Source organism: Artemia franciscana, chromosome 8 (genome assembly GCF_032884065.1).
Source record: "Artemia franciscana chromosome 8, ASM3288406v1, whole genome shotgun sequence".
Classification (NCBI taxonomy): domain Eukaryota; kingdom Metazoa; phylum Arthropoda; class Branchiopoda; order Anostraca; family Artemiidae; genus Artemia; species Artemia franciscana.
In genome coordinates, this window is record NC_088870.1 from 47,011,255 (window position 1) to 47,083,343 (window position 72,089).

Consider the following 72,089-nt stretch of genomic DNA (forward strand, 5'->3'; position numbering starts at 1 on the left):
AGTGACGGGCCTGTTACCATTTAGGTTATTTATCATTTTCTACATATACCGTTCTTCTTATTGGTGAAACCCATGAAATTTTTAATTTTCAGTTACGATAATCTCACTGAGTATTTTAGTTAGCCTCTTAAGTCTATCTGTAATTTACTCCAATTAATCCATAAATTTCAGTGCTGAATTTAAGAGACAACTTTAATTTTTTTAATTGAATTAGAGAAAACAAAGTTTTACTGATAGTAGTAAAGAACGAAGCTAAAACTTGAAACAAACAAAAAATATTGCTTCCCATGCTACATATAGTAACAACACTACTCTAAGTCAACTGACTTGTGACATATCCCAATATTTGTAGAATTCTGAAAAATTAGCCTATTAAACATAATATTCTCCTTGGAGTCGAGAAAAGTCCTTGCCTAGCCTGCAGAAAATATGAAACCGATTTGTCAGTTTTCATCATTTGAAGGTTGTCACAGGATAGTTGAATATTAAATTGAGAAAAATTGCAGACTTAAATCAAGGATTTATCATATATCTTGCTTGTTGTAAGGAAATTTTTAAGTTTGATGGTATTATTAACAGATTCATATTAGAATTGGATATGGTATACTAGTAATGAAGTTGACATAGACAATTGAAATGAATCATAAGTGAATTTGACAGGCTATACAAATATTTATGCCAAGTGAATATTTCCTAGGGGGAACCATAGGAAAATAGGTTGTTAATTTGGTATAAATTGCAGACTTAAATTAAGGATTTTTTTCGCAATTGGCTTGTTTCAAGGAAATGTTTGATGTTCCGTGCTAGAAACAACGCTGAATCCAGGAATGTCCTTTTAGAAACATTGCTTGATCTTGAAAATTGAAGAGATTTTTAATATTCTCATATTACAGGATATGGTATGCTGGTAATGAGGCTGACATAGACGATTTGAAATAATTTATACGTAAATTTGACAGGTTATTCGTAAATGGTTCTGTCATTGAATATTTTTGAAAAAGGACCATAGGATAATAGATTCTTAAATTGGTAAAAATATCAGACTTAAATAAGGGATTGGTCTTGCAACTGGCCTTTTTTAAGGAAGAGTATGATGTGCAAGAAACAAGGTTGAATCAAGGAATTTACCCAGACAAACCTTCCCTAATTTTGAAAATTGAAAGGATTTTTAACAGATTCATATTAGAATTTGACATGGTATGCTGGTAATGAGGTTGACATAGACAACTTGAAATGATTTTTACGTAAATTTGACAGTTTTTTTAGCTAATGATTCTGTCAAGTGAATATTTTGAAGTAGGCCGTAGGACAATAGGTTGAAAATTGGTACGAGTTTTAGACTCAATTCAAGGATTTATTTTACAACTATCCTGTTTTAAGGAAATTTTTTTTGAAATTTTAAAGGGGCTATTAAAAGGTTCATATTAGATTTGGACATATTATATTGAAAATGTGCGCATGGTTACTGACATCAAATAAACATAGCTCAAGATCATTTCTTATGATTTAATTTAAGTGAAAAATCAATTGTAGTGCCATCTATAACTTTTTTTTTATTTTCCTCCCGATGTGGCCACTCTAAAAGTTTTCCAAGATTTCTGATTTCTAAGATTTTCATTTCCCTGCTCCAGCCCCCATGTCCCGGATCTAATCCGAATTGAAAATGGAGCATCAGACACATGAGATCTTTCTATATATCCAGTTTCATTAAGATCTGATCTCCCATTTGCATGATAAATGTAACTCAATTTCTACAATTTCTCCTCCTTCCAATGCCCTCCAGATGGTTGAGTCAGGGAAACAACTGTTATCAAGTAGATTTTTGCAGGTCTATGACATGCCTACCAATTTTCATCGTCCTAGCACGTCCAGAAGCACCAAACTCGGCAAAGCACTGGAAATCCCCCCTTGAAGAGAGTTGATCCAGTCCTTTTATGTCAATTACGTATCTAGGACTTCTGTTTATTCTTCCCACCAGGTTTCCTCCCAATCTCTCTCCTAATTGTTTTCCAAGATTTTTGGTTTCCCCCTTAAACTCCCCCTGATATCACCAAACCCAGTTGGGATTTATATTAAGAGCTCTGAGATGCAAAGTTCTTCTAAATATCAACTTCTACTAAGATCTGATCACTAGTTCGTAAATTAAAAATACTTCATTTTTCTAATCTTTCCCTTTTGACCGAATTACAACCCCCCCCCACCCCTAACTCCCCCAAAGAGAGTGGATCTGGTCCGGTTGTGACAATCAAGTATTTACGACTGCTGCTTAATCTTCCCACTAAGTTTCATCCTGATCTCTCCACTCTAAGCGTTTTCCAAGATTTCCTGTCCCCCCCCCAATTCCCCAATGTCACTGGATCCAGTCGAGATTTAAACTAAGTGTTCTTAGTTACGAGTTACCTTAAAATATATAATTTCATTATAATTTGATCGCCCGTTCGTAAGTCCAAAATACTTCATTTTTTCTAATTTTTCCAAATTTACCCCCTACAACTCCTCAAAAGAAATAAGATCCGGTCCATTTATGTCAATTACGTATCTAAAACTTGTTTTTATTCTTCCCACCAAGTTTCATCCCGATCTCCCCACTCTTAGCATTTTCCAAGATTTCTGGTTTCCCCCTCCAGATCCCCTTAATATCATCAGATCTGGTCGGGATTCAAAATGAGAGCTCTGAGACACAAAGTCCTTATTATTATCAAATTTCAGTAAGATCTGGGGTCTCCCGTTCGTAAGTTAAGAACTGAAATACCCCCCACCCCCAACTCACCCAAAGAGAGCAGATCTGGTACGGTTATGTCAATTACGTATCTAAGACTTGTGCTTATTCTTCCCACTTAGTTTTATCCCAATCTTTCCACTCTAAGCGTTTTCCAAGATTTCTGGTATCCCCGTCCAATTCCTCCCAACACCACCGGATCTGGTTGGGATTTAAAATAAGAGCTCTGAGACACATGGTCCTTCTAAATATCCGTTTTCACTATAAACAGGAATGGAGTCAGCATTCTTAATCAGTTAGATAAAAAAGAGGAAGTCGGATCAAACACTGAAAAGAGGTTTGTTATCATTTTCAATTCAAATAAAAAGTTTGATTAGAGAACCTCTTAGAAGAAGAAACTAAATGCGGCTGATAAAGAAAAAGGACTATAGCTATAATAGTCCATAATAGAGCTATAGAGACAAGGAAGACCGTAATTCAAGGAAGCGGTATTATTTGAGGAATAAGAGACTGCCACTGGCTTCTTAAAGTTGACAGCCTTATATTTATTAATAAACTAAGTCTCTGTACCATAGGGGGTAATTACTATAAGAGAGCTTAAGAGGCTACCACTTGATCTTCAGCCACCCTATGAAATTTGTAACTCAAGTCACTTTAGAAAGTCTCTTTCCCCAGCTTCAATCACAATAGGTATAAAACTATGTCCAGATCAACTAATTTCACAACATTGACCATAAAATACTCCAGGCATATTCACCAGAAGCCTGGATTGGTTAAGTTGACCTGGGACCGCATCCATCTAGAGATGGTACAGCCCATGAATGTAGAACATCATCTGAAGTAATCATCAGACGGATAGCTTGATTATAGGGGACTGGTATACGATTGTCCACATCATGTAAACGATACATACCAGTAGAAAGTTCATTTGAAGGGATCATGTATGAATCAAATTGAATATCATCAAAATCAGAGTATTCATAAGACCAGTATCATTGGTGCCCTGTCACTTTAATAGTTAGAGCAGGATTATGAATTTCATCAATTAAATAAAGAAGCCGAATAGAAGGAAGGGCAATAGCTACTAAAATAACAGCAGGAATAACGGTCCAAACTGTCTCAATTGCCTGACCATCAAGTAGATAACGATGGAGTAATTTATTAGAAAATAACGCAGCTAAGAAAAAGCCGACAAGAGAAGTAATTGAAATTACCACTAGCAAAGTATGATCATGGAAAAAAATAAGTTGTTCTATGAGAGGCGAGTTCCCATTTTGTAAGCCCAGTTGGAATCATTGAGACACTTTTAAAGGGGTTACCCATCTTTGGAGCTTAAATCCAATGCATACATGTTTCTGCCACTTTAAAATGTAGAGATGATAGTAATTTCTGCATAGGAGTGATCAGCAGGCGGATGGGGATGATTTCATTCCACACTTGATCTTAAATTAAGTGAAAAAACATTAATTCGTTTGGCAATCATGGCCTCTCAGATGCAAAAAATAAATATTAGAGTAGCAACTATAGATATAACTCTTCCTAACGAAGAAATTACGTTTCATAAAGCATACGTATCGGGGTAATCTGCATAACGACGTGGTATCCCAGCGAGACCTATGAAATGTTGAGGAAAAAAAAGTCAAGTTCACTCCTAAGAACATAATAAAGAAATGAACCTTGAGAAGAAATTGATTCATTCTTAATCCAGTCATTGGTGGAAATCAATGTACAAATCCTGCTATATTAGCAAAGACAGCACCCATTGATAAGACATAGTGGAAGTGGGCAACGACATAATAAGTATCATGGAGAACAATATCAATTCTGGAGTTTGACAACACAACCCCTGTAAGTCCTCCTACAGTGAATAAAAACACGAATCCAAGGGCCCACAGTATAGAGGGAGTTATAGTAAGTCGTGTTCCGTGTAAGGTCCCGATTCATCTAAAAATCTTAATTCCCGTAGGAATTGCAATGATTATAGTTGCAGCAGTAAAATACGCTCGAGTATCCACATCCATTTCCACAGTGATGGGCCCAAACAACAAAGCCAAGAATACCAATAGCAAGTATAGCATAGATCATACCTAATGTACAAACGCTTCCTTCTTACCTCTTTCTTGACTAATAATATGGGACACTATTCCAAACCCAGGTAAAACTAAAATTTACACTTCAGGATGCCCAAAAAATCAAAATAAATGTTGGTAAAGGATTGGGTCTCCACCACCCACGGGATCAAAGAAAGAAGTATTTAAGTTACGATCATTTAATAGCATAGTAATAGCCCCCGCTAGGACTGGAAGTGACAGGAGGAGAAGAACGGTCGTAATCCCCACTGCCCAAACGAAAAGAGGTGTACGATCAATGGATATTGATTGAGGCCGTATATTAATGATAGTAGTGATAAAATTCACAGCTCCTAAGATGGAAGAAACTCCGGCTAAATGTAGTGAAAAAATAGCTAAATCTACGGAAGGTCCGGCATGAGCAATGGCGGAGGAAAGAGGGGGTACACTGTTCAATCAGTCCCTGCACCTCTTTCAACCATAGATCTGGCTAAGAGAAGAGTTAGAGATGATGGAAGTATTCAAAATCTTAAGTTATTTAATCGAGGAAAGGCTATATCCGGGGCCCCTAAAATAATGGGTACCAGTCAGTTACCAAATCCCCCAATCAAGATTGGTATAACCATGAAAAAAATTATAACAAATGCATGAGCTGTCACAATAACATTATTTATTTGTTTGTCACCAATCAGGGAACCTGGTTGACCTAACTCTGCTCGAATAAGCATTCTTAAAAAAGTCCCGACTATACCGGCTCAAGCCCCAAAAATAAAATATAAAGTTCCAACATCCTTGTGATTTGTAGAATAAAATCAACGTTGTATAAGTAAAGTGGTTGATTTTAGGTGCTAAATTGTAAATTTAGTTAAGGATTATTCCCTTTACTATTGTTTAATTTATGGCTTAGTAGTTTAAAAAAATGTAAGATTGCAAATCTTGAGTTGTTTCTAACCCGGGCCTAATCAATTATAAATTATTTTTGTCGCAAGTGGATAATCTTGTATATAAGTGTTTTGTGCACGTAAGATTTTGATTCTTAAAGAGAAATTTACATTTCATATATAACAGTAGAGATGAGGTGCCTGATAAAAAGCATTACGTTGATACTGTAATTATGCAGATAATACCCCCATCTATGTTAAGTATAAGTTAGTAAAGCTTAGGAGCCTCTTATTTCCAGCTTTGAAGGCTGGCAGTTTAATTAACTTAAACCTTAACAAAAAGATTAGAGGGAGAAAAATATTGAGCCCTATTGATAAAATACCCAGGACCTCTATTTGCTCAGACTTCACCTCTGAGGGGAACAAAAGAGATCTTATAGCAATTTTAAAATAGAAATAGACTGAGAGACATGAGGTTTGACCTAACTCTGCTTGAATAAGCATTCTTAAAGAAGTCCCGACTATACCGGCTCAAGCCCCAAAAATAAAATATAAAGTTCCAATATCCTTGTGATTTGTAGAATAAAATTAACGTTGCCTAAGTAAAGTGGTCAATTTTAGGTGTTAAATTGTAAATTTAGTTAAGGATTATTCCCTTTACTATTGTTTAATTTATGGCTTAGTAGTTTAAAAAATCAAGTGGGACGGTCGGGATTTAAATTAAGAGCTTTGAGACACGATATCCTTCTAAACATAAAATTTCATTGAGATCCGATCACCCGTTCGTAAGTTAAAAATACCTCATTTTTTTTAATTTATCAGAATTACCCCCCCCCCCCCAAAAAAAAAAAACTACCCCAACACTCAGAGATTTCTCTAAATTCGGCAACAAGGGCTAATACAAGAAGAGGGGGTAAAATATTTATTTCCAGAGACATTCATTTAATAAAAAATCCCAAGAAGGGAGGTAGCCCGGCTAAAGAGAGAAGACTGAATGAAATCGAAGCTTTATAAATTAATCTGGCATTATTATTCATTTGGGTGAGGGAGTATGTCCCCTTTTGTTGGAGTAAAACTACTACAAAATATAGGATAACCAGATAAGTTGTATAATAAATTAATATCAAGAAAAATCTACTTATATTAACTATTAACCAGGATTAATGTCTAACAGAGGAAAACGCTATAATCAGCCGAAGGTTGGATTGGTTAATTCCCCCTAATCTGCCAATCAATGCTCTAACAAAAATAAAAAAAAGAATTTGTAAATTGTGTTATAGCCAGTCCAAGAAGAGATCCAATTTTCTGAAAAGTCATTAAAAGAGATAAAAACTTTCATGACATAAACTTAGAAATGCTTACTAGTCATATATGAAACGGGGCCGTGCCGATCTTAATTAGTAGGGCAAAAGGAATTAAAAATGAAAATGATTGATTCAGAACACTCGCTAAAAAGATGACTGAGGCTACCGATTGGATTAGAAAATACTTTAATCTATTTTCCTTTCTCTCTTCAATTATGATAGGGATAAATCTCAAAAAATTTATTTCCATTCTAAGCCACAAACCTAGCCAGGAGTGGGAGGACACTTTAAAAATATAGGAAAAAAAATAGACATAACCACTTAATCATTTAAAAAGAGATTGCTCTATCATTGGGGTATGAGCCCAGTAGCTTATTTTAGCTTACTCTTTAACACCTGCATGGGAGAAGACCCCCTCCACCGAGGTTACGCTTCATTTTGAAGCGTAACGAGGGAGGGAGTTCTTCTCACAGGTCAACCGTAATAAGATAATTCTATTTTACTTTAACAGTAGATAATATTAGACTCACATTAAACATTAAATCCCCCTTAAATCAATGAGTATTTTTTGGTCCGCGTGCGATTAAGATGAATGTATTTTTCAGTCCTCTTTTTCTAAGACAAAATAAAATTACCCCCCCCCCCCCAGGGGGGGCGAGTTAGACTTTTCTGTTTCTTCTTCTTGAACCAGGACAAAATTATTTATTCCACAGTTTCTTGGAGAAAAATTAAGGGTAGCCTAATTTACTTTTTGACAGGATTAAAGGCATTATACTGAAAAAGGCTGTTTTTCGAGCTAATATCAAGGCCCCCCCCATTAATCGTGTAAGACAGGATCATAAAATTCCCTAAACGCAACTTTTAAGCTGATGTTTAGCGATTTTAGGGGTTTTTGAATTGACAATTTGAAACAATCTCATTTATACAGAACGTCATTATAATGACATTAAATAAAGAAAATAATTTATCATTACAGGTACATTTAATAAAATATAAACTTATCCGTAGTATTTTTTCCTAGTCCTAACACTCAGTGTTAGGACAAAAAATACTACAAATAAGTTTATAACTATATTAAATTTTTAAACCCTCTTTAGAGGGTTGTATTAGATGAGATAGTGATTTTATTTATCCTGGAACACCAAATCTTCCAGGATAAATATAAATCAATATCTCTAGGTTATTTCAGAAACCCTCTAAAGAGGGTTTAAATAAAATTTAATAATGTACAAATGATATAAATAACGTAGAGCGGTGAATGTACTATACAGAACGTTATATAAACGAATATTAAATATATTATGCATACACACGTAGGCTTAACTCTTTAACAAGGCCCCTCCTCAGACATGTAGGTCTGGGCCTACATGTCTGAGGGGAGGGGGGCTTGTCTAGGGGTAGCCTACGTATTTAATAGAATATATCACTTCGTTACACACATTCTGTGAAGTACGTCATCATTGTGTTATATCTCATAGTTATTCCGGTTTTGACTGGTCGTTTAAGAGAGTCGTTTGCTATGTTAGGTTCGGTGACAAAATACTATTTACATGGTTATCTGAGGTCTTTAGGGGTGGGTTAGTTCCCTATTTGACTTTTTATTTCTATTCACCTTTTTCATAATCATAATCGTGGTATTACAAGTACTTAAATAAATTTTAATTCTACTTTAATACTTATGTAATAAAAATTTAATCCTATTAGTCCCGCCGGTCATATTCATTTTAATCAACACACTGAGTAAGGGGTGGGCATTAAGTCTCATAAGACCTATCTATAAGACAAGTAGTCAATATTAATTGACTAACATGCCTCAATTATTGTTTGTCATCCAAGCAACTTCTCTCCACATAAATCTGCAGCCAGGTTTAGATCATTTTCTACACTTAAATAAGAGCAACTTAGCGGATATCCCTTTCTGTTTATGGTGGCTAGAGAATGGGTTTCGGTCGCTTGCCGAGGCTACTGCTTTCACTAACCTTATACATTGTATCTGCGGTCATTTCCATCTAAATACTTCACTTTCATATATATTTGAATTAGTAAGCAAACGCAACTATATCGTTTCATTCATCATTACTTCCTTTTCATTTTTAAATACTGGTAGTCTTTGTGTGTGCTTTCTCTAAGTCCCATATTCATCAGTGAAAGTTTGATTCTAGCTAGTTTATTTACTTTTTCTACGAGTCATATACAAGATATCGTTTCAAATCGGGGGTCCAGTGATCGATATTATTGCCTATTTCTTAGGTATAGCGAATGAAAAGATAGGGGGATCACTTTGTGCCAGCATCCGCGGTCATACAAGGCCCTAGACCAAATATTTTAGGTGAATGGAGGAGCTTCGGTACAATCGGTACTATATATCGGTACTATCGGTACTTCGGATAAATTGTACATTCGGTACAACTTTAAACTAATAAGGGTGAAATCTGCATTTATTTCTTATTCTTTTGAGTAGAGCACTTTTTAGATGGTCAGAAAACTAGGATTAGATACCCTATTAGTCCATTCTTAATTAATCTGGGTAGTATTACTTAAACCTAAGGAATTTGGTGGTTTCTAAACTTGCTAGAGGAACTTGCCCCGTAAACCACAACCCACGAAACAACCAACCCGTCCTCGCTAAACAGCTTATATACCGTCGTTTAGGGGATTAAACAAATAATTCCCCTTAATTGCTTAGGCTAATAAATCAGATCAAGGTGTAGCTCATGTTCGGGAGAGGGTGGGTTACAATAAGAACTTATACGGAATCTTCATCTTATCGTGGAGAAGAAGGTGGATTTAGAAGTAAGTCTCGTCGACCTGAAGGAGGCTCTGAGAAATGTACACATCGCCCGTCGCTCTCTTGTCCGAAGAGATAAGTCGTAACAAAGTAGGTATACCGGAAGGTGTGTCTTGAAAGAGGGAGGGAGTTTGAACAAACATTTTGCTTACACTAAAAAGATACTCTTTAGAGTGCTCCCTAAATCTCTACTCATAAATCTACTTAAAACAATATTATACAAGTAAAAGAATTGAACTTACTCAAGGTCCAAGTACTGAAAAGGAAAACTCGTCAATTATAAAAAAGTTATTGTCTGTACCTTTTGTATCAGGGTTTATTAAATTTCGATCTCTATCGGCGAATCCCGAAATAAGGTGATCTATATCAGTTAAAGATGATTGTTTCATAACTATCTCAAAGACTGATATCGTTGTAAAAAATATTTCGTACCTTTATATCTGGTTGGCACAATATTCCTTTAGGGTACTCCGTAAGGAAGATTTTCTAGGGGACGAGCTCTAGAAAAATTACATTACAACATTTAAAAGGGACAAGACTGGGCTTAAAAGTTGCCTCGGTGCAATAACCATTGTCACTAGAATCATAATTTCAAAATAATTAATCCATACTAGCTGGCACTAATTATAGAAATTTAGCAATCATAATGATAGAATCAGTAGAATTACAAATATATTTAACATAATTTGTCTTATAAAATTTAAAAGGAATTCGGCAAAACTTATCTCCGCCTGTTTAACAAAGACATTGCCTCCTAATTTTGGGAGGTTGAGCCTGCCCACTGATGAATCAAAGGGCCGTGGTATACTGACCATGCTAAGGTAGCATAATCATTAGCCTTTTGATTTGAGGCTGGAATGAATGGTTTGACGAGTGATGATCTGTCTCTTTTATTAAATTGAAGTTAATTTTTAAGTGAAAAGCTTAAATAGACTTGGAGGGCGATAAAACCATATAGATCTTTACATTCAACCCTTTCGTCTTTCGGTAAGTAACTAGACATAAAAAGAGGATGTTTGGTTGGGGCGACGGTGAGAGCAGAATAAACACTCATAATATAAATACATTAATAAATGACCATTGATCCTTAGATGAATAAAGACCAAGTTACCTTAGGGATAACAGCGTAATTCTTTTTGAGAGTTCAAATCGACAAAAGAGTTTGCGACCTCGATGTTGGTTCAGGGACCCTACTGGGTGCAGCAGCTCAGCAAGGTAGTCTGTTCGACTATTAAACCCCTACGTGATCTGAGTTCAGACCGGCGTAAGCCAGGTTAGTTTCTACTCCCAAGGTAAATCCACTCATGATAGTACGAAAGGACCTCTTGAGATTTCATGTCTACTTGGCAGATAAATGCGTTAGATTTAGGATCTATTTATAAGGAGACCTTAGTTGACAGCAAGAGCTCAAATAATTTATTTTATTTTCTTACAAGTAGTTATGGTTCTAGTCTCAGTTGCTTTTTCAACACTATTAGAACGAAAGATTTTTGGATACATTCAATTGCGGAAGGGTCCAAATAAAGTCGGCTTTCTGGGGATCTTACAGCCCTTTTCTGACGGGATCAAACTATTTTGTAAGGAAGTCTCACTCCCTCTTATTTCCAACTTCATACCCTATCTCGTTGCTCCTGTGTTTAGCCTATTCCTCTCCTTCTTCTTATGAACCCTAATCCCATTCATGTCTTACGGTGCGAAATTCAATCTATCATTCCTTTTGGTCATCTGCGCGATGAGAGTGAGAGTGTACAGAATCATGGTGGCAGGCTGGTCCTCTAACTCCAAGTATTCTTTGCTAGGAAGAATTCGTGCAGGGGCACAGACTATCTCTTATGAGGTATCCTTAATTATCATTATCCTCTCGCCTCTAATGTTACTCAAAAAGCTCGACTTAGAAGGGTACCTAGTTAAGTTCTCTTATTTAGGTTGGCCTCTATATCTATGTGTCCCCCTAGGATTGTGCTGGTTCATCACAATTCTGGCAGAGACTAACCGTACTCCGTTCGATCTAGCTGAGGGGGAATCTGAGCTAGTATCAGGTTTCAATACAGAATATATAGGAGTCGGGTTCGCTTTAATCATATTATCCGAATACGCCAGCATTCTTGTCATATCTCTATTATTCAGTGTAGTATTTGGAGGTATAAGCTTTCTTATATTCTGTCTGGTGGTGTACTTTTATCTTTGGAGACGTGGGTCTTACCCTCGCTATCGTTACGATAACCTAATATATTTATGCTGGAAAAGTCTCCTTCTGGTATCTTTAATATTTCTCTGTTTCTATTGAAGTGTTTCTTAAGGGGGTTAAAAGTAAAGACCCCTGGTTGTATAATCAACCTTATTCTACTTTCAAAACATATGCTTTAATCGGCCAAGGAGTCTTATTAGACAATTTTGTCATTTATGTTAATAATAATTGGGGTAAGCAGAAAATACGAGAAATACAGACATGTTAGAATTTTCCCCAGAAAAATATGGGGGTCTTCTACGGGTCGTGCTCCAATTCATGTAAGAAGTAGGAACACTGAGACCCAGGATCAAAATAAGGGTTGAGCAATTGAATAGAACTCAAGACCTTGAAACTTGGGCTTAAATGTGAAGGGGAGAGACACAAGAATAAGGATGGAAGAAACAAGAGCGATAACCCCCCCCCCCCAATTTATTAGGAATAGATCGTAAGATAGCATACACGAACAGAAAATACCATTCTAGCTGGATATGGGCTGGGGTAATTAATGGGTTAGCAGGAATGAAATTATCCGGGTCCCCTAGAAGATAAGGTCTAGTTAGGGAGAGAACCACAAGAAAGAAGATAAGGACTATAAATCCAACGGTATCCTTAATAGTAAAATGAGGGTGAAATGGTAATTTGTCCAAGTTGGTGTTAATTCCAAGAGGATTATTAGAACCTCTTTGATGAAGAAATAAAAGGTGGATCATCGTTAAACCGGCCACTAGAAAGGGGATCAAAAAATGGAAAGTGAAAAATCGCGTCAAAGTGGGATTATCAACAGCAAATCCTCCTCACAATCATTGTACAACGTCACTACCAATATAAGGCACGGCAGACACCAAGTTTGTAATGACAGTAGCTCCTCAAAAGGACATTTGACCTCACGGGAGAACATACCCCAAAAAAGCAGCGGCCATCACAAGAAATAATAGGGCAATTCCAGTTATTCATGTCTCAAAATAATGAAAAGAACCGTAGTACATCCCCCGACCAATGTGAAAATAAATGCAAACAAAAGAAAAAAGAGGCACCATTGGCGTGGATAGTGAGGAGTAGTCAACCGTAGTTGACATCTCGGCAAATATGGGCCACTCTAGAAAAAGCCAAGTCCACTCTCGCTGTATAATGTATTGCTAAAAAGAGCCCAGTAACAATCTGGATAACCAAACACAGACCTAGGAGGGAGCCAAAGTTTCATCAAATAGAAATGTTGGCCGGCACAGGTAAATCCACTAAGGCAGAATTAATAATCTTAAGAGTAGGTTGCGTCTTTCGTAGAGATAACATTTCATTTTTTAAATCATGTAACCGCTAAATTATTGACCGCAAAGGCTTCTTATTTCTGTTCAAAAAATCAATAACCAGGAGTAGTGCTAAAAATAAGTACACCACTATGAATGAGTAGGCCGATACAGTAAGTCTATTAACATTAAAATTGATGACCATGAAATCCGCAGGATAGAGATATCCGAAAAAAGAGCTAATAAACATATAATTCCTATTCAAAATTAGGAAAGAGAAGATAATTGTAGGGAGGACTCACATGAATGAGGTCAAGTCAACAGCAAACTTTTCATTAGCTCTCAATGAAGACACATAAATAAATATTACTAGGATTCCCCTCTAAGAAGATTAAAAAAAGAACTAATGAAATTCAAAGGGAAACACTCTTAAGCATAATACAAATCAATAAAGTCTGAATGAACAACGAGAGTGTAAAAGCAAGAGGATGATTCATTAGAAGCATAAACACGGAAATAATAACAATAGATCCTAGCATGTCAAAAGGTAGTTTAATAAAAATATTAACTTTGGAAGTTAAAGATGTTAATAACTCTTTTGAAGACCGAGAGATTTCTCTAAATTCGGCTTACAAAAGAGATATTATTTTTTAATTACTCAGTCTATCATAATAATTTATTTATCACTCTTTCTGGGATTACTAATCTTTTCTTCAAGAAACAAGCATCTTTTAGTAGCTCTGTTGAGATTAGAATTTCTTATTCTTTTATTATTTGGGTTATTAGTATATTCAAACTACATGAGAATAATTAACGCATTCATCTTTCTCAGAATCACAGTTTGCGAAGGAGCTTTAGGACTATCGGTATTGGTATCTTTAGTACGTTCGTCAGGATCGGATCAAGTGCAGTTTTCAAATGAATAAGTGGTTCTTCACCTCAAGTTTAGTATATTTAACATTAATATACAAGTGAATATCAGAATTTCACTTAGAGTGAGGGAGCACTCTGCAAGCGTGAGGAGTGAGTGTGTGAGGAGTGTGAGGAGTGAGTGTGTGAGGAGTGAGGGAGCACCCTGCTAGCTCTAACTTCAGGAATTTTCTTCTTAATAGTTATTAGATTGAAGCCGAGCTGGCCATCAAGCTATAGAATTATTCTCGTAAGCTTGTTTGTCCTTTTATGGCTAACTTTCACCACGCAGTCATTCATTCTATTTTACGTTTTCTTTGAGTGTTCACTAATCCCCACAATTATTTTAATTCTCGGTTGAGGTTATCAGCCAGAACGTCTGCCCGCTTCCTATTATTTTTTATTTTATACCCTACTCTGCCTTTACTTTTTATCATTATCGCTCATACGAGCGCTTACTCAACGTCCTTCTTGCAATTTTGGGGAAATTTTAGAGACAAGACAATTTCCTTGCTAGCTATTCTTTCGTTCCTAGTGAAACTCCCAGTCTATTTTACACACATTTGATTACCTAAGGCTCACGTAGAAGCCCCAGTTACCGGTTCTATAGTGTTAGCTGCCATCCTTCTGAAGCTAGGGGGCTAAGGCCTTTACTTGGTACAAGGACTAAACATTTATAGAGAAACAATACTGATAGGGGTCTGCATAGTGGGCGGAATCTTCAGCTGCTTGATTTGCCTACGCCAATCCGATGTCAAATATCTAATTGCTTACTTCTCCGTAGCTCACATATCATTTGTTATTCTAGGTATACTTATATCTTGTACTTACACTAACATAAGATCAATTCTAATAATGGTATCTCATGGGATTTGTTCCTCTGGATTATTCTATTTAAGCTATCTATTTTATGTGCGTATCTGAAGTCGTAGATTCTTTCTTACTCGTAGAACAATGTCTCTTTTTCCATATTTATGCTTTTGATGACTTGGTCTTAGTTTTTTCAATATAGGCCTTCTCCATCACTCAACTTCTTTTCCGAAATATACTTTTTATCGGTGTGTTCAGTCTAGATTGGGTAGTAGTGGCTCTATCCGGGATCTGCTGGTTAGAGTATAGCTTAAAGGAATATTTAATCGGAAGAGCACATTTTATCCCTCTGCTTACTCTAATTCTCGTTTACTGTTATAGTTTAAAAAGAATATTAGTTTGTGGAACTAAAGGAGAACTATTTCTAACAGTATTGTTATATTTCGTATCAGGTTATGTTTTATTAATTATCGGGGTAGCTAGTATTTGTTGCTCATTCTCATTGTTTTTATCGGACGAAATTTATTTATTAAAAATATCCCTCTTGCATTTGGATTACCAAGTGTGTTTGGATTGGCTAGGACTATCATTTATTTTCTTAGTGTTTCTAATTTCTTCTCAAGTGATAATCTATTCTTCTTATTATATAAGTGACGAAATTTTTCTAAATCGTTTTATATATATATACTGTTAGGATTCATCTCTTCTATGGTTCTACTAATTATATCTTCAGACAGATTAAGACTAATACTAGGCTGAGATGGATTGGGGATTACCTCATACTTACTAATTATATTTTTATAAAAATTACACTTCTTCTTCTAGAGGGTTAATTACCATTCTAAGAAACCGAGTGGGGGACGTATTAATTCTATGATCACTGGGGTTAATATTTTACTCTAGGAGCTGGGACTACATATTTTTAAGATATTTCTCCCTATCAATCATGCTCCTTTTTATCCTATCTTCTTTTACCAAAAGAGCTCAATTACCTTTCCCCGCATGGCTACCAGCAGCTATAGCAGCCCCCACCCCTGTCTCATCTTTAGTTCATTCTTCCACACTGGTAACAGCCGGGATCTATTTGATGATCCGTCTGTCTCCCTCGTTTGATGAGAGAGGGTGCTGCCTACTGGTTATTATGGGAGCCTTAACTTCCTTTTTCTCAGGGTTGTTTGCATTCGGAGAAAACGATTTAAAAAGAGTAATCGCATTATCTACATTAAGCCAACTAGGAGTAATAATATTCTCTCTAGGTTTCGGGCTCACGCTATTTTGTTACTTCCATCTTTTTGCTCATGCACTTTTTAATGCCCTTCTTTTTATATGCTCAAGGGTTGTAATCCACTCATTAGGCGTACAAGACATAATTCGAATGGGAGGGGTATCCAAAATACTCCCTTATACTAGCTACGTTATTTTAGTGTGTTCTCTAAGATTGATGGGATTCCCATTTTTATCGGGTTTCTTTTCAAAAGATTTAATTATCGAATCCTCAGAAGACCTAGGGATATTAATCCCCAGCGTACTTATATTAGGTTCATGTCTTTTAACGAGAAATTATTCTTCCCGAATTGCAATAATATGTTTATGTTCCCATAATTATAATTTAAGTTGCCAGTACAGGGACGAAGAAGGGGACTATCTAACTCCCCTCTTTGTTCTTTACTGGGGGGCTGTTATAGGAGGATATATCTTTTATTGATGTTTTCTGGAGGACGTAAGAATTATCTTGGGCGCATTTGAGAAAATCCTCCTTCTCTCTCTTATCAGATTGGGGGTAATATTACCTTACTTTATCAAATCACTCAGCCTGAGTCTAAGACACTATATAAGTAGAATATTATTTTTACCATTTATTACGGGGCGGACAAGCTGTATACCCCTAGCTATGGGTGAACTTCTTTATTACGAGGGCGACTGTGGCTGGATAGAAGAAGCGGGACCCTCATTAATTTATCAGAATAGCTCATGGGGTTCATCTGTATTTTCGTTCCTAACCTCCTCCCCATATAAGGTACTCATCCTAACTTCTTTATTATTCACATTATTTATATATTTCTATAGCTTAACAAGAGCACAACACTGAAGATGTTGGGGTGGATAATTCCTGGAAATATTTAAAGGACATTTGTCCATCTATGCATTGAAAATGCATTGCATTAAATATACTATATAAATAGGCAGTGACTAGAATTTAACTACCCGGTTGAAGAGTTAGCAGCTCTCATCCTTCTTTCTGCCTCTTAACAGGGGTTATCCCTTCCTCTTCATTAACAATGAAGTGCTATTAATTAGCTTCTGCTAAAGAGTGGGGGCCAAGGGGCCTAAATTCAGGTCGAAACTGGATTTGATAATATCAATTCCCACTCTGAGAGAAGGGATACCCCTCTTTTAGGATGCAAACCCAATGTTCTACTTAAACTATCCTCCTAAATAAAATAATTTTTGATAAAGTTGACAATTATTTAATTCACCTCAGAGCACCCTCCTTTCATTCATAAAACACTCCCGCAACAAGAATGAAGGAAAAGAAGATAACCAGGTAGGTTGTTGGGTAAGACATGTTCAAAAATACTATGGGCAGGAGTAGAGTAATCTCTACATCAAAAATAAGAAAAATAAGAGTAATAAAAAAAAACCGGATAGAAAAGGGGGCACGAGAGGAATTTAAAGAATCAAATCCACATTCAATGGGGATCTTTTTTCGCGATCCAGAGGGACGTTTTTATTTACAAACACCCCTAGTATTAACATAATAGAAACAAGCATAAAAATTTTCAATCAAACTAAAATAATTATCTTCCCCTAATAGGATCCCTTGATTAGAAGTCAAGTATAATACTTATACTAGAAAGATTTATTGCCCTCATCAGTAGATAGAAAGATAAAGAAATAATCATACAACGTCAACAAAGTGTCAGTATCAAGCCGCAGCCTCAAACCCGAAATGGTGTTGGGGTGAGAAGTAACACTTAGTGTGACGTAAAATACAAATAATAAGAAAAATAGTACCAATAAGTACATGCAAGCCATGAAAACCTGTTGCTAAAAAGAATGTAGATCCATAAATTCTATCTGCAATAGTGAAAGAGGCTTCTATATACTACAATCCTTGTAGAAATGAAAAGTATAATCCTAGCAATACAGTAACGAAAAGTCCCTGGAGACACTGATCAAAATTATTTTCTATCAAAGCATGGTGGGCCCAAGTTACTGTAACTCCTGAAGCCAGAAGGATGCTAGTATTAAGCAGGGGTACTTGAAATGGATTAAAGCTTTCTACTCCAATTGGGGGTCATAAGGCCCCAACTTCAATATTAGACGACAAGCTTCTGTGAAAAAATGCTCAAAAGAAAGAAACAAAAAAGAAAATCTCAGAAATAATAAATAAAATTATTCCCCATCGTAACCCAAACCCAACCTTCGTTGAATGTATTCCTTGAAATGTGATTCCTTCTAGAAGTGATTCCTTCACTAGAAGTGTATTTCTTCTAGTGACACATCTCGTCACCATTGATATGAAACAAATACGAGTGTGGCCAACCCCGTAAAGAAGAGTATTCTGTCAAAAGAATGAAACCATTTGACAAGTCCCGAAGTCATTGCAAAAGCTCCTATGCCTGTAGCTAAGGGACAGGGTCTAACGTTAACTAGATGATAGGGGTGATTTAATTGATTCATTATTCTCTTGCGTAGAGAGTTATTAGAGTCATAAAAACATAAAATAGAATAATAGCCACAGAGAATTCCAGTATTAATAAGACAATCTGCGAGAAGACTACTATTGTAGTAATATAGGCATTTTCCAGAGTTCCTTGAGCCCCTAAAAGAGTTAATAGGAGATGGCTGGCAATCATATTGGCCGCAAGCCGGACAGAGAGTGTAATAGGCCGAATCATATTCTAATGATTTCAATTACCAGTATAAAAGGTATTAAAGGTGCCGGTGTTCCTAAAGGTACAAGATGGGCTAAAGCATTTGTAGTTTCCATAACTCAAGCATACATGATAAAAGAGATTCAGAGGGGGACTGCGAGTCTTAAGGTAACCGTTAGATGTCTAGTAGCAGTAAAGATATAGGGGAACAAACCAATAAAATTATTAAATAAAATAAATAAGAAAAGGGCAATAACTAGGATATTAGCACCAAATCTAGTCGGGTCTATAAGGAGAGATATCTCCGATTCAATCCCATTAAAACTCTCTTAGCTAAAAATTGAGGTCGTGAGGGGATTAATCAAAAAGATATAAATCACGTATATAAGACTTTTGCTTATGTTTCCGACCAATTTTCATCCCGATACCTCCAATCTAAGCGTTTTCCATGATTTTAGGCTCCCCCCAAACTCCCCCTATTGTCACCAGATCCGGTCGGGATTTAAATTAAGAGCTTTGAGACACGATATCCTTCTAAACATAAAATTTCATTGAGATCCGATCACCCGTTCGTAAGTTAAAAATACCTCATTTTTTCTAATTTATCAGATTTAACCCCCCCCCCCCCCAAACTACCCCAAAGAGAGCAAATCCGTTCCGGTTATGTCAATCATGTATTTAGGACTTTTGCTTATTTTTCTCACCAAGTTTCATCCCGATCCCTCCACTCTTGAGTGTTTTCTAAAATTTTTGGTTTTCCCCTCCCAACTCCCCCCAATGTCACCAGATCTGGTCGGGATTTAAAATAACAGCTCTGAGATACAGTATCCTTCCAAACATCAAATTTCATTAAGGTATGATAAACCGTTCGTAAGTTAAAACTACTTCATTTCTTCTATTTTTCCCGAATTAACGGGCCCTCCACCCCCCCCCAAGATGATCAAATCGGAAAAAAGACTATTTATAGTTTAATCTGGTCCGGTCCCTGATACGCCTGCCAAATTTCATCGTCCTAGCTTACCTGGAAGTGCCTAAAGTAGCAAAACCAGGATCGACAGACCGACAGAATATGCGATTGCTATATGTCACTTGGTTAATACCAATTGCCATAAAAACCCACCCGCTCTCCTACTGAAGGATCCTTTATGCCACAAGAAAGAATTTGATAAGACAGGGTGTGCAAATATTCGTTATGTTAAAGAGACTAAGGATAGTGTTATGGTATCGGTACCATATCAATCATCGAAGCTCAGTTGTGATCTAAAGGTTAATTTTCTTGACTTCACAATTTAACTTGGTAAAATCGTTTTCCCCGATTCAACCATCTTTGGAGCTGAAGAGAGAAGAAAAACTAAAAAAAATCAGGTATTTTTAACGTATATAACGTACGGGTGAAATTACTGGGGTGACCTACTCTCCCACAGTCCCCAGGGGAGGGGCTGTAAGTTACAAACTTTGACAATTGTTTACATTTAGTAATGGTTATTGGGATGTGTACAGACGTTTTGAGGGGGATTTTTTTCTGGTTGGGAGGAGGGGGACGAGTGGGGGGGGGTTGGTGTGATGATTTTCCCATGGAGAATATATCAAGGGGGATGAGAGTTTCCATGAAGGGGGAGCAAGATTTTCTAGCATTCTTTAAAAAAATGAAAAAATAAATACGAAAACGTTTGTTCAACTGAATGTAAGGAGCAGCGTTAAAACAAACGAACAGAAATTGTTAAGCATACGAGGAGGTTCATCTCCTCTTAAATACCTTGCTCTTTATGGTAAAGCATTTTTTGTATTTTCAACTATTTATTTTACGACCTTTATGATTCAGGGGTCCTCAAACAGTTTGTGGTAACGAACTGTAATAAGGATCGACCCAGTTCAATAGTAACCAAAAAACAAAATTTTGACACCAATAGTTACATCAAAAGAATTCCATTTTAATTCTAATTTTAAATATATAAGTTTCATCAAGTTTAGTCTTACCCATCAAAAGCTACGAGCCTGAAAAAATTTGCTCCGTTTGAGAAAATAGGGGGAAACATCCCCTGAAAGTCATAAAATCACACCATCAGATTCTTACCTTAGTAAAACTCACACCATCAGATTCAGCGTATCAGAGAACTCTACTGTAGAAGTTTCAAGCTCCTATCTATAAAATGTGGAATTTTTTTTATTTTTTCCAGAAGACAAATCACGGATGCGTGTAATTTTTTTTCTTTCTTTTTCCAAGTTGTGATCGTATTGACCCAGTGATCCTAGAATTTTGTGAGAGGGCTCATTCGAACGGAAATTAAAAATTTAGTGCCCCTTTAAATGACCAAAAAATTGGAGGACATCTAGGCCCCCTCCCACGCTCATTTTTCCAAAGTCGTTGAATCAAAATTCTGAGATAGCCATTTTATTCAGCATAGTCGAAAAACCTTATAACAATGTCTTTGGGGACGACTTACTCCCCCACAGTCCCCGTGGGAGGGGCTGCAAGTTACAAACTTTGACCAGTGTTTCACCAGAGTCATCGTTTTGCAATCGGACACGCAAATTTATAGTTAATTTTAATGTCTGTACGTCTGCCCATAAATTAGAATTTTTCAGGCAAGCATAAATTTCATCCGCAAGGGCTGATTTAGGTATTATAGGTAATGTTTGCCTGAAATTTCCCGCAAGTACATTGGCAGTACATTAATGTACTGCCAAAGGGTTTCGAATTTAATCGCAAATCTCGCAATGATCGCTCCAGAGCCTCGATCGATTTTGTGTGTGCCATTGTGTACTCTTCCCAAATAATAAGTTTGCATTGCTGCAATACTTTACACATACCAGATGATCTGGTTATCTGAACAACCCACTGGTTATCTTCTTCGATGGTGGTACTGTTATATTTCTTTATTATTGCTGCTTTACCGCCATCTTCAGTAGATCTTCTATATTTTGGGTAAAATCATTGCCAGTAATTGTGTTGGGTACTAACAGTCAAGGATAATGCTTTGTGCAACTTCCTTTTGCCATGCATGGCGATTTTTCATTCGGTGAACTGAAAAGTTCATGTATCATATTTTATACCACGAAATCATATCAGCCCTTATCGACATTTTCATCAGGTATTTCATCATATATTAATGGTTATTGGGAAGTGTACAGACGTTTTCAGGGGGAACTTTCCATGGAGGGATTTGTCATGGGGGAAGATTTCCATAAATGGGGGGAAGCATATTCTAACATTATTTGAAAAACCAATGAAAAAATAAATATGAAAAAGTTTTTTTCAACTGAAAGTAAGGAGTAGCATTAAAACTTAAAACGAACAGAAAATATTATGCAATCAATCAATCAATTTATTGATACTAAAAGAAAAAACTATTACAAAAGTAAAGTGGTTACTAGGCCCAAGAAGCTTTGCTTGTAATGGACCACAGAGAACAAGAATAAAACACTATTATAAAATACATACATACAAAAAAAAAAAAAAAAAAAAAAAAAAAAAAAAAAAAAAAAAAACACTGGAACAAGACAAGGACATTGAATAGATAGGATATTTAACAGATAGAAGATTTAGAAGGAGATTTAACATATAGCTGAAAATGATTTTAAAAGAAGAGAAGAGACATACTAATTAGGAAAGGATTAATAAAGAGAGAAAAATTATTGAATTGGAAATACCCGACGAAATAATGCCTTTGCAGAAAGAAAAAGAGGGACATCCGAAGGGATGGAGTTCCATAACTCCAAAACTCGCTAAAGTATTTTTAGTAATTTCAACCATTTATTCTACGGCCTTTGTGATTCAGGGGACAAAATTTTAGCTTTAGTGTAAAGAGCGAGGTATTGACGAGTGGGCGAACCCTCTCATATACGTAATAAAAACATACGAATATAGAAGTTTGCTACGTAAGCTAATTCGCAAGTTATGTATATCTTACAAATGAAAACGTTAGTAAGAAACTAAAGTTCTAGTTGCCTTTTTAAGTACCCAAAAATTGGAGGGCAACTGGGCCTTTTTCCCCCTCCTTTTTTCTCATAATAATTCGATCAAAACTATGGGAAAGCCAGTTAGCCAAATAAATAATTAGCCAAATATACAAATTTTGCTTTAATTATTGTGAAGAGCCGAAATCAAAATATGGATTAACTAAAAAAAGTTCAGAGATTAAATAAAAAAAAAGTTTTTTTTTCAACTGAAAGCAATTAGAGACATTAAAACTTAAAACGAACAGAAATTACCCCGTATATGAAAGTTGATGTTGAAAGTTTACTGTTTTAAAAAGTGGAGTTGAGAGAAAGAGTCTAACTTTAGCACAAAGAGCAGGGCGTTGAGGAGGGGACAGCCCCTTTCATATACAGGGTAATTTCTGTTTGTTTTATGTTTTAATGTCGCTCCTTACTTTCAGTTAAAAAACTTGCTTTTTTATTTAGTTCTCAAAGAATTGGGATAAATTTTAAGCTTTACTCTAAAAAAGCAAGGTATTGACAAAGGGGCGAACCCTCTCATATACGTAATAAAAATATACGAATATAGAAGCTCGTTACGTAAGTTAATTCGTAAGTTACGTGTATATATTACTAACAAAAATGTTTGTAAAAAATTAGAAGTTCTATTTTCCTTTCTAAGTAACCAAAAAATTGCACGGAAACTAGGCACCTCCCCCAGTCCTTGTTTCTCAAAATCATCCTCCCCCTCCTTTTTCTCAAAATCATTCGATCAAAACTATGAGAAAGCGATTTAGCCGAAATAAAATTAATATTCAAAGTTCGTTTTAATTATTCATGTGCGGAGAGCGAAAATTAAAACATGTATCAAATTAAAAAAGTTTAGAAATTAAATTAAAAAACAAGTTTTTTCAACTGAAAGTAAGGAGTGACATTAAAACTTAAAACGAACAGGAATTATTCCGTATATGAAAGTGGCTGTTCCCTCCTCAACGTCCCACTTCTTACACTAAAAGTTTTTTTATTTTTTTAAAAAGTGGAGTTGTAATAAAGGGTCAAACTTCAGCGTAAAGAGCGGGGCGTTGAAATAAGTGGGGTGTGAAAATTTCACATGAAAAAATATACGAACCGAATAACAATACTTACTTTAGACTATAAAATACACAACAATTTTATGAATCATATTTTCGGGATAGCTTTAGTTTTAATTAGGCATCTTTTTAATAAGGCAGTTATTTGTATGGTTTGGTGCTCTGGGTGATTTTGGGCCTCTCAGCTATCTTCTAGAATTAATTGATATTTAATAAGACTGAAGTTTTCAATTTTTTAAATAATATTGAACGATCCTGGGCTAGCTGCTACTTTCATATTATTGTTGTGTTATTGTATCTTTGCCATCATGTTCATCTTTGTATTGTAGTGCAATTTGCAATTTTATCTTTGTCTAGGCCTTTTTTTTCGAGCTTGTCTCCCCATGGGCCTATATCATATATTTACATGTATGGGATTAATAATTAAATGAACTTGAACTTAAGAGTTCTTTTGTTTAGCATTGTTCAAAATTCCAGTAATTATAACTCTGAGGATGTCCAGTTTCCAACAGTTATTAAAAGAGTTTTTTACGGATTGTAAAAATGGCATAAATTAAGACTGACTGAGTTTACTAATTTGGAGCTTTTCATGGATTAATTTGAAATAATAAGGGAGGAGATAAAAAAAAAACTTTATTTGCAGTCTGTTACTATAGCTACAACTAGGGCATCGAAATTCCGTTTTTTAGAGTTTCGTTTACTATTGAGCTGTTTGATAAATTGATAGATCCATCTATTAACAAACAAACGGATAAGAAATGCAGCGCAATGAATTATTATTCCTGTAGACTAATGATTCGTCATAATGAAGATGATTATTTTTCTTAAAATGCAGTCATTTGTTTCACCAATACATCGTTGATATGTATGCAAAGATTGAATCAGAACGTTTGCTATTTATCCGTTTGAATCAGACCAAGCTCCGCTCTGAACAATACATTCATTTGTGAGATGCAGTTGTAAATGACCGTAATACCACTAGCGTTGGAAGATTAACGATTTTACTTTCGTAATATGCTGGCAGTTCCCGTCATATTGGTGAATATGCTCAAGATGCTTTGCGTATGTTCGCCTCTATGGTCGCCCAGATTTAATTATTACATTAAAATGTAATCATTCTTGGGACGAGATATAGCAGCTTTTACTTCAAGGACAATCGGTGGTTCATAGACATGACAGTACGCCCCCTGTTTTCCGGCAAAAGCTGAAATCATTGATAAACTACATAGTAAAACTTAAGGTGTTTGGGTCAGTGCGATGCTGGATGCACTCAGTGGAATGGCAAAAACGAGGATTGCCACACGCACATATGCTAATCTGGCTACATGATAAAATTACTTCTAATAAAATTGACGATGGGATTTCTGCTGAAATACCTGATGAAAATGTCGATAAGGGCTGATATGATTTCGTGGTATAAAATATGATACATGAACTTTTCAGTTCACCGAATGAAAAATCGCCATGCATGGCAAAAGGAAGTTGCACAAAGCAATATCCTTGACTTTTAGTACCCAACACAATTACTGGCAATGATTTTACCCAAAATATAGAAGATCTACTGAAGATGGCGGTAAAGCAGCAATAATAAAGAAATATAACGGTACCACCATCGAAGAAGATAACCAGTGGGTTGTTCAGATAACCAGATCATCTGGTATGGGTAAAGTATTGCAGCAATGCAAACTTATTATTTGGGAAGAGTACACAATGGCACACACAAAATCGCTCGAGGCTCTGGAGCGATCATTGCGAGATTTGCGATTAAATTCGAAACCCTTTGGCAGTACATTAATGTACTGCCAATGTACTTGCGGGAAATTTCAGGCAAACATTACCTATAATACCTAAATCAGCCCCTGCGGATGAAATTTATGCTTGCCTGAAAAATTCTAATTTATGGGCAGACGTACAGACATTAACATTAACTATAAATTTGCGTGTCCGATTGCAAAACGATGACTCTGGTGAAACACTGGTCAAAGTTTGTAACTTGCAGCCCCTCCCACGGGGACTGTGGGGGAGTAAGTCGTCCCCAAAGACATTGTTATAAGGTTTTTCGACTATGCTGAATAAAATGGCTATCTCAGAATTTTGATTCAACGACTTTGGAAAAATGAGCGTGGGAGGGGGCCTAGATGTCCTCCAATTTTTTGGTCATTTAAAAAGGGCACTAAAACTTTTAATTTCCGTTCGAATGAGCCCTCTCACAAAATTCTAGGATCACTGGGTCAAAACGATCACAACTGGGAAAAAGAAAGAAAAAAAATTACACGCATCCGTGATTTGTCTTCTGGAAAAAATAAAAAAAATTCCACATTTTATAGATAGGAGCTTGAAACTTCTACAGTAGAGTTCTCTGATACGCTGAATCTGATGGTGTGAGTCTTGCTAAGGTAAGAATCTGATGGTGTGGTTTTATGACTTTTAGGGGATGTTTTCCCCTATTTTCTAAAACGGAGCAAATTTTTTCAGGCTCGTAGCTTTTGATGGGTAAGACTAAACTTGATGAAACTTATATATTTAAAATCAGAATTAAAATGCAATTCTTTTGATGTAACTATTGGTGTCAAAATTTTGTTTTTTGGTTACTATTGAACTGGGTCGATCCTTATTACAGTTCGTTACCACAAACTGTTTGAGGACCCCTGAATCACAAAGGTCGTAAAATAAATAGTTGAAAATACAAAAAATGCTTTACCATAAAGAGCAAGGTATTTAAGAGGAGATGAACCTCCTCGTATGCTTAACAATTTCTGTTCGTTTGTTTTAACGCTGCTCCTTACATTCAGTTGAACAAACGTTTTCGTATTTATTTTTTCATTTTTTTAAAGAATGCTAGACAATCTTGCTCCCCCTTCATGGAAACTCTCATCCCCCTTGATATATTCTCCATGGGAAAATCATCACACCAACCCCCCCCACTCGTCCCCCTCCTCCCAACCAGAAAAAAATCCCCCTCAAAACGTCTGTACACATCCCAATAACCATTACTAAATGTAAACAATTGTCAAAGTTTGTAACTTGCAGCCCCTCCCCTGGGGACTGTGGGAGAGTAGGTCACCCCAGTAATTTCACCCGTACGTTATATACGTTAAAAATACCTGATTTTTTTTTAGTTTTTCTTCTCTCTTCAGCTCCAAAGATGGTTGAATCGGGGAAAACGATTTTACCAAGTTAAATTGTGAAGTCAAGAAAATTAACCTTTAGATCACAACTGAGCTTCGATGATTGATATGGTACCGATACCATAACACTATCCTTAGTCTCTTTAACATAACGAATATTTGCACACCCTGTCTTATCAAATTCTTTCTTGTGGCATAAAGGATCCTTCTGTAGGAGAGCGGGTGGGTTTTTATGGCAATTGGTATTAACCAAGTGACATATAGCAATCGCATATTCTGTCGGTCTGTCGATCCTGGTTTTGCTACTTTAGGCACTTCCAGGTAAGCTAGGACGATGAAAATTGGCAGGCGTATCAGGGACCGGACCAGATTAAACTATAAATAGTTTTTTTTCCGATTTGATCATCTTGGGGGGGAGAAGGGTGGAGGGCCCGTTAATTCGGAAAAAATAGAAGAAATGAAGTAGTTTTAACTTACGAACGGTTTATCATACCTTAATGAAATTTGATGTTTGGAAGGATACTGTATCTCAGAGCTGTATTTTAAATCCCGACCAGATCTGGTGACATTGGGGGGAGTTGGGAGGGGAAAACCAAAAATTTTAGAAAACACTCAAGAGTGGAGGGATCGGGATGAAACTTGGTGAGAAAAATAAGCAAAAGTCCTAAATACATGATTGACATAACCGGAACGGATTTGCTCTCTTTGGGGTAGTCTGGGGGGGGGGGGGTTAAATCTGATAAATTAGAAAAAATGAGGTATTTTTAACTTACGAACGGGTGATCGGATCTCAATGAAATTTTATGTTTAGAAGGATATCGTGTCTCAAAGCTCTTAATTTAAATCCCGACCGGATCTGGTGACAATAGGGGGAGTTTGGGGGAGCCTAAAATCATGGAAAACGCTTAGATTGGAGGTATCGGGATGAAAATTGGTCGGAAACATAAGCAAAAGTCTTATATACGTGATTTATATCTTTTTGATTAATCCCCTCACGACCTCAATTTTTAGCTAAGAGAGTTTTAATGGGATTGAATCGGGAGATATCTCTCCTTATAGACCCGACTAGATTTGGTGCTAATATCCTAGTTATTGCCATTTTCTTATTTATTTTATTTAATAGGGGTTTGTTCCCCTATATCTTTACTTCTACTAGACATCTAACGGTTACCTTAAGACTCGCAGTCCCCCTCTGAATCTCTTTTATCATGTATGCTTGAGTTATGGAAACTACAAATGCTTTAGCCTATCTTGTACCTTTAGGAACACCGGCACCTTTAATACCTTTTATACTGGTAATTGAAATCATTAGAAATATGATTCGGCCTATTACACTCTCTGTCCGGCTTGCGGCCAATATGATTGCCAGCCATCTCCTATTAACTCTTTTAGGGGCTCAAGGAACTCTGGAAAATGCCTATATTACTACAATTGTAGTGTTCTCGCAGATTGTCTTATTAATACTGGAATTCTCTGTGGCTATTATTCAATCTTATGTTTTTATGACTCTAATAACTCTCTGCGCAAGAGAATAATGAATCAATTAAATCACCCCTATCATCTAGTTAACGTTAGACCCTGTCCCTTAGCTACAGGCATAGGAGCTTTTGCAATGACTTCGGGACTTGTCAAATGGTTTCATTCTTTTGACAGAATACTCTTCTTTACGGGGTTGGCCACAGTCGTATTTGTTTCATATCAATGGTGAAGAGATGTGTCACTAGAAGGAATACACTTCTAGTGAAGGAATCACTTCTAGAAGGAATCACATTTCAAGGAATACATTCAACGAAGGATGGGTTTGGGTTACGATGGGTAATAATTTTATTTTTTATTTCTGAGATTTTCTTTTTTGTTTCTTTCTTTTGAGCATTTTTTCACAGAAGCTTGTCGCCTAATATTGAAGTTGGGGCTTTATGAACCCCAATTGGAGTAGAAAGCTTTAATCCATTTCAAGTACCCCTGCTTAATACTAGCATCCTTCTGGCTTCAGGAGTTACAGTAACTTGGGCCCACCATGCTTTGATAGAAAATAATTTTGATCAGTGTCTCCAGGGACTTCTCGTTACTGTATTGCTAGGATTATACTTTTCATTTCTACAAGGATTGGAGTATATAGAAGCCTCTTTCACTATTGCAGATAGAATTTATGGATCTACATTCTGTTTAGCAACAGGTTTTCATGGCTTGCATGTATTTATTGGTACTATTTTTCTTATTATTTGTATTTTACGTCACACTAAGTGTTACTTCTCACCCCAACACCATTTCGGGTTTGAGGCTGCGGCTTGATACTGACACTTTGTTGACGTTGTATGATTATTTCTTTATCTTTCTATCTACTGATGAGGGCAATAAATCTTTCTAGTTTAAGTATTATACTTGACTTCTAATCAAGGGATCCCATTAGGGGAAGATAATTATTTTAGTTTGATTGAAAATTTTTATGCTTGTTTCTATTATGTTAATGCTAGGGGTGTTTGTAAATAAAAAAGTCTCTCTGGATCGCGAAAAAAGATCGCCATTGAATGCGGATTCGATTCTTTAAATTCCTCTCGTGCCCCCTTTTCTATCCGTTTTTTTTTATTACTCTTATTTTTCTTATTTTGATGTAGAGATTACTCTACTCCTGCCCATAGTATTTTTGAACATGTCTTACCCAACAACCTACCTGGTTATCTTCTTTTCCTTCATTCTTGTTGCGGGAGTGTTTTATGAATGAAAGGAGGGTGCTCTCAGGTGAATTGAATAATTGTCAACTTTATCAAAAATTATTTTATTTAGGAGGATAGTTTAAGTAGAACATTGGGTTTGCATCCTAAAAGAGGGGTATCCCTTCTCTCAGAGTGGGAGCTGATATTATCAAATCCAGTTTCGACCTGAATTTAGGCCCCTTGGCCCCAACTCTTTAGCAGAAGCTAATTAATAGCGCTTCATTGTTAATGAAGAGGAAGGGATAACCCCTGTTAAGAGGCAGAAAGAAGGATGAGAGCTGCTAACTCTTCAACCGGGTAGTTAAACTCTACTCACTGCCTATTTATATAGTATATTTAATGCAATGCATTTTCAATGCATAGATGGACAAATGTCCTTTAAATATTTCCAGGAATTATCCACTCCTTCATCTTCAGTGTTGTGCTCTTGTTAAGCTATAGAAATATATAAATAATGTGAATAATAAAGAAGTTAGGATGAGTACCTTATATGGGGAGGAGGTTAGGAACGAAAATACAGATGAACCCCTTGAGCTATTCTGATAAATTAATGAGGGTCCCGCTTCTTCTACCCAGCCACAGTCGCCCTCGTAATAAAGAAGTTCACCCATAGCTAGGGGTATACAGCTTGTCCGCCCCGTAATAAATGGTAAAAATAATATTCTACTTACATAGTGTCTTAGACTCAGGCTGAGTGATTTGATAAAGTAAGGTAATATTACCCCCAATCTGATAAGAGAGAGAAGGAGGATTTTCTCAAATGCGCCCAAGATAATTCTTACGTCCCCCAGAAAACATCAATAAAAGATATATCCTCCTATAACAGCCCCCCAGTAAAGAACAAAGAGGGGAGTTAGATAGTCCCCTTCTTCGTCCCTGTACTGGCAACTTAAATTATAATTATGGGAACATAAACATATTATTGCAATTCGGGAAGAATAAGTTCTCGTTAAAAGACATGACCCTAATATAAGTACGCTGGGGATTAATATCCCTAGGTCCTCTGAGGATTCGATAGTTAAATCTTTTGAAAAGAAACCCGATAACAATGGGAATCCCATCAATCTTAGAGAACACACTTAAAATAACGTAGCTAGTATAAGGGAGTATTTTGGATACCCCTCCCATTCGAATTATGTCTTGTACGCCTAATGAGTGGATTACAACCCCTGAGCATATAAAAAGAAGGGCATTAAAAAGTGCATGAGCAAAAAGATGGAAGTAACAAAATAGCGTGAGCCCGAAACCTAGAGAGAATATTATTACTCCTAGTTGGCTTAATGTAGATAATGCGATTACTCGTTTTAAATCGTTTTCTCCGAATGCAAACAACCCTGAGAAAAAGGAAGTTAAGGCTCCCATAATAACCAGTAGGCAGCACCCTCTCTCTTCAAACGAGGGAGACAGACGGATCATCAAATAGATCCCGGCTGTTACCAGTGTGGATGAATGAACGGGGAGTGGGTACTGATTACCGTCTGAACACTCAACTTTTAAAAAGAGCACCCCAACTTTCAATTTTGAATCGAATGAGCCTCCTACAAAGCTTGTATGACCACCCCTTCTATCAAATACCCCATGTATTAACAATGGACAACTAGTATAACTTATAGCCCAGGCTGGGGAGGGGTAATCAAACCCTAAACCATAGTTATTTGACATTCAGACTATTTTTAACAAAATTCTCATCTCAAAATTTTGATGGGAAGCATTTGAGAGAAAATGCCGTGGTGGGGGGAGGTTGATTGCCCTTTTCTAGAACCGCACTGTTTTTGTCTTAAAACTTTTTCAACAGCATCTCTTAGTCTAAACAATATCATATTACTAACCTATTTGCTACCTACAGTGACCAGACTAATGCCTCGTTAATACCAAATCAGACACACATGCATAGTAAGAGAGACAAGAAACCAGCTACTCGGATAAAAAAGCACAGCGAGACAGATAGAGCCAAACACCTACAAACACACAGAGTCAGATGCACAAACACGCAAAAACAGACATGAAAACATACGAACACCCGCTCAGACACACAGGCGTAGTGAGATAGACAAACAAATAGCTGCACAGTCACACAGGCATAGTGTTTGTGTGTTTGTGTGTGCGTGTGAGAGAGAGAAAGAGAAATAGGGAGTGAAATGAAGAGGCAAACCATCTTATATCTTCTATATACATATATATATATATATATATATATATATATATATATATATATATATATATATATATATAAATATGTTGTCTCTCTGTGCGTGTGTCAAGTGACGTCATGTTTGTGTGTCGACTGACGTCATGTTTGTCAGCTGACGTCATTATAAGGATTGAGCTGTATGCGTCATGAAGTTTTTTGTCGACTGACGTCATGATTGTCAACTGATAAAATTACATACCGGGACACAAATGACTACCGGGACACAGGGAATATAAATGACGACCGGGAACCTCAAAGAGAAATTACAGACTGGGACACCCGGACACAAATCACGACCGGGACACAGAGAATATAAATGACGACCGGGACATAGGGACATAACTACAACGGGGACGCCGGGGGCACAGGCGGGATATATAAATGACGACCGGGACACAGGGATTGTTCGAATAGAAATTACAGACCGGGACACAAATGACGACCAGAACACCGGGACACAGGGAATATAAATGATGACCGTGACACTCAAAGAGAAAATACAAACTGGGATACCAGGACACAAATGACAACCGGGACACAGGGAATATAAATATGCACAGACAATGGGACAGCGAAAAATGTTGAATATTTGCATGTTTTACGTAGTGAAAAACATATATATATATATATATATATATATATATATACTAGCAGTTGGGGTGGCGTATATATATGTATATATATATATATATATATATAAATATATAAATAAATAAATATATATATATATATATATATATATATATATATATAAATATATAAATAAATAAATATATATATATATATATATATATATATATATATATATATATATATATATATATATATATATATATATATATATATATATATATATATATATATATATATATATATATATATATATATATATATATATATATATATATATATATGTTTTTAACCACGTAAAACTTGCGAATATACAACATTCTTTGCTGTCCAATTGTCTGTGCATATCAATAGATTGTCAGGTTTACCGACTCTTGAACATGCAACATATAATGGTCCATGGAAAATCAATCCGTATTCAGATCTATACCTCATGATTCTAATGATTGCCCTTGAGCTTTGTTGATGGTGATTGCTAATCGACCATTCCCTGTGTTGCCGTCGTCATTTTTATATCCCCCTCTGCCCCCGGCGTCCCCGTTTTAGTTGTGTCCCTGTGTCCTGGTCGTCATTTATATTCCCTGTGTCCCAGTCATCATTTGTGTCCTGGTGTCCCAGTCTGTGATTTCTCTTTGAGTTTCTCGGGCGTCATTTATATTCCTTGTGTCCCGGTGTCCCGGTCCTCATTTGTGTCCCGGTGTCCTGGTCTGTATATACATTCGGTTTTGAATTGGTCTTTTTTTTTTAGTTTTTTACCTTTTTTTAGTTTTTTTAGTTATACCTCATGATTCTAATGATTACCCTTGAGCTATGTTGATGGTGATTGCTAATCGAGCATTCCCTGTGTCCCCTTCGTCATTTATATATCCCCCTGTGCCCCCCGTTGTCCCCGTTGTAGTTGTGTCCCTGTGTCCTGGTCATCATTTGTATCCCGGTGTCCCGGTCTGTATATACATTCGTTTTTGAAATGGTATATGATAAAATATTTTTTTGTATTTTTCCCCTTTTTTTCTTTTTAATTTTTTTGGTTTTTACTTTTTTTTTGTTTTTTAGTTTTTTTTATTTTATTTTTTTAGTTTTGTTTTTCTCCTTTATTTTTCATTTTTTTCCTTTTTTTCTTCTTTTTTCTTTTTTAGTTTTTTTTTTAGTTTTTTAGCTGTTTTAGTTTTTTTATTAGTTTTTAGTTTTTTTTCTTTTTAGTTTTTTTTTGTAGTTTTTACCTTTTTTTTAGTTTTTTTTTTACTTATGTCCTGGTCGTCATTTATGCTCCCTGTGTCCCGGTCGTCATTTGTGTCCCGGTGCTTTGTTGATGATGATTGCTAATCGAACATTCCTTGTGTCCTGGTCGCTTTCTCTTTGAGTGTCCCGGTCGTCATTTATATTCCCTGTGTCCCGGTCGTCATTTGTGTCCTGGTGTCCCAGTCTGTGATTTCTCTTTGATTCTCCCGGGCGTCATTTATATTCCTTGTGTCCCGGTCGTCATTTGTGTCCCGGTGTCCCGGTCTGTATATACATTCGTTTTTGAATTGGTCTTTTTTTTAGTTTTTAGTTTTTTACCTGTTTTTAGTTTTTTTTAGTTATACCTCATGATTCTAATGATTACCCTTGAGCTATGTTGATGGTGATTGCTAATCGAACATTCCCTTTGTCCCCGTCGTCATTTATATATCCCCCTGTGCCCCCCGGCGTCCCCGTTGTAGTTGTGTCCCTGTGTCCTGGTCGTCATTTGTATCCCGGTGTCCCGGTCTGTATATACATTTGTTTTTGAAATGGTATATGATAAAATAAATTTTTGTATTTATCCCCTTTTTTTCTTTTTAGTTTTTTTGGTTTTTACTTTTTTTTTAGTTTTTTTAGTTTTTTTTCTTTTTTCTTTTTAGTTTTTTTTCTTTTTATTTTTTTAGTTTTGTTTTTCTCCTTTATTTTTCATTTTTTTTCTTTTTTTTCTTTTTTATTTTTTTTTTATTTTTTTAGCTGTTTTAGTTTTTTATTAGTTTTTAGTTTTTTTTTCTTTTTAGTTTTTTTGTAGTTTTTACCTTTTTTTTTTAGTTTTTTTTTACTTATGTCCTGGTCGTCATTTATGCTCCCTGTGTCCCAGTCGTCATTTGTGTCCCGGTGCTTTGTTGATGGTGATTGCTAATCGAACATTCCTTGTGTCCCGGTCGCTTTCTCTTTGAGTGTCCCGGTCGTCATTTATATTCCCTATGTGCCAGTGTCCCAATCGTCATTTGTTTCCCGATGTCCCGGTTTGTAATTTCGTCAGTCGAAAACATGACGTCAGTCGACACACAAACATGACATCACTCGACAGACACGCACACACAGACAACTTATTTTTATATATATAGATAGATATATCTATCTCTATTCACAGGTGGGACACAGGGACACAACTACAATGGCGCGTAACTAATATGGCGCTATAACTATATATGGCGCGTAAGGTAAAAACTACAAAAAAAAAAACTAAAAAGAAAAAAAAGACTAAAAACTAATAAAAAAAACTAAAAAAGCTAAAAAATTTAAAAAAGTAAAAAAGTAAATAAAAGGAAAAAAAAAACGAAAAATAAAGGAGAAAATCAAACTAAAAAAATAGAAATAAATAAAAAAAACTAAAAAGGTAAAAACTACAAAAAATACTAAAAAGAACAAAGAAAAAAACTAAAAAAAAATAAAAAACTAAAAAACAAAACTAAAAAAAATAAAAATAAAAATAAAAAAAACTAAAAAAGTAAAAACCAATAAGAAACTAAAAAGAAAAAAGGGGAAAAACACAAAAATTTATTTCATCATATACCAATTCAAAAACGAATGTATATACAGACCGGGACACCGGGACACAAATGACGACCGAGACACAGGGAATATAAATGACGAACGGGACACAGGGACACAACTACAATGGGGACGCCGGGGGGTACAGGGGGATATAAAAATGACGACGGGGACACAGGGAATGTTCGATTAGCAACCACCATCAACAAAGCTCAAGGGCAATCATTAGAATCATGAGGTATAACTAAAAAAAAACTAAAAAAAAAGTAAAAAACAAAAAACTAAAAAAAAAATCAATTCAAAAACGAATGTATATACAGACCGGGACACCGGGACACAAATGACGACTGGGACACCGGGACACAAGTGCCCCCAACACCTATTTAAGACATTCGTTCACGGAAAAATGTTTAATTGTAAAATGACTGAAGAAACTAAAATGGCAACAGCCAAAGAAGCTGCTCAAAGAGTCTATGCCAAAAAACTTGCTGCTGATAGAGAAAGTAAGAAAAGAAAGCGTACCAAGGAATCACAAGAACAGCAAGAAAACAGGCTTGTGGCTGATAGAGAAAGTAAGAAAAGAAAGCGTGCCGAGGAATCACAACAACAGCGTGAAATTAGGCTTGCGTCTCAAAGAGAAATCATAACCAGTGGGTTGCTCTTTATTCCCCATTATTATCAAAAACATTTAATGCACACATAAACGTTGAATACTGTAACTCCGTAAAGGCAATCAAATACATATATAAATACGTCAACAAAGGCAGTGACATGGCAGTTTTTGGCTTGCAGCCCAAAATCAAAGTTATCGACGAAATCGTACAATATCAGGCTAGAAGATACATAAGCAGTAATGAAGCTGTTTGGCAAATTCTTTCATTTCCGATACATGAACGTAGTCCAGCTGTTGTTCACTTAGCGATGCATTTACAGAATGACCAACGTGTTTATTTTTCAGAATCCAACGTGCAACAAAGAGCCCTGAATCCACCGGATACAAAGTTAACTACTTTCTTTTCGCTATGCAAAAATGATTCTTTTGCAAAAAAAACTGCTGTATACTGAAGTGCTTTCGTATTACACGTGGAATACTAAAAATAAAGTATTTGAACGTCGAAAACAGGGTAAAATGACGACCGGGACACAGGGACACAACTACAACGGGGACGCCGGGGGGCACAGGGGGATATGTAAATGACGACGGGGACACAGGGAATGTTCGATTAGCAATCACCATCAACATAGCTCAAGGGTAATCATTAGAATCATGAGGTATAACTAAAAAAACTAAAAAAAGGTAAAAAACTAAAAACTAAAAAAAGACCAATTCAAAAACGAATGTATATACAGACCGGGACACCGGGACACAAATGACGACCGGGACACCGGGACACAAGGAATATAAATGACGCCTGGGACAATCAAAGAGAAATCACAGACTGGGACACCAGGACACAAATGACGACCGGGACACAGGGAATATAAATGACGACCGGGACACTCAAAGAGAAAGCGACCGGGACACAAGGAATGTTCGATTAGCAATCATCATCAACAAAGCACCGGGACACAAATGACGACCGGGACACAGGGAGCATAAATGACGACCAGGACATAAGTAAAAAAAAACTAAAAAAAAGGTAAAAACTACAAAAAAAATAAAAAGAAAAAAAAAACTAAAAACTAATAAAAAAACTAAAACAGCTAAAAAACTAAAAAAAACTAAAAAAGAAAAAAGAAGAAAAAAAGGAAAAAAAATGAAAAATAAAGGAGAAAAACAAAACTAAAAAATTAAAAATAAAAAAAACTAAAAAGAAACAAGAAAAAAAACTAAAAAAACTAAAAAAAAAGGTAAAAACCAAAAAAAAAAATAAAAGAAAAAAAGGGGAAAAATACAAAAATTTATTTTATCATATACCATTTCAAAAACGAATGTATATACAGACCGGAACACCGGGACACAAATGATGACCGGGACACAGGGACACAACTACAACGGGGACGCCGGGGGGCACAGGGGGATATGTAAATGACGACGGGGACACAGGGAATGTTCGATTAGCAATCACCATCAACATAGCTCAAGTGTAATCATTAGAATCATGAGGTATAACTAAAAAAACTAAAAAAAGGTAAAAAACTAAAAACTAAAAAAAGACCAATTCAAAAACGAATGTATATACAGACCGGGACACCGGGACACAAATGACGACCGGGACACCGGGACACAAGGAATATAAATGACGCCTGGGACAATCAAAGAGAAATCACAGACTGGGACACCTGGACACAAATGACGACCGGGACACAGGGAATATAAATGACGACCGGGACACTCAAAGAGAAAGCGACCGGGACACAAGGAATGTTCGATTAGCAATCATCATCAACAAAGCACCGGGACACAAATGACGACCGGGACACAGGGAGCATAAATGACGACCAGGACATAAGTAAAAAAAAACTAAAAAAAAAGGTAAAAACTACAAAAAAAAATAAAAATAAAAAAAAAACTAAAAACTAATAAAAAAACTAAAACAGCTAAAAAACTAAAAAAAAACTAAAAAAGAAAAAAGAAGAAAAAAAGGAAAAAAAATGAAAAATAAAGGAGAAAAACAAAACTAAAAAAATAAAATAAAAAAACTAAAAAGAAACAAGAAAAAAAACTAAAAAAAACTAAAAAAAGTAAAAACCAAAAAAAAAAACGAAAAAAAGGGGAAAAATACAAAAATTTATTTTATCATATACCATTTCAAAAACGAATGTATATACAGACCGGGACACCGGGATACAAATGATGACCGGGACACAGGGACACAACTACAACGGGGACGCCGGGGGGCACAGGGGGATATATAAATGACGACGGGGACACAGCGAATGTTCGATTAGCAATCACCATCAAGATAGCTCAAGGGTAATCATTAGAATCATGAGGTATAACTAAAAAAACTAAAAAAAGGTAAAAAACTAAAAACTAAAAAAAAAGACCAATTCAAAAACGAATGTATATACAGACCGAGACACCGGGACACAAATGACGACCGGGACACCGGGACACAAGGAATATAAATGACGCCCGGGACACTCAAAGAAAAATCACAGACTGGGACACCATGACACAAATGTCGACCGGGACACAGGGAATATAAATGACGACCAGGACACAGGGACACAACTACAACGGGGACACCGGGGGGCAGAGGGGGATATATAAATGACGACGGCAACACAGGGAATGGTCGATTAGCAATCACCATCAACAAAGCTCAAGGGCAATCATTAGAATCATGAGGTATAGATCTGAATACGGATTGTTTTTCCATGGACCATTATATGTTCCATGTTCAAGAGTCGGTAAACCTGACAATCTATTGATATGCACAGACAATGGGACAGCAAAGAATGTTGTATATTCGCAAGTTTTACGTAGTGAAAAACATATATATATATACTAGCAGTATATATATGTATATATATATATATATATATATATATATATATATATATATATATATATATATATATACACCACCCCAACTGCTAGTATATATATATGTTTTTCACTACATAAAACATGCGAATATTCAACATTCTTCGCTGTCCCATTGTCTGTGCATATTTATATTCCCTGTGTCCTGGTCGTCATTTGTGTCCCAGTATCCCAGTTTGTATTTTCTCTTTGAGTGTCCAGGTCGTCATTTATATTCCCTGTGTCCCGGTGTTCCGGTCGTCATTTGTGTCCTGGTCTGTAATTTCTATTCGAACAATCCCTGTGTCCCGGTCGTCATTTATATATCCCGCCAGTGCCCCCGGCGTCCCCGTTGTAGTTATGTCCCTATGTCCCGGTCGTCATTTATATTCCCTGTGTCCCGGTCGTGATTTGTGTCCGGGTGTCCCAGTCTGTAATTTCTCTTTGAGGTTCCCGGTCGTCATTTATATTCCCTGCGTCCCGATCGTCATTTGTGTCCCGGTATGTAATTTCACCAGTTGACAAACATGACGTCAGTCGACAAACAACTTCATGACGCATACAGCTCAATCCTTATAATGACGTCAGCCGAAAAACATGACGTCAGTCGACACACAAACATGACGTCACTCGACACACACACACACAGAGAGAGACAACATATTTTATATATATATATATATATATATATATATATATATATATATATATATATATATATATATAGATATATAGATATATATATATATATATATATATATATATATATATATATATATATATATATAGATATATATATATATATATGTATATATATATATATATATATATATATATATATATATATATATATATATATATATATATATATATATATATATATAGAAGATATGAGATGGTTTGACTCTTCATTTCACTTCCTATTTCTCTTTCTCTCTCTCACACGCACACATACACACACACACACACAAACACACAAACACTATGCCTGTGTGACTGTGCAGCTATTTGTTTGTCTATCTCACTACGCCTGTGTGTCTGAGCTGGTGTTCGTATGTTTTCATGTCTGTTTTTTCGTGTTTGTGCATCTGACTCTGTGTGTTTGTAGGTGTTTTGCTCTATCTGTTTCGCTGTGCTTTTTTATCCGAGTAGCTGGTTTCTTGTCTCTCTTACTATGCATGTGTGTCTGAGTGGGTATTAACGAGGCATTAGTCTGGTCACTCTAGGTAGCAAATAGGTTAGTAATATGATATTGTTTAGACTGAGAGATGCTGTAGAAAAAGTTTTAAGACAAAAACAGTGCGGTTCTAGAAAAGGGCAATCAACCTCCCCCCACCACGGCATTTTCTCTCAAATGCTTCCCATCAAAATTTTGAGATGAGAATTTTGTTAAAAATAGTCTGAATGTCAAATAACTATGGTTTAGGGTTTCATTACCCCTCCCCAGCCTGGGCTATAAGTTATACTAGTTGTCCATTGTTAATACATGGGGTATTTGATAGAAGGGGTGGTCATACAAACTTTGTAGGAGGCTCATTCGATTCAAAATTGAAAGTTAGGGTGCTCTTTTTAAAAGTTGAGTGTTCAGACGGTAATCAGTACCCACTCCCCTCTTCGTCCCCTTTTTTCACTTAATACATTTGATCAAAATTTTGCCATATTGCCTTATAGAACCAAGCTTGGTTTGGCTCGACTCCTAAAGTGCTTATATCTATAATGTGGTGTTTTATTTCCGTAAAAAAAAACAACATTGTATTTCTTAGTTTAGGACCACCAAATTTATTACTTAAATTGCAAAAATATTTATGGTGTCTGAGTAATAATTTTAATTTTTGAATTAAATATTGAAAAACACCTGAAAATAATAAATTAATTTTATATTAAAGAACGAACTATAGCCATTAGTAATGCCAAATTGAATCACAATGAAGCTAATTTTCATAAGAAGTATCGAAGAGTGTGGAAATGAGTTTCTTTTGCTCGATTTGTTTAAATGAACTGAAGGATCCTCTTCGGATTTCAGAATGTAAGCATGTATTTTGTGGTTATTGCATTAAGGAATGGCTACAAGTAAACGCCTCATGTCCAATGGATGGAAAAGCTGTAGTTATCAAAGATTTGTCTACTTTATATTCATATAGTGACGAGAGACCAACATCACCGATAATTGAAAATCTCTTAGAAAGCAACGGAATTTATTTTCACCCCAATCGAATTTGGAACAGGAGCTGCTCCTCTGGAAAACCAGCAAAATGTACAGCCTTACATTGTGCTGCTAGAAAAGGCAATTTGGAGATTTGTCAACTACTAGTTTCAAAAGGTGCCATTATAGATGCCTTAGATTCGGACAATAGGACAGCTTTACATTTTGCTGCTTCGGAAGGCAATTTGGAGATTTGTCAACTACTAGTTTCAAAAGGTGCCACTGTAGATGCCTTAGATTCCGACAATTGGACAGCCTTACACTTTGCTGCTTCTAAAGGCAATTTAGAGATTTGTCAACTACTAGTTTCAAAAGGCACCATTATAGATACCGTAGATTCGGACAATTGGACAGCCTTGTTTTACGCAGTGGCCATGAATCAGCTACACGTGATTGAATATCTATTAGAGAAAGGGGCCAACCCAAATGCAAAGGATCATAAGCGCATAACAGTCTTACATGAAGCTGCTTTCAAAGGCAATTTGGAGATTTGTGAACTACTAGTTTCAAAAGGTGCCATTATAGATGCATTAGATTAGGAAAATAGGACAGCCTTACATTTGGCTGCTTCGAAAGGCAATTTGGAGATTTGTCAACTACTAGTTTCAAAAGGTTAAAAGTAAAGATCACCATCTAGTAGTGTCTAAGGTTAATTTAAAGCTGAAATTTCGGAAGAGTAACTCCCTCCCGGAAAGTTATGATGTTGGTAGACTTCAGGATGAAAATTTTAGAAAAAAAATTCCAGGAACAGTTGAGTACTAAACTTGAGGGTTTAAAATTTGACAATGTGGAAGATGGATGGAATAATTTCAGAAAAACAATTTGTGAAGTTGCTGATGGTGTCCTAGGGAAGAGTGCTAAGACAGCAACTAGGAATATTAGTGAAAAAGCTTTAGGTTTAATAGAGAGTAGAAGGGGTTTGTATAAGAATTATCTGAGCGATAGGTCGTATGAAAACAAAAGGAATGTAAAGAAAGTGGAGAAAGCATTAAAATATGAACTAAGGGGATGTGAAATGGAGGCGATGGATAAAATTGCTGAGGATCTGGAAGATGCGGCTAGACGGCATAATAGTAAAATATTATACTGGCATGTTAATAAATTGAAAGGGAGTAGCCGATCCGGACTAGTCCCAGTTAAAGATAGAAATGGGGCCACAATTAGTGATAAGGAAAAAGTTAAAGAAAGATGGGTGGAACATTTTGAGAATGTGCTAAACCGAGATACAGTTGCAGGAAAAGATATAGATGAAAATGAAAAAGTTTGTGATACCTTGGATGTGAAGGAAGATTTGTTTAGTGAGGAAGATTTAGCGACAGTACTAGAAGGATTAAAAAATAATAAGGCCCCAGGTGCTGATAGTATGATTAATGAGTTCCTTAAATATGGTGGCTCTGAGGTTAGGAATAAGCTACTGAAGATTATGAACATGATTTTTGAAAAAGGGGAAGTACCCAATGATTTTAGGAAAACCTTAATTAAACCACTGTATAAGAAAGGTGACAAGAGTGAATGTCGTAATTATCGAGGCATTAGTCTGGTCTCTGTAGGTAGCAAATTACTGAGTAATATGATTATTTTTAGACTGAGACATGCTGTAGACAAAGTTTTAAGGGAAGAACAATGCGGTTTTAGAAAAGGTAGAGGATGTGTCGACCATGTTTTCACTCTTAGGTTAATAATTGAGAAGTCCCTTCGTTGTCAAACACCTTTGGTCCTTAGTTTTATCGATTATGAGCAAGCTTTCGATTCTGTTGATAGAACAGCGTTAACAAAGGTCTTATCGTTATATGGTATACCAGAAAAATACATTAAAGTGATTTGCGCTATGTACGAGAATAATACTGCTGCGGTTAAGGTAGGAAATGAGGTTAGCAACTGGTTTTGTATTACATCAGGAGTTAAGCAGGGTTGTGTTCTATCCCCCTTTATATGGATCATTTTGATGGACTTCGTCTTAAGGAGCACAGGAAAGGCAATTGGAGACCATGGAATCAAATGGGGAGGAAGAACGCTCCTGGACTTAGATTATGCTGATGATTTAAGCATATTAGATGAAAGTGTGAGCAAAATGAATGAATTTTTAGAGGTTTTACGAGTTCAGGGTGCTAAAATAGGTTTGAAAATTAATGTTAAGAAGACTAAGTCACTAAGGCTAGGAATAAGTGAAGATGAACAGGTGACCTTAGGTAACGAAAAGATTGATCAGGTTGGGAGCTTCAGTTACCTTGGTAGTATTATTAGTAAAGATGGTGGGAGCAGTGAAGATGTTAAAAGTAGAATAGCTAAAGCTCAGGGTGTTTTTTCACAGTTAAAAAAAGTTTGGAAGAATAGAAAGATAAGCCTACAAACCAAGATTAGAATATTGGAAGCTACAGTGATGACAGTGGTCAAATATGGCTCTGAAGCATGGACACTCCGAAAAGCAGATGAAAATTTACTAGATGTTTTCCAGAGAAATTGCCTACGGATTGTTCTGGGTACCCGGCTGACTGACCGTATTTCAAACAGTAGGTTGTACGAAAAGTGTGGTTCAATCCCGCTTTCTGGGGCTATAATGAAAGAAAGGTTGAGATGGCTAGGCCACGTTCTACGGATGAAGGATGACAGATTACCGAAGATTGTCCTTTTTGGCCAACCGTCTGGGGCTACACGGAAAGCAGGTCGTCCTTGTCTGGGTTGGGAGGATGTAATAAATAAGGATTTAAAGGAAATGGGAACTTCCTGGGAGGGTGTAAAGAGGGAGGCTTTAAATAGATTAGGTTGGAGGAGGAGCGTGCGTAGCTGTGTTGGCCTCGGGCGGCTTGGTGCTGCAGTGAGTTATTAGTAGTAGTAGTAGTTTCAAAAGGTGCCATTATAGATGCCTTAGATTCGGACAATAACACAGCCTTATTTTACGCTGTTCCAATGAATCAAATTCACGTGATTGAATATCTATTAGAGGAAGGGGCCAACCCAAATACAAAGAATCATAAGTGCGCAACAGTCTTACATGGTGCTGCTTTCACAGGCAATTTGGAGATTTGTGAACAACTAGTTTCAAAAGGTGCCATTATAGATGCCTTAGATTCGGAAAATAGCACAGCCTTACATTTTGCTGCTTCGGAAGGCAATTTGGAGATTTGTCAACTACTAGTTTCAAAAGGTGCCATTATAGATGCCTTAGATTCGGACAATAGGACAGCTTTACATTTTGCTGCTTCGGAAGGCAATTTGGAGATTTGTCAACTACTAGTTTCAAAAGGTGCCACTATAGATGCCTTAGATTCCGACAATTGGACAGCCTTACATTTTGCTGCTTCGGAAGGCAATTTGGAGATTTGTCAACTACTAGTTTCAAAAGGCACCATTATAGATACCGTAGATTCGGACAATTGGACAGCCTTGTTTTACGCAGTGGCCATGAATCAGCTACACGTGATTGAATATCTATTAGAGAAAGGGGCCAACCCAAATGCAAAGGATCATAAGCGCCTAACAGTCTTACATGAAGCTGCTTTCAAAGGCAATTTGGAGATTTGTGAACTACTAGTTTCAAAAGGTGCCATTATAGATGAATTAGATTCGGAAAATAGGACAGCCTTACATTTTGCTGCTTCGGAAGGCAATTTAGAGATTTGTCAACTACTAGTTTCAAAAGGTGCCACTATAGATGCCTTAGATTCGGACAATAGGACAGCTTTACATTTTGCTGCTTCGGAAGGCAATTTGGAGATTTGTCAACTGCTAGTTTTAAAAGGTGCCATTATAGATGCCTTATATTCAGACAATAGGACAGCCTTACATTTTGCTGCTTCGGAACGCAATTTGGAGATTTGTCAACTACTAGTTTCAAAAGGCACAAGTATAGATACCGTAGATTCGGACAATTGGACAGCCTTGTTTTACGCAGTGGCCATGTATCAGCTACACGTGATTGAATATCTATTAGAGAAAGGGGCCAACCCAAATGCAAAGGATCATAAGCGCCTAACAGTCTTACATGCTGCTGCTTTCAAAGGCAATTTGGAGATTTGTAAACTACTAGTTTCAAAAGCTGCCATTATAGATGCATTAGATTCGGAAAATAGGACAGCCTTACATTTTGCTGCTTCGGAAGGCAATTTGGAGATTTGTCAACTACTAGTTTCAAAAGGTGCCATTATAGATGCCTTAGATTCGGAAAATAGGACAGCCTTACATTTTGCTGCTTTGGAAGGCAATTTGGAGATTTGTCAACTGCTAGTTTTAAAAGGTGCCACTGTAGATGCCTTAGATTCGGATAATAGGTCAGCCTTACATCTTGCTGCTCGGAAAGGCAATTTGGAGATTTGTCAACTACTAGTTTCAAAGGGAACCAAAATAAATGTCTTAGATTCGAAAAATAAAACAGCCTTACATTTTGCTGCTTGGAAAGGCAATTTGGAGATTTGTCAACTACTAGTTTCAAAGGGTGCCACTGTAGATGCCTTAGATTCAGACAATATGACAGCCTTACATGATGCTGTGGGAGAGAATCAAATGCACGTGATTGAATATCTATTGGAAAAAGGGGCCAACCCAAATACAAAGAATCATAAGGGTGTAACAATTTTACATGATGCTGCTTTCATAGGCAATTTGAAGATTTGTGAACTACTACTTTTAAAAGGTGCCATTATAGATGCCTTAGATTTGGACAATAGAACAGCCTTACATCTTGCTGCTCGGAAAGGCAATTTGGAGATTTGTCAACTACTAGTTTCAAAGGGTGCCAAAATAGATGTCTTAGATTCGAAAAATAAAACAGCCTTACATCTTGCTGCTCGGAAAGGCAATTTGGAGATTTGTCAACTACTAGTTTCAAAGGGTGCCGCTCTAGATGCCTTAGATTTAGATAATAACACAGCCTTATTTTACTCATTTTTAGAGAATGAAATACACGTGATTGAATATCTATTAGAGAGAGGGGCCAACCCAAATAACAAGAATCATGAGTGCGTAACAGTCTTACATGTTGCTGTTTTAATAGGCAGTTTGGAGATTTGTGAACTACTAGTTTCAAAAGGTGCCATAATAGATGCCTTAGATTCGGAAAATAGGACACCCTTACATTTTGCTGCTTCGGATGGCAATTTGGAGATTTGTCAACTACTAGTTTCAAAAGGTGCCATTATAGATGCCTTAGATTCGTACAATAACACAGCCTTATATGACGCTGTGATTGAGAATGAAATACACGTGATTGAATATCTATTAGAGAAAGGGGCCAACCCAAATGCAAAGAATAATAAGTGGGTAACAGTCTTACATTTTGCTACTTTGAAAGGCAATTTGGAGATTTGTGAACTACTAGTTTCAAAAGGTGCCACTGTAGATGCCTTAGATTCGGACAATAGAACAGCCTTACATCTTGCTGCTCGGAAAGGCAATTTGGAGATTTGTCAACTACTAGTTTCAAAGGGTGCCAAAATAGATGTCTTAGATTCGAAAAATAAAACAGCCTTACATCTTGCTGCTCGGAAAGGCAATTTGGAGATTTGTCAACTACTAGTTTCAAAAGGTGCCACTGTAGATGCCTTAGATTCAGACAATATGACAGCCTTACATGATGCTGTGGAAGAGAATCAAATGCACGTGATTGAATATCTATTGGAAAAAGGGGCCAACCCAAATACAAAGAATCATAAGGGCGTAACAATTTTACATGATGCTGCTTTCATAGGCAATTTGAAGATTTGTGAACTACTACTTTCAAAAGGTGCCATTATAGATGCCTTAGATTCGGAAAATAAGACAGCCTTACATTTTGCTGCTTCGGAAGGCAATTTGGAGATTTGTCAACTACTAGTTTCAAAGGGTGCCTAGATTCAGATAATAACACAGCCTTATTTTACTCATTTTTAGAGAATGAAATACACGTGATTGAATATCTATTAGAGAGAGGGGCCAACCCAATTAACAAGAATCATAAGTGCGAAACAGTCTTACATGTTGCTGCTTTAAAAGGCAATTTGAAGATTTGTGAACTACCAGTTTCAAAAGGTGCCATAATAGATGCCTTAGATTCAGAAAATAGGACACCCTTACATTTTGCTGCTTCGGAAGGCAATTTGGAGATTTGTCAACTACTAGTTTCAAAAGGTGCCATTATAGATGCCTTAGATTTGGACAATAACACAGCCTTATTTTACGCAGTTTCAATGAATCAAATACAAGTGATTGAATATCTATTAGAGAAAGGGGCCAACCCAAATACAAAGAATCATAAGTGCGCAACAGTCTTACATGGTGCTGCTTTGAAAGGCAATTTGGAGATTTGTGAACTACTAGTTTCAAAAGGTGCCATTATAGATGCCTTAGATTCGGACAATAACACAGCCTTATTTTAAGCAGTTTCAGAGAATCAAATACACGTGATTGAATATCTACTAGAGAAAGGGGCCAAATCAAATAACAAGAATCATAAGTGCGTAACAGTCATACATTTTGCTGCTTTGAAAGACAATTTGGAGATTTGTCAACTGCTAGACAGCCTTACATTTGGCTGCTTGGGAAGGTAATTTGGAGATTTGTCAACTACTAGTTTCAAAAGGTGCCATTATAGATGCCTTAGATTCGGACAATAGCACAGCCTTATTTTACGCAGTTTCAATGAATCAAATTCACGTGATTGAATATCTATTAGAGAAAGGGGCCAACTCAAATACAAAGAATCATAAGTGCGCAACAGTCTTACATGGTGCTGCACAACTAGTTTCAAAAGGTGCCATTATAGATGCCTTATATTCGGAAAATAGGACAGCCTTACATTTTGTTGCTTCGGAAGGCAATTTGGATATTTGTCAACTACTAGTTTCAAAAGGTGCCATTATAGATGCCTTAGATTTGGACAATAGGACAGCCTTATATTTTGCTGCTTTGGAAGTCTTGTTTTATGCAGTGGCCATGAATCAGCTACACGTGATTGAATATCTATTAGAGAAAGGGGCCGACCCAAATGCAAAGGATCGTAAGTGCGTAACAGTTTTTCAGTTTGCTGCTGTCGAAGGCAATTGGGAGATTTGTCAACTGCTAGTTTCAAAGGGTGCCACTGTAGATGCCTTAGATTCGGACAGTAGGACAGCCTTTTATGACACTATGATTGAGAATAAAATACACGTGATTGAATATCTATTAGAAAAAGGGGCCAACCCAAATGCAAAGAATAATAAGTGCGTAACAGTCTTACATTTTGCTACTTTGAAAGGCAATTTGGAGATTTGTGAACTACTAGTTTCAAAAGGTACCACTGTAGATACCTTAGATTCGGAAAATATAACAGCGTTACATCTTGCTGCTCGGAAAGGCAATTTGGAGATTTGTCAACTACTAGTTTCAAAGGGTGCCAAAATAGATGTTTAGATTGGAAAAATAAAACAGCCTTACATTTTGCTGCTTGGAAAGGCAATTTGGAGATTTGTCAACTACTAGTTTCAAAAGATGCTACTGTAGATGCCTTAGATTCAGACAATATGACAGCCTTATATGATGCTGTGGGCGAGAATCAAATGCACATGATTGAATATCTATTAGAGAAAGGGGCCAAACCAAATACAAAGAATCATAAGGGCGTAACAATGTTACTTGATGCTGCTTTCATACGAAATTTGAAGATTTGTGAACTACTACTTTCAAAAGGTGCCTTTCAAGATGCTTTAGATTCTGAAAATAAGACAGCCTTACATTTTGCTGCTTTGGAAGGCAATTTGGAGATTTGTCAACTACTAGTTTCAAAGGTTGCCACTCTAGATGCCTTAGATTCAGACAATAACACAGCCTTATTTTACAGATTTTCAGAGAATCAAATACACTTGATTGAGTATCTATCAAACAGTTCGTGGTAACGAACTGTAGTAAGGAGCGACCCGGCTCAATAGTAACCAAAACTCTAAAAAATGGAATTTTGATACCAATAGCTATATCAAAAGAATCGCATTTCAATGCTGGTTTTAAATATATAAGTTTCATCAAGTTTAGTCCTACCCATCAAAAGTTACGAGCCTGAGAAAATTTGCGTTATTTTAGTAAATAGGGGGAAACGCCCCCTAAAAGTCATAGAATCTTAACGAAAATCACGCCATCAGATTCAGCGTATCAGAGAACCCTATTGTAGAAGTTTCGAGGTCCTATCTACAAAAATGTGGAATTTTGCATTTTTTGCCAGAAGGCAGATCACGGATGCGTGTTTATTTGTTTTTTTGTTTTTTTGTTTTTTTTTTTTTTTTTCCCAGGGGTGATCGTATCGACCCAGTTGTCCTAGAATGTTGCAAGAGGGCTCATTCTAACGGAAATGAAAAGTTCTAGTGCCCTTTTTAAGTGACCAAAAAAATTGGAGGGCACCTAGGCCCCCTCCCACGCTAATTATTTTCCCAAAGTCAACGGATCAAAATTCTGAGATAGCCATTTTATTCAGTGTAGTCGAAAAACCTTATAACTATGTCTTTGGGGACGACTTACTCCCCCACAGTCCCCGTGGGAGGGGCAACAAGTTACAAACTTTGACCTGTGCTTACATATAGTAATGGTTATTGGGAAGTATACAGGCGTTTTCAGGAGGATTTTTTTGGTTTTGGGGAGGGGTTGAGAAGAGGGGGATATGCTGGGGGAACTTTCCTTCGAGAATTTGTAATGGGAGAAGAAAATTTCCATGAAGGGAGAGCAGGATTTACTAGCATTATTTGGTAGGTCAGTTTAGATATAAAAGTTTAAATATTTCAACTTTGGGCCAATCTATGGCGAACATACAGATGGAAGCTCCAAAAATCACCCCGAAAATTGACCACATGCCTGAAATTAGATTGTGCATATTAAAATGTGCATATTTGTTCAGTTGAACATCACTTTCATGATGCCCCGGAAATTTCGCCTTGACACGTTAAGCCGTTCCAAAAATATTGTTGATGTGTGCATTTGACACCCTTTTCATCTTAATACTCTAAGCTTTACACGTGAAATTAGCTACACTTTGATTTATGATAATATTTGCTTGTGTTAATTTTGAGATGATTATTGATCTTAATTTTTTTACTTAATTATTACTAACAATTAATAATTAATTATTCATGAATTAATTATTGTGGAGAGACAAAATAAAACATGCATTAATTCAAAAACGTTCAGAAATTAAATAAAAGAAAAATTAAACGGAAAGTAAGGAGCGACATTAAAACTTAAAGCGAACAAAATTATTCCGTAAATGAAAGAGGTTGTCCCCTGCACAACTCCTCACTCTTTACACTAAAGTATTTTTTTAATTTAAAAAGTACAGCTGGAAAATAATAACATGCATTACTTCAAAAACGTTCAGAAATTAAATAAAAAAAAACAAGTTTTTTAAACTGCAAGTAAGGAGCGACAGTAAAACTTAAAACGAACACAAATTACTTCGTATATGAAAGAGGCTGCTTCCTCATCAACGCCCCGCTCTTTACGCTAAAGTTTGACTCTTTCTCTCAATTCTTCTTTCTAAAACAGTAAAAAACTTTAGCGTAAAGAGCGGGGCGTTGATGAGGAAGCAGCCTCTTTCATATACGAAGTAATTTCTGTTCGTTTTAAGTTTTACTGTCGCTCCTTACTTGCAGTTTAAAAAACTTGTTTTTTTTTATTTAATTAGAGAAAGGGGATAACCCAAATAACAAGAATCATAAGTGCGTAACACTCTTACATGGTGCTGCTTTAATAGGCAATTTGTAAATTTGTGAACTACTAGTTTCATAAGGTGCCATTATAGATGCCTTAGATTCGGAAAATAGGACACCCTTACATTTTGCTGCTTCGGAAGGCAATTTGGAGATTTATCAACTACTAGTTTCAAAAAGTGCTATTATAGATGCCTTAGATTCGGACAATAGGAGAGCTTTACATTTTGCTGCTTCGAAAGTCAATTTTTAGATTTGTCAACTACTAGTTTAAAAGGGTACCACTATAGAGCCCTTAAATTCGGACAATATGACAGCCGCAGCGGCCATGAATCAGCTACACGAGATTGAATATCTATTAGAGAAAGGGGCCGACCCAAATGCAAAGAATAATAAGTGCGTAACAGTCTTATAGTTTGCTGCTTTGGAAGGCAATTTGGAGATTTGTCAACTGCTATTTTCAAAGGGTGCCACTGTAGATGCCTTAGATTCGGACAATAGGACAGCCTTACATTTTGCTGCGATTGGGAATCAAACACACGTGATTGAATATTTATTAGAGAAAGGGGTCAACCCAAATTAAAAGAATCATAAGTACGTAACAGTCTTACATTTTGCTGCTTTGAAAGGCAATTTGGAGATTTGTCAAATACTAGTTTCAAAAGGTGCCACTGTAGATGGCTTATTTTCAGACAATAGGACAGCCTTGTATGACGTGGTGATTGAGAATAAAATACACGTGATTGAATATTTATTAGAGAAAGTGGCCAACCCAAATGCAAAGAATAATTAGTGCGTAACCAGTCTTACATTTTTCTACTTTGATAGGCAATTTGGAGATTTGTGAACTACTAGTTTAAAATGATGCCACTGTAGATGCCTTAGATTTGGACAATAGAACAGCCTAATATCTTGCTGCTCGGAAAGGCAATTTGGAGATTTCTCAACTACTAGTTTCAAAGGGTGCCAAAATAGATGTCTTAGATTTGGAAAATAAAACAGTCTTACATTTTGCTGCTAGGAAAGGCAACTTGGAGATTTGTCAACTACTAGTTTTAAAGGGTACCTCTATAGAAGTCTTAGATTTGGACAGCAGAAAGGCCTTATTTTAAGCTCTGTCTGGAAATCAAATACTCGTGATTGAGTGCGTAACCAGTCTTACATTTTTCTACTTTGATAGGCAATTTGGAGATTTGTGAACTACTAGTTTAAAAAGATGCCACTGTAGATGCCTTAGATTTGGACAATAGAACAGCCTAATATCTTGCTGCTCGGAAAGGCAATTTGGAGATTTCTCAACTACTAGTTTCAAAGGGTGCCAAAATAGATGTCTTAGATTTGGAAAATAAAACAGTCTTACATTTTGCTGCTAGGAAAGGCAACTTGGAGATTTGTCAACTACTAGTTTTAAAGGGTACCTCTATAGAAGTCTTAGATTTGGACAGCAGAACAGCCTTATTTTAAGCTCTGTCTGGAAATCAAATACTCGTGATTGAATATCTATTACTGAAAGGGTTCAACCCAAATGCAAAGATTGATAAGTACTTAACAGTCTTTCATTTTGCTACCTGGATAGGAAGTTTGGAGATTTGTCAACTATTAGTTTCAAAGGGTGCCACTACAGATGCCTTAGATTCGGACAATACAACAGCGTTACATATTGCTGCTTCGGAAGGCAATTTGAAGATTTGTCAAATATTAGTTTCAAAGCGTGCCACTATAGATCTCTTAGATTCGACAATAAAACAGCTTTATTTAACACAGCTAATCAAATGCATTTGATAGAATTTTTAAAAGGAAAAGGGCCAACCCAAATACGAAGAATCGTAAGGGCATAAGTAACAGCAAATTTAACTAAAGTTAGTTAATTTAACTAAATTCAAAATATAAGAGTTTTTAAAATAGAATCAATTTTGACAAAAAAACTGCGCTTTTGTGTACAACATTGATGAATTACTTTATAATCATATAAGTTACTGGCTGTTGGGGTGGCGCTTCACGCCACCCCAACACCTAGTTGGTGGGGGTGCTTCGCGCCCCTCCTCCAAGCCCCCCACGTGCGTAAGTCGTAATGCACCATATTAGTTACGCGCCATTATAGTTGTGTCCCTGTGTCCAACCTGTAGATATATAGATATATAGATAGATATATATAGATATATATATTTTCAAAGGGTGTCACTATAGATGTCTTAGATTCGGACAATAAAACGGCCAAATTTTACGCAGCAGCAATGAATCAAATACATGAGAAAGAATATCTATTAGAGAAAAGGACCAACCCAAATGCGAAGAATCATAAGTGCGTAAGTAACAGCCTTCTTTGACGCAGTGGCAATGAATCAAATACATGTGATTGAATATATATATTAGAGAATGGGTTCAACCCAAATGCAGAGGATACTAAGGGCGTAACGGTCTTACAGTTTATTGCTTGGAAAGGCAATATAGAAAACATTAATACCGAATTTATTTTCTTATAATCATTAGTATAGGCTAGAGTTTGTTCTTTATTATAAATTGAATATAAAGAACAAGCTTTTTTTTACTGCAAATAAGGAGCGACATTAAAACTTAAAACGAACAGAAATTACTCCCTATATGAAAGAGGCTGTCCCTCCACAACACCTCGCTGTTTATGCTAAAGTTGTAAATGACTTGTAATGACTTGTAAATGACTGCCTGGTCTTGAGTCTTGGTCAAAATAATATTGTTGATTTCGTGGACGTCTTTATTTTTGGCTGCCAAAATCACTCGTTCACTTAGCCATTTATGATTTTTATAATTGGTTAGAATATTCGGAAATACCTTTTCAGCCAATTCATTTTTGGACGTCACTAAATTACAGAATTCAGCAGGCAGTTGTATACGTCCTGAAATTGAGTCTACTGGGAGCTTTCCGTTTCCAATTGCCAGCAATTGATCTGAAATTGTTTGACCAAAGTCATCGTTTTGCAATCGGACACGAATATTTGTAGTTAATTTTAATGTCTTTACGTGTGCCCATAAATTAGAATTTTTCTGGCTAGCATTCATTTCGTCTGCAGTGGTTAATAGATCACTCGTGTTGTAACTTTGTTCAAGATCCAATTCTACACATGTCGAAACAGCAGCGTTACAATTAGGTGGAGGCATTCCCAAATCCTGAAGATGTTTCGATTAGCTGAAGGCATTCCCAAATCATGAAGAGGTTTGTTTGCCACACATAAGCACAACTCTTCAATAATAACTAAAGTGTAGTTATAAATTTCTGATGTAAAATCAAAAGTCATTTCTGACGTCTCTAACCGTTTTCGATGGAGTATATCCTCGGCCATTTTCGATTTATATTTTTCTCGTAGCTCTGTAGGAGCTGAAGGAGAGCAAGTTATTAGTATGATTCCAAACAATGCACGAATTTGACTTGGAGTTGACGTTTCGCACGCGTCATTGATGCAGTTATCCCAGTGTTGGTCATTCTCCAATAAATTCAGAGCTTGGCATGCACTATGGTAAGTGTCATGTATAGTACCGTTTACAGTTCTCAAATACTCAAAGGACGAAGCCTTTTGGCATTAACTCTTTGAGCAGCTTCCTTGGCTGTTTCTTCTGCCATTGTAGGATTTATACTAAAATTTCTCTTTGAATTAACTCTTTGAGCAGCTTCCTCGGCACGCTTTCTTTTGGTAATTTCTCTTTGAGCCACGAGCCTGTTTTCACGTTGTTCTTGTGATTCCTTGGCACGCTTTCTTTTGGTAATTTCTCTTTGAGCCGCGAGCCTGTTTTCACGTTGTTTTTTTTATTCCTCGGCACGCTTTCTTTTGGTAATTTCTTTTTGAGACGCGAGCCTGTTTTCACGTTGTTCTTGTGATTCCTCGGCACTATTTTTTTTTGGTAGTTTCTCTTTTAGTCACTAGCCTGTTTTCATGTTGTTCTGGTGATTCCTTTGCACGATTTTTTTTTGGTAATTTCTCTTTGAGACACAAACTTGTTTTCACGCTTTTCTTGTGATTCCTCAGCACGCTTTGTTTTCTTACTTTCTCTATTAGCTGCAAGCCTTTTGACATTAACTCTTTGAGTAGCTTCCTCGGCTGTTTCTTCTGCCATTGTAGGATTTATACTAAAATATATCTTTGAATTAACTCTTTGAGCAGCTTTCTCGGCTGTTTCTTCTGTCATTGTAAGATTTATACTAAAATGTCTCTTTGAATCGCCCTCTTATATACTTATAATGTCGTCATATACAAACCCTTTGACGTCATATGCAAAGCCTTATATACTTATAATGACGTCATATGCGGACAAACACACAAACATACTTATAATGACGTCATATGTGGACAAACACACAAACATGGACAAACAGACAAACTTACAACTTATTTAAATATATATATATATATTATATATATATATATTATACTAACAACAAAATTCCGTTTTTTAGAGTTTCAGTTACTAGTGAGCCGGGTCGCTCCTTACAAAAGTTTGTTACAACGAACTGTTTGGAAAATCTCAAGATTTAGCAAAAAGCCACTATTTTTAGAGCAAAAATCACTATAAATCAATAGCCGCAAGAAAATCATCGGGCAAGATAAAAAAATCACTAGAAATAGTGATAAATCAATAGAGGTGGTAACCCTGTCTGTATAATATTCTGGTAAACCGCTAGCCCTGAAAAAAAAAAACAAAAAAAAACGGAGATAGATGAGTGTTATCCATGCAGCAATTATGAAATGTGACACAATATTCTGGGATTTATAGATAAGCTATGTTTATAGTTGAAATACTTCTAGGAAAGCCTATCAAGTCCTCAGAGAAGAGGGGAGGACTCGAGTTCATTTTGTGATTGGTTGCAGATTCTGTCAGGTTTTGAACATCTTTCAGATAGCCAATTTAGATAGTCGAATTATATTCGTTAGACAGTCAAGTGAGCCAAGTTTGAAGCGCTAGGAGCCAAGTAAGTGAATTCCGTTTTAATTTGAAATGGCTTTGTATTTCTGAAGAAAAGCAGCTTTATAAATAAAACAGTAATTTTAATCTGCAGCTTAGTCATAAATAAGTTTTCAAAATTGAAAGATTTCAAATCCAAAAAGGGATTTAAAAATTAAATCCAAAAAAGATTAAAATCCAAAAAGGGCGAGGGGCTTTTCACTATCTTGAAAAATGCTTCAGCTTAGTCGTGGAAAACTTCAAGAATGAACCCATACGTTTGAAAACAATTAAATAAAAAACTTGTTATTTAACTGAAAGTAAGGAGCGACATTAAAACTTAAAACGAACAGAAATTACTCCGTGTATGAAAGGGGCTGTTCCCTTCTCAACGCCCCGCTCTTTACGCTAATGTTTGACTCTTTCTCTCAATTCTACTTTATTAAACAGTAAAAATATTACTGTAAACAGTAAATAATATTTTTTTGTTTCTTTCTAATATTTTTTTTTCAAGCTGGGAAATATCCATCTTCCTTTTGTGGAAAATTATGTCTAGGTATACCCTTTTCCAGGGGTTTTTGAGAGTCATGTTATCCCCCAACGTAGACCTGTTGGACTTTTCAACTAAACTAAATAAAAAGGTTTTCTCCAAATCTTGGTCAAATGTCCTTGGGGAAGACGAGATGTGGGAAAGGGGTTAACTGCCTTCTCATCTTTTGATTACTTAAGAAGGGCACTAGAACTCATAATTCTGAATTTGCCCTCCCTTGATTATCAAGGTCCATTGGTTTGACACGGACGATATTGGGAAAAGAAAAAAAAAGCAAGTGAAGACGCATTCGTCATCTTTCTTCAGACAAAATAAATAGAATTTGATATTTTTAAAGACAAAGGCTTGAAACCTCTATATTCTTTGATATACTGAATCTGAATGCATGAACTTTGCTAGGATCCCTCTATTTTTTGGAGCAGTTTACCCCCTTTTTGAAAATTTGGAAATTCTCCTGCTCCTAGTTTTTGATGGTTTATTTTAAATTTGATGATTTTTCTATTTTAGGAAATGACATGAAAATATGATTCTTTTGGTTTATTAGTTTTGACTTAGTTTTTCAAAGGGGGTTTTAGTTGCTATCAGGCCGAGTCACACCTTACCCCTAGTTCGTTACCACTAACTATTTGATTAATCTTGAAACATGGATATCAAGTGAAATATAAAAAAAATAGCTCCCCCCTCTAGTCAATATTCTTTCTAGCCATAGTAATCACTGCACCCGCAGTTTTATGTCAGGCCATTTAATGCCTGTATATAGCATTAGCTTATAAATCATACAACATTTTCCTGTTTTTCTTTAAACTAGCATTATTTGGATTATCAACCAGCGGATTTTGAGAAATAAGTCTGAAAATAATAAAGAACTTCACCAGAAAGAAATATGGACCGTGATAACAAAATTCTGACTTTAGACTATCAAATAGACAACACTTTTATGAATCATATCTTCAGGGTCACTTTTGATTTAATTCCTTATTCTCCGACTTAGTCTTTAATCTATAGCTAAAATGGGCTTCATCAGGAGAGATACCAGGATCTATCTTAGGATTAACCTTCATACTGGGTCACTAATTCTTAACCAAAAGAAACAGTAGAAGTAGTCTTGGATATTTAAACAAACTTCTAATGACCTAATTTGTGAAGAATATCCAATACTTAAGATTCTTGTTACCTCTGTAACAGCTTTCCATAACCATAAAGAGTCTAAACTACAGATTGATTACTCAATCATGCACGGACGTAAACTAAAAATATTCGAAGGACGTAGACACCATAATAGTCATGGTGTAGGGAGGGGTAGAGGAATGCTTTTAGGATAAAAGTGGGTGGGGCAAATAACTATCTCAAAGGAAAATATAGTTTGTCCCAGAGTTAATCAGTTATATACTCGTCTTTATGCATTCTCCTAAGCCTTAGAATATGACCATGGGCGTAGCCACATTATTTATATTAGGGGAGGGTTGTAAGTGGGTCCACATCCATTAAGTCAAGTTGAATAAGATAGCTTTCAGGAGAAAGGAGTGTTTAAACATTTGTGAAAAATAGAAGCATAAATGTGTTTTTCAAGATGGCTGAAAACTTATTTTGGGAAATCATTTTACAACGGACAATGAAAACCCATTGGAAAAAAGTAAGAGATGCTATTAACTGCCCCAACTCTTCAGTAGCACATTTTTCTTCGAGCGGTAGTCAGGAAAAGGTACTATTTGGCAAATACGTCTCCCGCTTGATTTCCATACATTATATATATATATATATATATATATATATATATATATATATATATATATATATATATATATATATATATATATATATATATAAATAAGTTGTCTGTGGGTCTGTCGAGTGACGTCATATTTGTGTGCCGACTGACGTCATATTTGTCGACTGACGAAATTACAAACCGACGACACTCAAAGAGAAGGCGACCGGGACACAAGGAATGTTCGATTAGCAATCACCATCAACAAAGCACCGGGACACAAATGACGACAGGGACACAGGGAGTATAAATGACGACCAGGACATAAGTAAAAAAAAAAACTAAAAAAATAAAAAAAAGGTAAAAACTACAAAAAAACTGAAAAGAAAAAAACTAAAAAAAAATAAAAAAACTAAAAAAGCTAAAAAACTAAAAAAAAATAAAAAGAAAAAAATAAAAAAGGAAAAATGAAAAATAAAGGAGAAAAACAAAACTAAAACAACAAATGTATATACAGACCGGGACACCAGGATACAAATGACAACCGGGACACAGGGAATATAAATGACGACCGGGACACAGGGACACAACTACATGACGCCCGGGACACTCAAAGAGAAATCACAGACTGGGACACCGGGACACAAATGACAACCGATATATAAATGACGACGGCGACACAGGGAATGGTCGATTAGCAATCACCATCAACAAAGCTCAAGGGCAATCATTAGAATCATGAGGTATGGATCTGAATACGGATTGTTTTCCCATGGACCATTATATGTTGCATTTTCAAGAGTCGGTAAACCTGACAATCTATTTATATACACAGACAATGGGACAGTAAAGAATGTTGTATATTCGCAAGTTTTACGTAGTTAAAAACATATATATATATATAATGAAAAGAGAAATCACCAATGCTACAGCACAAACACACACACACAAAATATATATATATATATATATATATATATTCAAAGGTGGGACATAGGGACACAACTACAATGGCGCGTAACTAATACGGTGCGTAACGGCTTACGCGCGCGGAGGGGCTTGAGTGGGGGAGGGGGGGGGGGCGCGAAGCGCCCCCACCAACTAGGTGTTGGGGTGGCACGAAGCGCCACCCCAACAGCTAGTTATTTATATAAAAATAAGTTGTCTGTGGGTTATGTCTGTCGAGTGACGCCATGTTTGTGTGTCGACTGACGTCATGTTTGTCGACTGACGAAATTACAGACCGGGACATCGGGACACAAATGACGACCGGGACACCGGGACATAGGGAATATAAATGACGACCGGGACACTCAAAGAGAAAGCGACCGGGACACAAGGAATATTCGATTAGCAATCACCATTTACAAAGCTCAAGGGAAATCATTAGAATAATGAGGTATAGATCTGAATACATATTGTTTTTCCCATTTTATATGGGAAATTCCCCAATTATATGTTGCATGTTCAAGAGTCGGTAATCCTGGCAATCTATTTATATGCACAGACAATGGGACAGCCAAGAATGTTGTATATTCGCAAGTTTTACGTAGTTAAAAATATATATACAAGGACACAGGGACACACCTACAACGGGGACGTCGGGGGGCACAGGGGGGGTATATAAATGACGACGGGGACACAGAGAATGTTCGATTAGCAATCATCATCAACAAAGCTCAAGGGCAATCATTAGAGTAATGAGGTATAGATCTGAATACAGATTGTTTTTCCCATGGACAATTATATGCTGCATGTTCAAGAGTCTGTAAACCTGGCAATCTATTTATATGCACAGATAATGGGACAGTCAAGAATGTTGTATATTCGCAAATTTTACATAGTTAAAAATATATATATATATATATATATATATATATATATATATATATATATATATATATATATATATATATATCTATATATATATATATATATATCTATATTCACAGGTGGGACACAGGAACACAACTACAATGGCGCGTAACTAATATGGCGCGTAATGACTTACGCGCGCGGGGGGGCTTGGGGGGGCGCAAAGTGCCCCCACCAGCTAGTTGTTGGGGTGGTGCGAAGCGCCACCCTAACAGCTAGTAATACATAATAAACAATAGACACCCACCAAACAAAAGGTACTGGTGCAATTCTATAAATTGCACCAGTACCTTTTTTTGAAGCTTTTACAGAAACTGTAATCGATGAATCAAACAGTTCGTGGTAACGAACTGTAGTAAGGAGCGACCCGGCTCAATAGTAACCAAAACTCAAAAAAATGGAATTTTGATACCAATAGCTACATCAAAAGAATCGCATTATAATGCTGGTTTTAAATATTTAAGTTTCATCAAGTTTAGTCTTACCCATCAAAAGTTACGAGCCTGACAAAATTCGCGTTATTTTAGAAAATAGGGGGAAACGCCCCTTAAAAGTCATAAAATCTTAACGAAAATCACACCATCAGATTCGGCGTATCAGAGAACCCTACTGTAGAAGTTTCGGGCTCCTATCTACAAAAATGTGGAATTTTGCATTTTTTGCCAAAAGGCAGATCACGGATGCGTGTTTATTTGTTTTTTTTTGTTTTTTTTTGTTTTTTTTTCCCCAGGGGTGATCGTATCGACCCAGTTGTCCTAGAATGTTGCAAGAGGGCTCATTCTAACGGAAATGAAAAGTTCTAGTGCCCTTTTTAAGCGACCAAAAAATTGGAGGGCTTCTAGGCCCCCTCCCACGCTAATTATTTTCCCAAAGTCAACGGATCAAAATTCTGAGATAGCCATTTTATTCAGCGTAGTCGAAAAACCTTATAACTATGTCTTTGGGGACGACTTACTCCCCCACAGTCCCCGTGGGAGGGGCAAAAAGTTACAAACTTTGACCAGTGCTTACATATAGTAATGGTTATTGGGAAGGTTACAGGCGTTTTCAGAAGGATTTTTTTGGTTTGGGGGAGGGGTTGAGAAGAGGGGGATATGCTGGGGGAACTTTCCTTCGAGAATTTGTAATGGGAGAAGAAAATTTCCATGAATGGAGAGCAGGATTTACTAGCATTATTTAAAAAAAAAACAATTAAAAAATAAAAGTGAAAAAGCTTTTTCGGCTGGAAGTAAGGAACAGCAATAAAACTTAAAACAAACAGAAATTATTACCCATATGAGGGGCCCACCTCCTTCTAATACCTTGCTCTTTACGCTAAAGTATTTTCAGTAATTTCAACTACTTATTCTACGGCTTTTGTGATTCAGGGGGTCATTCTTAATGAATTGGGATAAAATTTAAGCTTTAGTGTAAAGAGCGAGGTACTGACAATGGGGCGAATCCCCTCATATATGTAATAAAAACATGAGAATACATAAGTTCTTTGCGTAAGCTAATTTATAAATTACGTAAATCTTTTACCAATAAAAAGATTCGTAAAAAATTAAAAGTTCTAGTTGCCTTTTTAATTAACCAAAAAATCGGGGGGCAACTAGGCTTCGTCCCCCGCTCTTTTTTTCTCAAAATCATTCGATCAAAATTATGAGAAAGCCATTGAGCCAAAAAAAAAATATATACAAATTTTGTTTTGATTATTCCTCTGCGGAGAGCCAAAATCAAAACATGCATTGATTCAAAAACGCTCAGAAATTAAATAAAAAAAAAAAACAAGTTTTTTTAACTGAAAGTAAGGAGCGACATTAAAACTTAAAACGCACAGAAATTACTTCGTATATGAAAGAGGCTGCTTCCTCATCAACGCCCCGCTCTTTACGCTAAAGTTTTTTACGGTTTTAAAAAGAAGAATTGAGAGAAAGAGTCAAACTTTAGCGTAAAGAGCGGGGCGTTGATGAGGAAGCAGCCTCTTTCATATACGAAGTAATTTCTGTGCGTTTTAAGTTTTAATGTCGCTCCTTAGTTTCAGTTAAAAAAACTTGTTTTTTTTATTTAATTTCATATTAGCTCGGTTCTTTTTCCAGCTTCAGCGCTTATATTCAGGCGCCTATCCGACTTCCACTTCCCCTAACTCTTACGCCCAGCATATGAGAGTAAATCTCGCAGTTGAAATACGCTCTATTCCAATAGCCCCGTGCATCGCGTCTTTTAGTTGCTTGCGACTTGAAAATGGTGTCGCAACAAACCCAAAAATTACACCCTCTGAACTGTCATTGTTGAAACCTAATAGATATTGAAGAGGGAGTAAAGAGGGAGGCTTTAAAAAGATTAGGTTGGAGGAGGAGCGTGCGTAGCTGTGTTGGCCTAAGGCAGCTTGGTGCTGCAGTGAGTTATTAGTAGTAGTAGTGTTAGTTTGTTCGTTAAGCTCAACCCTGGGAGAAAAATGACACGCACCTGTGATTTTTCTTGTGGCAAAATTAACAAAATTAAACATTTTTGAAGAGAGGAAACCTCTACTGCAGGGTTCTCTGATATTGAATCTAAGTTAAAATCATTTTACGTTTAAAGGGAGTTCCTCCCTCTTAAGCATATCAGGCAAGTTTTCGTAGGTTTCTAGCCTTTTATGTGTAACACTAAGCATAATAAACCTTATTTTTTGGAGCCAGCATAAAAAGCCGATCATATATTAATTGATACCAAATTCTGTTTTTTAAAGTTTTTGCTTATATTGACCCAAGTCACTTCATTCTTATAGTTCATTACCACTAACTATTTGATATGTTCGCACATGAATCCAAAAACATAAAGAATAGGTTGTTAACTGCGCTTATTAGGTGTTACAGTACAAATAAAAGAATTCGAATATTTATAAGGCGTTTCGATTTGATATTAGAAGTAAACAATAAAACCACTAAGCAATTTTCAGAGTTGATACCCCCCCCCTTCCTTACTCCCAACTGACTTGAATCATCAAAGTACGATCGATTTACCAATCTAGTTATGTCAGAAATCTTATTATAAGCAACAAGTCCTGTTTTTGTCTTCAATGATTTCTTTTTTCATTCAGAAAATTATATTTAAGGTGTACCTACCTTCTTATTTTTCAATGACTCCATTTCTGTTCTATTTGAAGATGCAGAGGTTGGATTTATATCCACTCCGTTTTCGAAAGTTTTAATAGAAAAAAAAAATCTAATTTGGAACTGACAGATTATGGAGAGTAAAAAACCATATATATGAAGACAAAAATTCGACCTGAGTAAATATTGTGAAATAAGAATCATAAAACATTTTTGCAATTTTGTGATTAATTAGGTTCGCCTATCATGTTGATTATTGTGCTCTTGGGTCTGCTTGTTTTTATCTAATGTTGGGCATATGGTGGGAAATAGGAAGTTTCAAAGGCGGTATATTTGTATAAATGCTAATCTGGAATGCATATTAGAAACTGTAATGAAGCACTGTGTTACGTTTTTTGTTATTAATTAGCTTTATGGTTTTTTTGATTGAATCATGAATCTATGCGCTATATAGTGATTAAATAATAAAACAAGCGTTCTTAACTTCAGAGATTAGTGGTCTAACCTCCAAAGTGAATGATATTGAAATTAAAACTGCTACCCACTCGGATACAATTACAAAGATTCAGGCAGAATTAAAAGATATAAGAACGAAAGAAACCCATGAATTAGGCCCTCTCACTGATAAGGTCCTCATGTTAAAGAATTTGGAAAAGAAAAATAACATTATTGCTTGGAATTTAAAGGCTGCCTCAGTGCCGGAGGCCCCGACGAAAATGGAACACTTGCTGGTAAATTTCTTACAACTAAAAATTAATTTTGAAGTTAAAGAAGTACATGCCAAATTTGTGAAAATACGATTCATGAACTCGGATGACAAATTCTCGGTACTTCAAGCGAATAAACAATTCCGTGACCATCCCTGGAAAAAAGACCTTGATAAAGCGACAAAATTAAAAAAATGGAGTTTTCTTCAGTGATGATGTTAGTAAAACTTGCAGGGAGATTCGCGCTACGCTGAATCAAAAAAAGGAAAGAAATGAAGGATAAAGGTTTTATTGCATGGATCCCACCCACGGTACCACCCACATTATGCTACATAGACCAAGACGGAGTGAAACAAAAAAAGAAGTGGTATAACGTCCAACCAGTCGAATAAATTGTGTTATTTTTTTATTTTTTTCTCATTATTAGTGATTTGTTAGGATTTGTTCATAACAGTTATTATATTAATGCGCAAATATGTGTTGGTGTGCCCACATTGTTGCCAAAATATGCGTGTTCTCTGTTGAATGCAAAAGAATGAACATACCTCCACCGAAACGCAATGGATTTCTCCGACGTATGCGGTTGTTATATGTGATTAGCTTAGTTTTCTTTTTTGAGTGGTCTTTTGTTAAATTATTGATTAACTGGAGTGAGGCTTTTTTGTTGATTTATGATATTGAGTTTACATAATTTACCTGATCTTGCAAGCAGAACTAAACTGTTAGAGGAAAATCCTTTTGATATACTGGAATGCTTGAAAGATGTGAAGGATGATGAAGCAGTAATTTTGGAAGACAGTGCGAAAAACAAATATTCATTTATGGATGATTCTATCCCCACATGCAGTAATATACGTTTTTCTAGCTTTAACTGCAGAGGTTTACTTAATAGCATTGAGTTCATAAATGACATAATTAATAAAAATAAAATTGAAGCTTTAGCGGTAAACGAAACTTTCTTAAATGATAGAAATATTAATGATATAAAGTTTCTTGATTATGATTTTGTTCACGAAAATAGAAAACACCATCAGCATGGTGGATTAGGATTTATCATAAGAAAAGAGTTAAAATCGAAAATAAGACGAGACTTAATGATTTGGAATGTAGAAATGATTTTTGAAACGTGTATTCTGGAATGTGAAGTTAATAAAAAATCAACAATCATAATATCTTTATATCGCCCACCTTCCGGAAGTATAGATCAATTTTTGATGCAATTTGAGATTCTATTAAATAAAATATCACAGATGAAAAAGCAAATATTTATTTTTGGTGATTTCAACCTAGACCTAATGAAAATTCAAGCAAAGCAAAATGATTCGAAGATAAGAGAATTTTTAGAACTAATGCTTTGTCAAGGACTGCTCCCATCATGTCTGATTCCAACTCGAATAGATGATATTGGAGCAACATTAATTGATAATATTTTTTCTAATAGTATTTGTTTTTCAACTTTTGTCATATTAAACGATATTTCAGATCACGGTGTGATAATTTCTGAATTGAGTCGACTATGAGAGTTCAAAGAGTGACGAGCTAAACCAGTTTTCAATTGAATTGGATATAGTCCTTGCTAAGAATTTGATGAACTTGCGTGAATAACCAAGCACATATTACAAACGTGAGTACTTTTGGGGCGGCAAATTGGAACATTCTGTTCTTGAAATTTGTTACATCTTGTGTTCACCCCCCCATTGTGACTGAAGATTGTAAAATGGCAAAATATAAACCGTTTGATCTTGTCCTAGCTTCATTTCAAGGATATCCCTTATGGCCATCAGTAGTTATTAAAACCACCAAAGACCAGAAAAATCAAGCGAGATATTTAGTCTTTTGCTATGGCACCCACTCGGAGCATAATATAGCTGAAGCACACATCCGCAACTGGAATGACCATTTTAAAGAAGCTTGTGCGAGGACAGATAAAGATGTAAATAAGGCTTTTGAAGAGCAGCGCTTATCCCCTGATATTTTCAAGACTCTAAGTAAGTCCTACTTATCACTACCCGCTAAAACTAAAGGAAAATCCAGCCTAGCACCATTAACTCCAACTTCTGCAGCAGCATCAAATTTAAAAGAAATAATAAATGAAACTCAAGAGGAACTAATGAGCACTAAGTCTAACCTAATGAATGATATTTCTCGTGTCGTATCAAATACAATGAAAGATCGCCGAGCTTCGGAAACTATAAGTGAAGATATTGTGAACGAAGTTTATAATTCGATTTCCCTTGAATATAATGCCAAATTTGAAAAAATTGAAACAACCCTTCGAAAACTTTATAATGCCGTGAACTTGCTTGAAAATAAAATCTCTAACTTAGAAGACAAGTTTGGCCAACTAGAGCAGGATGCCTTACTTGATAGCCTAATTTTCTACGGTGTGAAACCAAACCCCAATGTGGAACTGAGAGAAAATCTTAATGGAGTGATAACACAAATAATGGGCTTGCAAGATTTTAAAGAAATGGACCTCTTAAAGGTTAATCGATTCCGCATGCCTGCTAACCAAACTGAGAATGTGAAAATCGCCCCAGTTCTAGTAAAATTTTCAAGCTTAGATACTGCTCGTAAAGTGTTTGCAGCAAAAAGTAAGTTGGCAAAGTCAGGTGTATTTGTTTTAGAAAACCTAACTAAAAAGCGTCGGGATCTATTAAACGCGGCTCGTAGCACCTTTGGCCCAAGAATTGTTTGGTCTGATCACGGTCAAATTCTAGCCAAAGTTCCTGGTGAAACTCGTATACGCAAAATAAATTATTTGCATGAATGTATTAGTATGTGACTGGTTAATATTTTCTTGATGCGTATCCTTTCCTAAGTCATTCTTTTTTACAGTTTCTTTTTATTTCGTTTCATTTTTTTTTCATGCTCATGGTTCATCCCGATAGTACCTTCTGTGCTATTAATTATTTATGTGTTTATAATCCTTTGACAGGTTTTTCTTTCGTAATAGATTTAGGTAAAGATTTCTTTTTTGTTCATCTGGTGATTTAAATGGACTCCAAGTAAAACCTGCTTTTGTCAATATTTTAAGTCGTGAAAGACGCCTTTGCGAGCTTGAAAATAATCCTTTTGATCTAATTAGTATTGTGAATAATTCTGTGGGTCAGGTTAATCAAAACCTGACTAATATAAACCCTGTTTGTAATAGTAAATATGTTTCGGAATTGGGGGGAGAGGAGGTTACCAAAGAAAATTATTCTCTGACTGCACTTCAGCTTAACATTCAGGGTCTTTCCTCGTCAATAGATAATTTAAGACAAATAGTTTCGGATGGACAGCCTGATGTTGTTGGTTTGTGCGAGACATTTTTGGATTCTGGCAATGAAATGCTATTGGATATCCATGGCTACAAAATGGAGCATATAAACCGCTGCAAGATGGCTAAAGGAGGTCTTGCCATGTATATATCTAGTAATTTGCATTATTGCTTACGGGATGACTTATCAAGGAATTTTGAAGGTGTTTTTGAGTCACAATTTACAGAAATTAGAGTTAATGGTATTGATCTAATCATAGGTAATATTTATCGTTCTCCTAGTGGCGCGGTTTCGTTGTTTCTTCGGAATCTTGAGGAAATACTTGACTTAATATTGAAACGTCCGTGTCAGTTAATCATAATGGGTGACTTTAATATAAATTTGATGGATTTAAATTCTTCGGCTTCAGTTGATTTTCTTTCAACCATGCTTGCCGCAGGAACTCTACCAACTACATCCATCCCCACACGAGTAACTAATGTTACAGCTTCTTTGATTGACAATATCTTCTCTACGCTTTGCTTGAAGAAAAACTCAATTTTAGTTACTGATATCTCCGATCATTTTCCCATATATTCTCGGTTCAGTTTTAATCGGGGAAGGAATAACCGGGCTCAAGTGTTTGATTCCTATTCTATTAGGTTTGGTGAAAATGAGTTATCTCTTCTTGGTTCTAAATTAGCGAAAAATTCGTGGAGCTTATTTGATAATAACAAGGATTTTTCTTGTTTATTTGAGTCGTTTTATGGAACCATAAAAGAGGCTATTCTTAACATTTGTAAAGTACCACCTTCTAATCGCAGGTCTAAAAGGATTATTCCTCTAAACCCATGGATGACATCCGGACTTCTCAAAAGCTGGAGAAGGAAAAATAATCTCTGGAGGTATTATAAATGCGCTACACTTTCAACGAGTGCTATTTGTCTTTGTCAATTCAAGATTTACCGGAATATATATAATTCCTTGTGTAGGAAAGCCAAATCTCTCTATTATCTAAATAATTTTGCTGCGTGTAATAAGGATATTCGTAAAACTTGGAAGGTAATAAATTCTGTGCTTAAACCTGGTTCTCAATATAGCTCTTTACCTATGAGTCTGGTCATTGGTGATGAGACTGTAGAGGGTGAGCTTAATGTCCAAGAAGCATTTACTTCATTTTTTGCTAGTATTGGTAATAATATCGCTTCCACAGCTACTTTTTCTCGGTCTAAGTCGGACTTTAGATCTTACCTCGGGCCGTCTTGTGTTAAGTCTATGTTTCTAGAGCCAGTAACAGAAATTGAAATTACTAAAATTGTTAATGGCTTGAAAGACTCATCTTCATCTGGGCCAGATTCTATTCCTACTAAGGTAGTTAAATCTATTCTTCCTTCAATAGTTGTGCCTCTTACAAAACTTGTTAATCTTTCATTTAAATATGGGGTTTTTCCAGATCCTCTCAAGCGTGCTCGGATTATTGTTCTGTATAAAGGTGGACCAAGAAATGATCCAGCAAATTATCGACCAATTTCAATTTTATCAGTATTTAGTAAAATCTTCGAAAAGGCTATGCTTTCTCGTCTGCTTAAATTTCTAAAATCTAAAGAGTTTCTTCATGATTTTCAATTTGGTTTCCGAATGAAGCACTCCACTGAGCATGCCTGTATGACCCTTTTGAATTTTATACATTCTGAATTGGATTCGGGATTAATTCCGGCTGCTATATTCCTGGATATTCGCAAGGCATTCGATTCCTTAACCCATGAAATTCTTCTATCGAAGATGTCTCATTTTGGCATTAGGGGTAATGTATTTTCTTGGTTTCAATCTTATTTGAATGATAGGTTAATTTTTCTGTCAATCCACAATTTAATTTCTGTCAATCACAAGTGAATTTTGGCGTCCCTCAGGGATCAGTTTTAGGGCCAGTGCTATTTTTGATTTATATAAATGATCTTTTTTACGCAGTAAAAAAGCAGAAACCTATTCATTGCTGTAGACTCTGTCATCCTAAACCTTCCCTTGCCCATAGTGCCAGCTATAGTTCACCATCTTCTGATGTCCTTGTTTGTTTTGCTGATGATAGCACACTCGGCACTTCGGGGAACTGTGAATCCGAGCTTCGATTAAACTTGGAATACTTGTTTGAGAGAGTAATTTCATGGCTTGATGCTAATTTTCTTACCCTAAATTATTCAAAATCCAATTTTTTGATATTTTCGCATGTTTCTCAGATTTATCCCAAGTTATCAGAAATTCATCAGCCAAATGGGATAATTCACAGATCTAAAGATCGATATGTTCGTTTTTTGGGCATTCTTGTTGATGAAAATTTGTCTTTCAAGCGTCACATTGATTTGATTAAAATGAAGATATGCAGGAGTCTCGGTATTTTGAGGAAACTCAAACATATTTTGCCTGAATCAATCTTGGAAATCCTTTTTCACTCCTTGATCCGATCTTACGTTTCCTACTGTCCAATAGTATGGATGTCAACCTTTCCTTCACTGTTAAAACCACTTTCTAAGGTTTATAATAAAGCTAGAAACCTCATTAAGGAAACTAACCGTTCAAGAGTTATCCCATTACTTGATCTCGAGTCACTGTATATTCTTTCGTGTGCATGTTTTACTTTTTCTCAGCTTCATGGTGACCTCCCCCGTCCCCTAAGTGTTCAGCCATCTTTCACCTCTGATCAGAATAATTATAATCTTCGCAATACCGAAAATCATATTCAAGTTCCTTTTACTCTTTGTGTAAGGTCAGACTTTAATCCTTTAATTGCGAGTTACATTGTATGGAATAATGGTAACTCATTCGGTTTGTTCAAAAAAATTATTAAAAATTCATTGGCTTCTTAGAAATTATTTTATCTCTTTTTATATGTGTATTTCATTGGAGTCTATTTTATCTACAGATCTACTTAATTAATTTAGTCTGTTCAATCTATTAGTCTATTTAGTTTTGTTTTCTATAGTTTTTCATTTTATTTATACTTTCCTCTCTTCTCCTTTTTGCTCTTCTCTCTGTGAGTAAGTCATTATTTTTTTTCTTCTCTGAGTAAATGGCTCGTTCATTTTCCCCTTTTTTACAGGCCAAAGAGCCTTTGGGGAAATAGTAAAATGTAATATTGTATGTGTGTTTCGTGATGAATAAATCTTATCTTATCTTAATTTGGCCAGATCTAAAAAAATAAACGTAATGAAAAAACAGGTCGTATAATAAATGATGAATCAATTGCGCGTTTAATTATTAAGCTAGGAGATATAGATTGGAAGAAAGTAGTCAGTACTGAGGATGCAAACCAGGCATTGGAAATGTTTTATAAATCATTTAATGATGTTAATAATGATATATGTCCGAAAGTTAAAAGGAAAACACCCAAGTCAATGCCACAAAAACCATGGATATCCCCGAGACTTTTAAAATTTATTAATGAACAAAATAGACTATACAAAATTAAATGCAACTATCCGTCTGATGAAAACATCCAGAAATTCAAATTGTACAAAAACACTCTGACTAGAACTTTGAGAGAAAGTAAAAGAAATCATTATGAGAAGGAAATATCTTCAGCTGCGTCCCAACAGAAAATGTGGGAAATATTGCGTGATAAATTAAATAAAATAAACGAAGAGCAATACCGACTTTTCTTAATAATGGAAATGACGCTAATCAATCAACTGAAAAACAGGATATCGCAGATTTATTTTCTAAGCATTTCAGTAAAATTGGTGAAGAATTGGTTAGAGATCTTTTGGATAAGCCATCAGATTATATACGATTTATGCCCCAAAACGAATATAAATCATTGTATATGCTACCAGTATCATTTGATGAATACCAAAAAGCTATTAGTGATTTAAAGAGAGGAACTTCGGCTTCAGTAGATGATATATCGACAAATCTCTTAAAGAAAATATCAGGAGTAATATATGAACCTCTTGCAGATGTTATAAATAAGAGCATAAAAAATGGTGTCTTCCCTGATCTTCTGAAAAAGGCTAAAATAATCCCTGTATTTCAAAAAGGGGAGGCTCAAGATTCCAATAATTACCGTCCTATAGCACTCCTTTCCCCACTGGCTAAAGTGTTTGAAAAAATAATGAAATATAGACTTACATCATTTCTGGAAAAGAAAATTTTTTTTTCGAAGTTCCAGTTTGGTTTTTTAAAAGAAAGATCGACAGAAGATGCTGTCACCGCAGCACATATTTTCATTAATCATGCTTTAGATGATGATTGTTTAGCAGCTACATTGTTTTTTGGTATTAAGAAAGCTTTCGACACTTTAAATCACGAAATTCTATTTAAAAAACTTGAAAATACGGGAATAAGAGGAGTACCTTTAAAATTAATCAAATCATATTTGCAAAATCGAAGGTGTGTGGTAGATATTGATGGTGAATATTCGTCCGAGACATCGAAGAATAATATCGGTGTACCGCAAGGTTCAATTTTAGGACCTCTATTATTTTTAATATATATAAATGATCTCCCTAATTCTACTACTGAAAATGCATTAACAATTATGTTTGTGGATGATACTGCAGCAAGTTTAAAAGCACCAACATTAGATGCACTGAAAGAAAAACTGATTGAAGTTGCAAAATCCATCACAAATTGGTTCCAAATTAACAAACTTGTCCCTAATTTTGTTGAAACAGAATTTATTATTTATGGAAGATCAAATCAAAAGTTGAAAAATATTTATCTGAATGAAATTACCATTGATACTATTCATGAAATCAAAAGAGTATACACAGCAAAATATTTAGGTATCGGTTTTGACCCTACCATGAATTTTAAAACACATATCTCGTTGTTGAGACTAAAATTATCAAGATATATAGGTTTGCTCCACCGACTAAAATTTTTATTCTCATATAAGGTTCTAAGAATCCTATATTTTTGCTGAATTGATGCACAAATCCAATATTGCTCAGCTATATTTTTGCTGACTTTTAAATCACATATTAAACCACTACAAATCCTGCGAAACAAAGCTATTCGAATTCTAGATAAGTTTTTACAACACCCGAGGAGTACAGATATCCACTCTGAAACATGTACCTCTTACCTGTTTCTAGACATAATGACTCTTACACAGAAATCTCATCTCCTATTATCTAGTTGGTTTTTTTAAGATTCAACATGTACATAATTTCTTTTTTGACCAGAATTTACTGTCCAAACATCAAAATTCACTGATAACTAGATGTGTTAACCCATACAAACTACCTCTAGTGAAAAATGAAAGATCCCGTTTCAACCTCCGGTATATGATCCCATAAATAGCCAACAAATATTCATTAAATAAATTTGTTGAGTTACCAAAAGGATATTTCAAGAGACGATTAAAACGTTATATAATGGAATCTGCTTGCAAGAACGGTTGGTAAAATTTTTTTATTTTTTATTTTATTTTGG

The 72,089-nt window shown here is 35.9% G+C and overlaps 3 protein-coding genes and 4 pseudogenes across 3 annotated transcripts; 5 read left to right on the top strand and 2 right to left on the bottom strand.

Moving 5' to 3' along the window:
• Positions 1-4,911: 4,911 nt before the first annotated feature.
• LOC136030497 (cytochrome c oxidase subunit 1-like) lies at positions 4,912-5,516 on the bottom strand (annotated as a pseudogene).
• Positions 5,517-9,800: 4,284 nt separating this feature from the next.
• On the top strand, positions 9,801-15,159 carry LOC136030578 (NADH-ubiquinone oxidoreductase chain 4-like; annotated as a pseudogene).
• Positions 15,160-17,826: 2,667 nt separating this feature from the next.
• LOC136029840 (cytochrome c oxidase subunit 3-like) lies at positions 17,827-18,638 on the bottom strand (annotated as a pseudogene).
• Positions 18,639-28,503: 9,865 nt separating this feature from the next.
• Positions 28,504-29,315, top strand: LOC136029841 (cytochrome c oxidase subunit 3-like; annotated as a pseudogene).
• An 11,401-nt stretch (positions 29,316-40,716) lies between these two features.
• LOC136030697 (26S proteasome non-ATPase regulatory subunit 10-like) lies at positions 40,717-41,493 on the top strand. Its single transcript, XM_065709766.1, has one exon. It carries the CDS (start codon positions 40,717-40,719, stop codon positions 41,491-41,493), a length of 777 nt encoding a protein of 258 aa, XP_065565838.1.
• A 2,368-nt stretch (positions 41,494-43,861) lies between these two features.
• On the top strand, positions 43,862-47,304 carry LOC136030698 (serine/threonine-protein phosphatase 6 regulatory ankyrin repeat subunit B-like). Its single transcript, XM_065709767.1, has 2 exons — positions 43,862-46,736; positions 46,820-47,304. Exons 1-2 carry the CDS (start codon positions 43,862-43,864, stop codon positions 47,302-47,304), a joined length of 3,360 nt encoding a protein of 1,119 aa, XP_065565839.1.
• Positions 47,305-47,566: 262 nt separating this feature from the next.
• Positions 47,567-48,316, top strand: LOC136030699 (putative ankyrin repeat protein RF_0381). The gene has a single exon (XM_065709769.1). The coding sequence runs from the start codon at positions 47,567-47,569 to the stop codon at positions 48,314-48,316; it is 750 nt and encodes a 249-aa protein (XP_065565841.1).
• Positions 48,317-72,089: the final 23,773 nt, after the last annotated feature.

Coding starts and splice junctions, on each gene's coding strand:
- LOC136030699 (XM_065709769.1), top strand. CDS start 47,567: ATGAATCAAATTCACGTGATTGAATATCTATTAGAGAAAGGGGCCAAC.
- LOC136030697 (XM_065709766.1), top strand. CDS start 40,717: ATGAGTTTCTTTTGCTCGATTTGTTTAAATGAACTGAAGGATCCTCTT.
- LOC136030698 (XM_065709767.1), top strand. CDS start 43,862: ATGAATCAAATTCACGTGATTGAATATCTATTAGAGGAAGGGGCCAAC. Junction 46,737..46,819: donor ACATTTTGCTGCTTCGGAAG/GCAATTTGGAGA, acceptor ACTCATTTTTAG/AGAATGAAATACACGTGATT.